This window comes from Lipophrys pholis (assembly GCF_963383615.2).
Source record: "Lipophrys pholis genome assembly, chromosome: 14".
Lineage (NCBI taxonomy): Eukaryota > Metazoa > Chordata > Actinopteri > Blenniiformes > Blenniidae > Lipophrys > Lipophrys pholis.
Genome location: NC_137633.1, coordinates 29,365,702 through 29,437,790, shown reverse-complemented (window position 1 = coordinate 29,437,790; position 72,089 = coordinate 29,365,702). Strand labels below are relative to the sequence as shown.

The 72,089-nt window shown below is 46.0% G+C and overlaps 1 protein-coding gene across 3 annotated transcripts; it reads left to right on the top strand.

The window, feature by feature from the left end:
• The first annotated feature begins 39,387 nt into the window (after positions 1–39,387).
• On the top strand, positions 39,388–57,212 carry mtfr1l (mitochondrial fission regulator 1-like). 3 transcript variants are annotated; one of them, XM_080480625.1, is made up of 8 exons: positions 39,559–39,736; positions 40,925–41,040; positions 47,050–47,157; positions 47,240–47,349; positions 53,971–54,182; positions 55,417–55,795; positions 55,933–56,072; positions 56,158–57,203. In XM_080480625.1, the coding sequence occupies exons 2-7, from the start codon at positions 41,026–41,028 to the stop codon at positions 56,048–56,050; spliced, it is 942 nt and encodes a 313-aa protein (XP_080336751.1). In that variant the 5' UTR covers positions 39,559–39,736; positions 40,925–41,025; the 3' UTR covers positions 56,051–56,072; positions 56,158–57,203. The 3 variants fall into 3 exon arrangements, with proteins under 3 accessions (XP_080336750.1, XP_080336751.1, XP_080336752.1); XM_080480626.1 differs by having other exon boundaries at positions 56,762–57,202; XM_080480624.1 differs by having other exon boundaries at positions 39,388–39,736; positions 55,933–57,212.
• Positions 57,213–72,089: the final 14,877 nt, after the last annotated feature.

Genomic DNA, 72,089 nt, shown 5'->3' with positions numbered 1-72,089 from the left:
CTCCTGAAGTTAAACCAGACACCTTCAGCCTCTACACCCTCCTGAAGTTAAACCAGACATCTTCAGTCTCTACACACTCCTGAAGTTAAACCAGACACCTTCAGTATCTACACCCTCCTGAAGCTCCACCAGACACGTTCAGCCTCTACACCCTCCTGAAGTTAAACCAAACACCTTCAGTCTCTACACCCTCCTGACGTTAAACCAGACACCTTCAGTCTCTACACCCTCCTGAAGTTAAACCAGACACCTTCAGTATCTACACCCTCCTGAAGTTAAACTAGACACGTTCAGTCTCTACACCCTCCTGAATCTCCACCAGACACCATCTGCCTCTACACTCTCCTGAAGCTCCACCAGACACCTTCAGTCTCTACACCCTCCTGAAGTTAAACCAGACACCTTCAGCCTCTACACACTCCTGAAGTTAAACCAAACACCTTCAGTCTCTACACCCTCCTGAAGCTCCACCAGACACCTTCAGCCTCTACACCCTCCTGAAGTTAAACCAGACACCTTCAGTCTCTACACCCTCCTGAAGCTCCATCAGACACCTTCAGTCTCTACACCCTCCTGAAGTTAAACCAGACACCTTCAGCCTCTACACACTCCTGAAGTTAAACCAGACACCTTCAGTCTCTAAACCCTCCTGAAGCTCGACCAGACACCTTCAGTCTCTACACCCTCCTGAAGTTAAACCAGACACCTTCAATCTCTACACCCTCCTGAAATTAAACCACACATTTTCAGTCTCTACACCCTCCTGAAGCTCCAGCAGACACCTTCAATCTCTACACCCTCCTGAAATTAAACCACACATCTTCAGTCTCTACACCCTCCTGAAGTTAAACCAGACACCTTCAGTCTCTACACCCTCCTGAAGTTAAACCAGACACCTTCAGTCTCTACACCATCCTGAAGTTAAACCAGACACCTTCAGCCTCTACACCCTCCTGAAGTTAAACCAAACACCTTCAGTCTCTACACCCTCCTGAAGTTAAACCAGACATCTTCAGTCTCTACACCCTCCTGAAGTTAAACCAGACACCTTCAGTCTCTACACCCTCCTGAAGTTTAACCAGACCCCTTCAGTCTCTACACCCTCCTGAAGTTAAACCAGACACCTTCAGCCTCTACACCCTCCTGAAGCTCCACCAGACACCTTCAACCTCTACACCCTCCTGAAGTTAAACCAGACCCCTTCAGTCTCTAAACCCTCCTGAAGTTAAACCAAACACCTTCAGTCTCTACACCCTCCTGAAGCTCCACCAGACACGTTCAGTCTCTACACCCTCCTGAAGTTAAACCAGACACCTTCAGTATCTACACCCTCCTGAAGCTCCACCAGACACCTTCAGCCTCAACACTCTCCTGAAGCTCCACCAGACACCTTCAGTCTCCACCCTCCTGAAGTTAAACCAGACACCTTCAGTCTCTACACCCTCCTGAAGCTCCACCAGACACCTTCAGTCTCCACCCTCCTGAAGTTAAACCAGACACCTTCAGTCTCTACACCCTCCTGAAGCTCCACCAGACACCTTCAGCCTCAACACTCTCCTGAAGCTCCACCAGACACCTTCAGTCTCCACCCTCCTGAAGTTAAACCAGACACCTTCAGTCTCTACACCCTCCTGAAGCTCCACCAGACACCTTCAGTCTCCACCCTCCTGAAGTTAAACCAGACACCTTCAGCCTCTACACCCTCCTGAAGTTAAACCAGACACCTTCAGTCTCTTCTCCCTACTGAAGCTCCACCAGACACCTTCAGTCTCTACACCCTCCTGAAGTTAAACCAGACACCTTCAGTCTCTCCACCCTCCTGAAATTAAACCAGACACCTTCAGTCTCTCCACCCTCCTGAAATTAAACCAGACACCTTCAGTCTCTACACCCTCCTGAAGCTCCAGCAGACACCTTCAGTATCTACACCCTCCTGAAGTTAAACCAGACACCTTCAGTCTCTACACCCTCCTGAAGTTAAACCAGACACCTTCAGCCTCTACACCCTCCTGAAGTTAAACCAAACACCTTCAGTCTCTACACCCTCCTGAAGTTAAACCAGACACCTTCAGTCTCTACACCCTCCTGAAGTTAAACCAGACCCCTTCAGTCTCTAAACCCTCCTGAAGTTAAACCAAACACCTTCAGTCTCTACACCCTCCTGAAGCTCCACCAGACACGTTCAGTCTCTACACCCTCCTGAAGTTAAACCAGACACCTTCAGTGTCTACACCCTCCTGAAGCTCCACCAGACACCTTCAGCCTCAACACTCTTCTGAAGCTCCACCAGACACCTTCAGTCTCCACCCTCCTGAAGTTAAACCAGACACCTTCAGTCTCCACCCTCCTGAAGTTAAACCAGACACCTTCAGTCTCTACACCCTCCTGAAGCTCCACCAGACACCTTCAGCCTCAACACTCTCCTGAAGCTCAACCAGACACCTTCAGTCTCCACCCTCCTGAAGTTAAACCAGACACCTTCAGTCTCTACACCCTCCTGAAGCTCCACCAGACACCTTCAGTCTCCACCCTCCTGAAGTTAAACCAGACACCTTCAGCCTCTACACCCTCCTGAAGTTAAACCAGACACCTTCAGTCTCTACACCCTACTGAAGCTCCACCTGACACCTTCAGCCTCTACACCCTCCTGAAGTTAAACCAGACACCTTCAGTCTCTCCACCCTCCTGAAATTAAACCAGACACCTTCAGTCTCTACACCCTCCTGAAGCTCCATTAGACACCTTCAGTATCTACACCCTCCTGAAGTTAAACCAGACACCTTCAGTCTCTACACCCTCCTGAAGTTAAACCAGACACCTTCAGTCTCTACACCCTCCTGAAGTTAAACCAGACACCTTCAGCCTCTACACCCTCCTGAAGTTAAACCAAACACCTTCAGCCTCTACACCCTCCTGAAGTTAAACCAGACACCTTCAGTCTCTACACCCTCCTGAAATTAAACCAGACACCTTCAGCCTCTACACGCTCCTGAAGTTAAACCAGACACCTTCAGTCTCTACACCCTCCTGAAGCTCCACCAGACACCTTCAGTCTCTACACCCTCCTGAAGTTAAACCAGACACCTTCAGTCTCTCCACCCTCCTGAAATTAAACCAGACACCTTCAGTCTCTACACCCTCCTGAAGCTCCAGCAGACACCTTCAGTATCTACACCATCCTGAAGTTAAACCAGACACCTTCAGTCTCTACACCCTCCTGAAGTTAAACCAGACACCTTCAGTCTCTACAACCTCCTGAAGTTAAACAAGACACCTTCAGCCTCTACACCCTCCTGAAGTTAAACCAGACACCTTCAGTCTCTACACCCTCCTGAAGTTTAACCAGACCCCTTCAGTCTCTACACCCTCCTGAAGTTAAACCAGACACCTTCAGCCTCTACACCCTCCTGAAGCTCCACCAGACACCTTCAGCCTCTACACCCTCCTGAAGCTCCACCAGACACCTTCAGCCTCTACACCCTCCTGAAGCTCCACCAGACACCTTCAGCCTCTACACCCTCCTGAAGTTAAACCAAACACCTTCAGTCTCTACACCCTCCTGAAGTTAAACCAGACACCTTCAGTCTCTACACCCTCCTGAAGTTAAACCAGACCCCTTCAGTCTCTAAACCCTCCTGAAGTTAAACCAAACACCTTCAGTCTCTACACCCTCCTGAAGCTCCACCAGACACGTTCAGTCTCTACACCCTCCTGAAGTTAAACCAGACACCTTCAGTATCTACAACCTCCTGAAGCTCCACCAGACACCTTCAGCCTCAACACTCTCCTGAAGCTCCACCAGACACCTTCAGTCTCCACCCTCCTGAAGTTAAACCAGACACCTTCAGCCTCAACACTCTCCTGAAGCTCCACCAGACACCTTCAGTCTCCACCCTCCTGAAGTTAAACCAGACACCTTCAGTCTCTACACCCTCCTGAAGCTCCACCAGACACCTTCAGTCTCCACCCTCCTGAAGTTAAACCAGACACCTTCAGCCTCTACACCCTCCTGAAGTTAAACCAGACACCTTCAGTCTCTACACCCTACTGAAGCTCCACCAGACACCTTCAGTCTCTACACCCTCCTGAAGTTAAACCAGACACCTTCAGTCTCTCCACCCTCCTGAAATTAAACCAGACACCTTCAGTCTCTCCACCCTCCTGAAATTAAACCAGACACCTTCAGTCTCTACACCCTCCTGAAGCTCCAGCAGACACCTTCAGTATCTACACCCTCCTGAAGTTAAACCAGACACCTTCAGTCTCTACACCCTCCTGAAGTTAAACCAGACACCTTCAGTCTCTACACCCTCCTGTAGTTAAACCAGACACCTTCAGTCTCTACACCCTCCTGAAGTTAAACCAGACCCCTTCAGTCTCTAAACCCTCCTGAAGTTAAACCAAACACCTTCAGTCTCTACACCCTCCTGAAGCTCCACCAGACACGTTCAGTCTCTACACCCTCCTGAAGTTAAACCAGACACCTTCAGTATCTACACCCTCCTGAAGCTCCACCAGACACCTTCAGCCTCAACACTCTTCTGAAGCTCCACCAGACACCTTCAGTCTCCACCCTCCTGAAGTTAAACCAGACACCTTCAGTCTCCACCCTCCTGAAGTTAAACCAGACACCTTCAGTCTCTACACCCTCCTGAAGCTCCACCAGACACCTTCAGCCTCAACACTCTCCTGAAGCTCCACCAGACACCTTCAGTCTCCACCCTCCTGAAGTTAAACCAGACACCTTCAGTCTCTACACCCTCCTGAAGCTCCACCAGACACCTTCAGTCTCCACCCTCCTGAAGTTAAACCAGACACCTTCAGCCTCTACACCCTCCTGAAGTTAAACCAGACACCTTCAGTCTCTACACCCTACTGAAGCTCCACCTGACACCTTCAGTCTCTACACCCTCCTGAAGTTAAACCAGACACCTTCAGTCTCTCCACCCTCCTGAAATTAAACCAGACACCTTCAGTCTCTACACCCTCCTGAAGCTCCAGCAGACACCTTCAGTATCTACACCCTCCTGAAGTTAAACCAGACACCTTCAGTCTCTACACCCTCCTGAAGTTAAACCAGACACCTTCAGTCTCTACACCCTCCTGAAGTTAAACCAGACACCTTCAGTCTCTACACCCTCCTGAAGTTAAACAAGACACCTTCAGCCTCTACACCCTCCTGAAGTTAAACCAGACACCTTCAGTCTCTACACCCTCCTGAAGTTTAACCAGACCCCTTCAGTCTCTACACCCTCCTGAAGTTAAACCAGACACCTTCAGCCTCTACACCCTCCTGAAGCTCCACCAGACACCTTCAGCCTCTACACCCTCCTGAAGCTCCACCAGACACCTTCAGCCTCTACACCCTCCTGAAGTTAAACCAAACACCTTCAGTCTCTACACCCTCCTGAAGCTCCACCAGACACGTTCAGTCTCTACACCCTCCTGAAGTTAAACCAGACACCTTCAGTCTCTACACCCTCCTGAAGCTCCACCAGACACCTTCAGCCTCAACACTCTTCTGAAGCTCCACCAGACACCTTCAGTCTCCACCCTCCTGAAGTTAAACCAGACACCTTCAGTCTCCACCCTCCTGAAGTTAAACCAGACACCTTCAGTCTCTACACCCTCCTGAAGCTCCACCAGACACCTTCAGCCTCAACACTCTCCTGAAGCTCCACCAGACACCTTCAGTCTCCACCCTCCTGAAGTTAAACCAGACACCTTCAGTCTCTACACCCTCCTGAAGCTCCACCAGACACCTTCAGTCTCCACCCTCCTGAAGTTAAACCAGACACCTTCAGCGTCTCCACCCTCCTGAAGTTAAACCAGACACCTTCAGCCTCTACACCCTCCTGAAGTTAAACCAGACACCTTCAGTCTCTACACCCTACTGAAGCTCCACCTGACACCTTCAGTCTCTACACCCTCCTGAAGTTAAACCAGACACCTTCAGTCTCTCCACCCTCCTGAAATTAAACCAGACACCTTCAGTCTCTACACCCTCCTGAAGCTCCAGCAGACACCTTCAGTATCTACACCCTCCTGAAGTTAAACCAGACACCTTCAGTCTCTACACCCTCCTGAAGTTAAACCAGACACCTTCAGTCTCTACACCCTCCTGAAGTTAAACCAGACACCTTCAGTCTCTACACCCTCCTGAAGTTAAACAAGACACCTTCAGCCTCTACACCCTCCTGAAGTTAAACCAGACACCTTCAGTCTCTACACCCTCCTGAAGTTTAACCAGACCCCTTCAGTCTCTACACCCTCCTGAAGTTAAACCAGACACCTTCAGCCTCTACACCCTCCTGAAGCTCCACCAGACACCTTCAGCCTCTACACCCTCCTGAAGCTCCACCAGACACCTTCAGCCTCTACACCCTCCTGAAGTTAAACCAAACACCTTCAGTCTCTACACCCTCCTGAAGCTCCACCAGACACGTTCAGTCTCTACACCCTCCTGAAGTTAAACCAGACACCTTCAGTATCTACACCCTCCTGAAGCTCCACCAGACACCTTCAGCCTCAACACTCTTCTGAAGCTCCACCAGACACCTTCAGTCTCCACCCTCCTGAAGTTAAACCAGACACCTTCAGTCTCCACCCTCCTGAAGTTAAACCAGACACCTTCAGTCTCTACACCCTCCTGAAGCTCCACCAGACACCTTCAGCCTCAACACTCTCCTGAAGCTCCACCAGACACCTTCAGTCTCCACCCTCCTGAAGTTAAACCAGACACCTTCAGTCTCTACACCCTCCTGAAGCTCCACCAGACACCTTCAGTCTCCACCCTCCTGAAGTTAAACCAGACACCTTCAGCCTCTACACCCTCCTGAAGTTAAACCAGACGCCTTCAGTCTCTACACCCTACTGAAGCTCCACCTGACACCTTCAGTCTCTACACCCTCCTGAAGTTAAACCAGACACCTTCAGTCTCTCCACCCTCCTGAAATTAAACCAGACACCTTCAGTCTCTACACCCTCCTGAAGCTCCAGCAGACACCTTCAGTATCTACACCCTCCTGAAGTTAAACCAGACACCTTCAGTCTCTACACCCTCCTGAAGTTAAACCAGACACCTTCAGTCTCTACACCCTCCTGAAGTTAAACCAGACACCTTCAGCCTCTACACCCTCCTGAAGTTAAACAAGACACCTTCAGTCTCTACACCCTCCTGAAGTTTAACCAGACCCCTTCAGTCTCTACACCCTCCTGAAGTTAAACCAGACACCTTCAGCCTCTACACCCTCCTGAAGCTCCACCAGACACCTTCAGCCTCTACACCCTCCTGAAGCTCCACCAGACACCTTCAGCCTCTACACCCTCCTGAAGTTAAACCAAACACCTTCAGTCTCTACACCCTCCTGAAGCTCCAGCAGACACCTTCAGTCTCTACACCCTCCTGAAGTTAAACCAGACACCTTCAGTCTCTACACCCTCCTGAAATTAATCCAGACACCTTCAGTCTCTACACCCTCCTGAAGTTAAACCAGACCCCTTCAGCCTCTACACACTCCTGAAGTTAAACCAGACACCTTCAGTCTCTAAACCCTCCTGAAGCTCCACCAGACACCTTCAGTCTCTACACCCTCCTGAAGTTAAACCAGACATCTTCAGTCTCTACACCCTCCTGAAGCTCCAGCAGACACCTTCAATCTCTACACCCTCCTGAAGTTAAACCAAACACCTTCAGTCTCTACACCCTCCTGAAGTTAAACCACACATCTTCAGTCTCTACACCCTCCTGAAGTTAAACCAAACACCTTGAGCCTCTACACCCTCCTGAAGTTAAACCAAACACCTTCAGTCTCTACACCATCCTGAAGTTAAACCAGACACCTTCAGCCTCTACACCCTCCTGAAGTTAAACCAGACACCTTCAGTCTCTCCACCCTCCTGAAGTTAAACCAGACACCTTCAGTCTCTACACCCTCCTGAAGTTAAACCAGACACCTTCAGTCTCTACACCCTCCTGAAGTTAAACCAAACACCTTCAGTCTCTACACCCTCCTGAAGTTAAACCAGACATCTTCAGTCTCTACGCTCTCCTGAAGCTCCACCAGACACCTTCAGTCTCTACACCATCCTGAAGTTAAACCAGACACCTTCAGCCTTTATACCCTCCTGAAGTTAAATTTGACACCTTCAGCCTCTACACACTCCTGAAGCTCCACCAGACACCTTCAGTCTCTACACCCTCCTGAAGTTAAACCAGACACCTTCAGCCTCTACACCCTCCTGAAGTTAAACCAGACATCTTCAGTCTCTACACACTCCTGAAGCTCCACCAGACACCTTCAGCCTCTACACCCTCCTGAAGTTAAACCAGACACCTTCAGTTTCTACACCCTCCTGAAGTTAAACCAGACACCTTCAGTATCTACACCCTCCTGAAGCTCCACCAGACACGTTCAGCCTCTACACACTCCTGAAGTTAAACCAAACACCTTCAGTCTCTACACCCTCCTGAAGTTAAACCAGACACCTTCAGTCTCTACACCCTCCTGAAGTTAAACCAGACACCTTCAGTATCTACACCCTCCTGAAGTTAAACTAGACACGTTCAGTCTCTACACCCTCCTGAATCTCCACCAGACACCATCTGCCTCTACACTCTCCTGAAGCTCCACCAGACACCTTCAGTCTCTACACCCTCCTGAAGTTAAACCAGACACCTTCAGCCTCTACACACTCCTGAAGTTAAACCAAACACCTTCAGTCTCTACACCCTCCTGAAGCTCCACCAGACACCTTCAGCCTCTACACCCTCCTGAAGTTAAACCAGACACCTTCAGTCTCTACACCCTCCTGAAGCTCCATCAGACACCTTCAGTCTCTACACCCTCCTGAAGTTAAACCAGACACCTTCAGCCTCTACACACTCCTGAAGTTAAACCAGACACCTTCAGTCTCTACACCCTCCTGAAGTTAAACCAGACACCTTCAATCTCTACACCCTCCTGAAATTAAACCACACATCTTCAGTCTCTACACCCTCCTGAAGCTCCAGCAGACACCTTCAATCTCTACACCCTCCTGAAGTTAAACCAGACACCTTCAGTCTCTACACCCTCCTGAAGTTAAACCAGACACCTTCTGTCTCTACACCATCCTGAAGTTAAACCAGACACCTTCAGCCTCTACACCCTCCTGAAGTTAAACCAAACACCTTCAGTCTCTACACCCTCCTGAAGTTAAACCAGACATCTTCAGTCTCTACACCCTCCTGAAGTTAAACCAGACACCTTCAGTCTCTACACCCTCCTGAAGTTTAACCAGACCCCTTCAGTCTCTACACCCTCCTGAAGTTAAACCAGACACCTTCAGCCTCTACACCCTCCCGAAGCTCCACCAGACACCTTCAACCTCTACACCCTCCTGAAGTTAAACCAAACACCTTCAGTCTCTACACCCTCCTGAAGTTTAACCAGACCCCTTCAGTCTCTACACCCTCCTGAAGTTAAACCATACACCTTCAGCCTCTACACCCTCCTGAAGCTCCACCAGACACCTTCAGCCTCTACACCCTCCTGAAGTTAAACCAAACACCTTCAGTCTCTACACCCTCCTGAAGCTCCAGCAGACACCTTCAGTCTCTACACCCTCCTGAAGTTAAACCAGACACCTTCAGTCTCTACACCCTCCTGAAATTAATCCAGACACCTTCAGTCTCTACACCCTCCTGAAGCTCCATCAGACACCTTCAGCCTCTACACCATCCTGAAGTTAAACCAGACACCTTCAGCCTCTACACCCTCCTGAAGTTAAACCAGACACCTTCAGTCTCTCCACCCTCCTGAAGTTAAACCAGACATCTTCAGTCTCTACACCCTCCTGAAGTTAAACCAGACACCTTCAGTCTCTACACCGTCCTGAAGTTAAACCAGACACCTTCAGTCTCGACACCCTCCTGAAGTTAAACCAGACACCTTCAGTCTCGACACCCTCCTGAAGCTCCACCAGACACCTTCAGCCTCTACACCCTCCTGAAGTTAAACCAAACACCTTCAGTCTCTACACCATCCTGAAGTTAAACCAGACACCTTCAGTCTCTACACCCTCCTGAAGTTAAACCAAACACCTTCAGTCTCTACACCCTCCTGAAGTTAAACCAAACACCTTCAGTCTCTACACCCTCCTGAAGTTAAACCAAACACCTTCAGTCTCTACACCCTCCTGAAGTTAAACCAGACACCTTCAGTATCTACACCCTCCTGAAGCTCCACCAGACACGTTCAGCCTCTACACCCTCCTGAAGCTCCAGCAGACACCATCAGTCTCTACACCCTCCTGAAGTTAAACCAGACACCTTCAGTATCTACACCCTCCTGAAGTTAAACTAGACACGTTCAGTCTCTACACCCTCCTGAAGCTCCACCAGACACCTTCAGCCTCTACACCCTCCTGAAGCTCCACCAGACACCTTCAGCCTCTACACCCTCCTGAAGCTCCATCAGACACCTTCAGTCTCTACACCCTCCTGAAGTTAAACCAGACACCTTCAGTCTCTACACCCTCCTGAAATTAATCCAGACACCTTCAGTCTCTACACCCTCCTGAAGCTACATCAGACACCTTCAGTCTCTACACCCTCCTGAAGTTAAACCAGACACCTTCAGCCTCTACACACTCCTGAAGTTAAACCAGACACCTTCAGTCTCTAAACCCTCCTGAAGCTCCACCAGACACGTTCAGTCTCTACACCCTCCTGAAGTTAAACCAGACACCTTCAGTATCTACACCCTCCTGAAACTCCACCAGACACCTTCAGCCTCAACACTCTCCTGAAGCTCCACCAGACACCTTCAGTCTCCACCCTCCTGAAGTTAAACCAGACACCTTCAGTCTCTACACCCTCCTGAAGCTCCACCAGACACCTTCAGTCTCCACCCTCCTGAAGTTAAACCAGACACCTTCAGTCTCTACACCCTCCTGAAGCTCCACCAGACACCTTCAGCCTCAACACACTCCTGAAGCTCCACCAGACACCTTCAGTCTCTACACCCTCCTGAAGTTAAACCAGACACCTTCAGTCTCTACACCCTCCTGAAGCTCCACCAGACACCTTCAGTCTCTACACCCTCCTGAAGTTAAACCAGACACCTTCAGTCTCTCCACCCTCCTGAAATTAAACCAGACACCTTCAGTCTCTCCACCCTCCTGAAATTAAACCAGACACCTTCAGTCTCTACACCCTCCTGAAGCTCCAGCAGACACCTTCAGTCTCTACACCCTCCTGAAGTTAAACCAGACACCTTCAGTCTCTCCACCCTCCTGAAATTAAACCAGACACCTTCAGTCTCTACACCCTCCTGAAGCTCCACCAGACACCTTCAGTATCTACACCCTCCTGAAGTTAAACCAGACACCTTCAGTCTCTACACCCTCCTGAAGTTAAACCAGACACCTTCAGTCTCTACACCCTCCTGAAGTTAAACCAGACACCTTCAGCCTCTACACCCTCCTGAAGTTAAACAAGACACCTTCAGTCTCTACACCCTCCTGAAGTTTAACCAGACCCCTTCAGTCTCTACACCCTCCTGAAGCTCCAGCAGACACCTTCAGTCTCTACACCCTCCTGAAGTTAAACCAGACACCTTCAGTCTCTACACCCTCCTGAAATTAATCCAGACACCTTCAGTCTCTACACCCTCCTGAAGTTAAACCAGACCCCTTCAGCCTCTACACACTCCTGAAGTTAAACCAGACACCTTCAGTCTCTAAACCCTCCTGAAGCTCCACCAGACACCTTCAGTCTCTACACCCTCCTGAAGTTAAACCAGACATCTTCAGTCTCTACACCCTCCTGAAGCTCCAGCAGACACCTTCAATCTCTACACCCTCCTGAAGTTAAACCAAACACCTTCAGTCTCTACACCCTCCTGAAGTTAAACCACACATCTTCAGTCTCTACACCCTCCTGAAGTTAAACCAAACACCTTGAGCCTCTACACCCTCCTGAAGTTAAACCAAACACCTTCAGTCTCTACACCATCCTGAAGTTAAACCAGACACCTTCAGCCTCTACACCCTCCTGAAGTTAAACCAGACACCTTCAGTCTCTCCACCCTCCTGAAGTTAAACCAGACACCTTCAGTCTCTACACCCTCCTGAAGTTAAACCAGACACCTTCAGTCTCTACACCCTCCTGAAGTTAAACCAAACACCTTCAGTCTCTACACCCTCCTGAAGTTAAACCAGACATCTTCAGTCTCTACGCTCTCCTGAAGCTCCACCAGACACCTTCAGTCTCTACACCCTCCTGAAGTTAAACCAGACACCTTCAGCCTTTATACCCTCCTGAAGTTAAATTTGACACCTTCAGCCTCTACACACTCCTGAAGCTCCACCAGACACCTTCAGTCTCTACACCCTCCTGAAGTTAAACCAGACACCTTCAGCCTCTACACCCTCCTGAAGTTAAACCAGACATCTTCAGTCTCTACACACTCCTGAAGCTCCACCAGACACCTTCAGCCTCTACACCCTCCTGAAGTTAAACCAGACACCTTCAGTTTCTACACCCTCCTGAAGTTAAACCAGACACCTTCAGTATCTACACCCTCCTGAAGCTCCACCAGACACGTTCAGCCTCTACACACTCCTGAAGTTAAACCAAACACCTTCAGTCTCTACACCCTCCTGAAGTTAAACCAGACACCTTCAGTCTCTACACCCTCCTGAAGTTAAACCAGACACCTTCAGTATCTACACCCTCCTGAAGTTAAACTAGACACGTTCAGTCTCTACACCCTCCTGAATCTCCACCAGACACCATCTGCCTCTACACTCTCCTGAAGCTCCACCAGACACCTTCAGTCTCTACACCCTCCTGAAGTTAAACCAGACACCTTCAGCCTCTACACACTCCTGAAGTTAAACCAAACACCTTCAGTCTCTACACCCTCCTGAAGCTCCACCAGACACCTTCAGCCTCTACACCCTCCTGAAGTTAAACCAGACACCTTCAGTCTCTACACCCTCCTGAAGCTCCATCAGACACCTTCAGTCTCTACACCCTCCTGAAGTTAAACCAGACACCTTCAGCCTCTACACACTCCTGAAGTTAAACCAGACACCTTCAGTCTCTAAACCCTCCTGAAGCTCCACCAGACACCTTCAGTCTCTACACCCTCCTGAAGTTAAACCAGACACCTTCAATCTCTACACCCTCCTGAAATTAAACCACACATCTTCAGTCTCTACACCCTCCTGAAGCTCCAGCAGACACCTTCAATCTCTACACCCTCCTGAAATTAAACCACACATCTTCAGTCTCTACACCCTCCTGAAGTTAAACCAGACACCTTCAGTCTCTACACCCTCCTGAAGTTAAACCAGACACCTTCAGTCTCTACACCATCCTGAAGTTAAACCAGACACCTTCAGCCTCTACACCCTCCTGAAGTTAAACCAAACACCTTCAGTCTCTACACCCTCCTGAAGTTAAACCAGACATCTTCAGTCTCTACACCCTCCTGAAGTTAAACCAGACACCTTAAGTCTCTACACCCTCCTGAAGTTTAACCAGACCCCTTCAGTCTCTACACCCTCCTGAAGTTAAACCAGACACCTTCAGCCTCTACACCCTCCCGAAGCTCCACCAGACACCTTCAACCTCTACACCCTCCTGAAGTTAAACCAAACACCTTCAGTCTCTACACCCTCCTGAAGTTTAACCAGACCCCTTCAGTCTCTACACCCTCCTGAAGTTAAACCAGACACCTTCAGCCTCTACACCCTCCTGAAGCTCCACCAGACACCTTCAGCCTCTACACCCTCCTGAAGTTAAACCAAACACCTTCAGTCTCTACACCCTCCTGAAGCTCCAGCAGACACCTTCAGTCTCTACACCCTCCTGAAGTTAAACCAGACACCTTCAGTCTCTACACCCTCCTGAAATTAATCCAGACACCTTCAGTCTCTACACCCTCCTGAAGCTCCATCAGACACCTTCAGCCTCTACACCATCCTGAAGTTAAACCAGACACCTTCAGCCTCTACACCCTCCTGAAGTTAAACCAGACACCTTCAGTCTCTCCACCCTCCTGAAGTTAAACCAGACATCTTCAGTCTCTACACCCTCCTGAAGTTAAACCAGACACCTTCAGTCTCTACACCGTCCTGAAGTTAAACCAGACACCTTCAGTCTCGACACCCTCCTGAAGTTAAACCAGACACCTTCAGTCTCGACACCCTCCTGAAGCTCCACCAGACACCTTCAGCCTCTACACCCTCCTGAAGTTAAACCAAACACCTTCAGTCTCTACACCATCCTGAAGTTAAACCAGACACCTTCAGTCTCTACACCCTCCTGAAGTTAAACCAAACACCTTCAGTCTCTACACCCTCCTGAAGTTAAACCAAACACCTTCAGTCTCTACACCCTCCTGAAGTTAAACCAAACACCTTCAGTCTCTACACCCTCCTGAAGTTAAACCAGACACCTTCAGTATCTACACCCTCCTGAAGCTCCACCAGACACGTTCAGCCTCTACACCCTCCTGAAGCTCCAGCAGACACCATCAGTCTCTACACCCTCCTGAAGTTAAACCAGACACCTTCAGTATCTACACCCTCCTGAAGTTAAACTAGACACGTTCAGTCTCTACACCCTCCTGAAGCTCCACCAGACACCTTCTGCCTCTACACTCTCCTGAAGCTCCACCAGACACCTTCAGCCTCTACACCCTCCTGAAGCTCCATCAGACACCTTCAGTCTCTACACCCTCCTGAAGTTAAACCAGACACCTTCAGTCTCTACACCCTCCTGAAATTAATCCAGACACCTTCAGTCTCTACACCCTCCTGAAGCTACATCAGACACCTTCAGTCTCTACACCCTCCTGAAGTTAAACCAGACACCTTCAGCCTCTACACCCTCCTGAAGTTAAACCAGACACCTTCAGTATCTACACCCTCCTGAAACTCCACCAGACACCTTCAGCCTCAACACTCTCCTGAAGCTCCACCAGACACCTTCAGTCTCCACCCTCCTGAAGTTAAACCAGACACCTTCAGTCTCTACACCCTCCTGAAGCTCCACCAGACACCTTCAGTCTCCACCCTCCTGAAGTTAAACCAGACACCTTCAGTCTCTACACCCTCCTGAAGCTCCACCAGACACCTTCAGCCTCAACACACTCCTGAAGCTCCACCAGACACCTTCAGTCTCCACCCTCCTGAAGTTAAACCAGACACCTTCAGTCTCTACACCCTCCTGAAGCTCCACCAGACACCTTCAGTCTCCACCCTCCTGAAGTTAAACCAGACACCTTCAGCATCTACACCCTCCTGAAGTTAAACCAGACACCTTCAGTCTCTACACCCTACTGAAGCTCCACCAGACACCTTCAGTCTCTACACCCTCCTGAAGTTAAACCAGACACCTTCAGTCTCTCCACCCTCCTGAAATTAAACCAGACACCTTCAGTCTCTCCACCCTCCTGAAATTAAACCAGACACCTTCAGTCTCTACACCCTCCTGAAGCTCCAGCAGACACCTTCAGTCTCTACACCCTCCTGAAGCTAAACCAGACACCTTCAGTATCTACACCCTCCTGAAGTTAAACCAGACACCTTCAGTCTCTACACCCTCCTGAAGTTAAACCAGACACCTTCAGTCTCTACACCCTCCTGAAGTTAAACCAGACCCCTTCAGTCTCTAAACCCTCCTGAAGTTAAACCAAACACCTTCAGTCTCTACACCCTCCTGAAGCTCCACCAGACACGTTCAGTCTCTACACCCTCCTGAAGTTAAACCAGACACCTTCAGTCTCTACACCCTCCTGAAGCTCCACCAGACACCTTCAGTCTCCACCCTCCTGAAGTTAAACCAGACACCTTCAGCCTCTACACCCTCCTGAAGTTAAACCAGACACCTTCAGTCTCTACACCCTACTGAAGCTCCACCAGACACCTTCAGTCTCTACACCCTCCTGAAGTTAAACCAGACACCTTCAGTCTCTCCACCCTCCTGAAATTAAACCAGACACCTTCAGCCTCTACACCCTCCTGAAGTTAAACCAGACACCTTCAGTATCTACACCCTCCTGAAGCTCCACCAGACACCTTCAGCCTCTACACCCTCCTGAAGTTAAACCAAACACCTTCAATCTCTACACCCTCCTGAAGTTAAACCAGACACCTTCAGTCTCTACACCCTCCTGAAGCTCCACCAGACACCTTCAGCCTCAACACTCTCCTGAAGCTCCACCAGACACCTTCAGTCTCCACCCTCCTGAAGTTAAACCAGACACCTTCAGTCTCTACACCCTCCTGAAGCTCCACCAGACACCTTCAGTCTCTACACCCTCCTGAAGTTAAACCAGACACCTTCAGTATCTACACCCTCCTGAAGCTCCACCAGACACCTTCAGCCTCAACACTCTCCTGAAGCTCCACCAGACACCTTCAGTCTCCACCCTCCTGAAGTTAAACCAGACACCTTCAGTCTCTACACCCTCCTGAAGCTCCACCAGACACCTTCAGTCTCCACCCTCCTGAAGTTAAACCAGACACCTTCAGTCTCTACACCATCCTGAAGCTCCACCAGACACCTTCAGCCTCAACACACTCCTGAAGCTCCACCAGACACCTTCAGTCTCCACCCTCCTGAAGTTAAACCAGACACCTTCAGTCTCTACACCCTCCTGAAGCTCCACCAGACACCTTCAGTCTCTACACCCTCCTGAAGTTAAACCAGACACCTTCAGCCTCTACACGCTCCTGAAGTTAAACCAGACACCTTCAGTCTCTACACCCTACTGAAGCTCCACCAGACACCTTCAGTCTCTACACCCTCCTGAAGCTACATCAGACACCTTCAGTCTCTACACCCTCCTGAAGTTAAACCAGACACCTTCAGCCTCTACACACTCCTGAAGTTAAACCAGACACCTTCAGTCTCTAAACCCTCCTGAAGCTCCACCAGACACGTTCAGTTATTACACCCTCCTGAAGTTAAACCAGACACCTTCAGTCTCTACACCCTCCTGAAGCTCCACCAGACACCTTCAGTCTCCACCCTCCTGAAGTTAAACCAGACACCTTCAGTCTCTACACCCTCCTGAAGCTCCACCAGACACCTTCAGCCTCAACACACTCCTGAAGCTCCACCAGACACCTTCAGTCTCCACCCTCCTGAAGTTAAACCAGACACCTTCAGTCTCTACACCCTCCTGAAGCTCCACCAGACACCTTCAGTCTCCACCCTCCTGAAGTTAAACCAGACACCTTCAGCATCTACACCCTCCTGAAGTTAAACCAGACACCTTCAGTCTCTACACCCTACTGAAGCTCCACCAGACACCTTCAGTCTCTACACCCTCCTGAAGTTAAACCAGACATCTTCAGTCTCTACACCCTCCTGAAGTTAAACCAGACACCTTCAGTCTCTACACCCTCCTGAAGTTTAACCAGACCCCTTCAGTCTCTACACCCTCCTGAAGTTAAACCAGACACCTTCAGCCTCTACACCCTCCCGAAGCTCCACCAGACACCTTCAACCTCTACACCCTCCTGAAGTTAAACCAAACACCTTCAGTCTCTACACCCTCCTGAAGTTTAACCAGACCCCTTCAGTCTCTACACCCTCCTGAAGTTAAACCAGACACCTTCAGCCTCTACACCCTCCTGAAGCTCCACCAGACACCTTCAGCCTCTACACCCTCCTGAAGTTAAACCAAACACCTTCAGTCTCTACACCCTCCTGAAGCTCCAGCAGACACCTTCAGTCTCTACACCCTCCTGAAGTTAAACCAGACACCTTCAGTCTCTACACCCTCCTGAAATTAATCCAGACACCTTCAGTCTCTACACCCTCCTGAAGCTCCATCAGACACCTTCAGCCTCTACACCATCCTGAAGTTAAACCAGACACCTTCAGCCTCTACACCCTCCTGAAGTTAAACCAGACACCTTCAGTCTCTCCACCCTCCTGAAGTTAAACCAGACATCTTCAGTCTCTACACCCTCCTGAAGTTAAACCAGACACCTTCAGTCTCTACACCGTCCTGAAGTTAAACCAGACACCTTCAGTCTCGACACCCTCCTGAAGTTAAACCAGACACCTTCAGTCTCGACACCCTCCTGAAGCTCCACCAGACACCTTCAGCCTCTACACCCTCCTGAAGTTAAACCAAACACCTTCAGTCTCTACACCATCCTGAAGTTAAACCAGACACCTTCAGTCTCTACACCCTCCTGAAGTTAAACCAAACACCTTCAGTCTCTACACCCTCCTGAAGTTAAACCAAACACCTTCAGTCTCTACACCCTCCTGAAGTTAAACCAAACACCTTCAGTCTCTACACCCTCCTGAAGTTAAACCAGACACCTTCAGTATCTACACCCTCCTGAAGCTCCACCAGACACGTTCAGCCTCTACACCCTCCTGAAGCTCCAGCAGACACCATCAGTCTCTACACCCTCCTGAAGTTAAACCAGACACCTTCAGTATCTACACCCTCCTGAAGTTAAACTAGACACGTTCAGTCTCTACACCCTCCTGAAGCTCCACCAGACACCTTCTGCCTCTACACTCTCCTGAAGCTCCACCAGACACCTTCAGCCTCTACACCCTCCTGAAGCTCCATCAGACACCTTCAGTCTCTACACCCTCCTGAAGTTAAACCAGACACCTTCAGTCTCTACACCCTCCTGAAATTAATCCAGACACCTTCAGTCTCTACACCCTCCTGAAGCTACATCAGACACCTTCAGTCTCTACACCCTCCTGAAGTTAAACCAGACACCTTCAGCCTCTACACACTCCTGAAGTTAAACCAGACACCTTCAGTCTCTAAACCCTCCTGAAGCTCCACCAGACACGTTCAGTCTCTACACCCTCCTGAAGTTAAACCAGACACCTTCAGTATCTACACCCTCCTGAAACTCCACCAGACACCTTCAGCCTCAACACTCTCCTGAAGCTCCACCAGACACCTTCAGTCTCCACCCTCCTGAAGTTAAACCAGACACCTTCAGTCTCTACACCCTCCTGAAGCTCCACCAGACACCTTCAGTCTCCACCCTCCTGAAGTTAAACCAGACACCTTCAGTCTCTACACCCTCCTGAAGCTCCACCAGACACCTTCAGCCTCAACACACTCCTGAAGCTCCACCAGACACCTTCAGTCTCCACCCTCCTGAAGTTAAACCAGACACCTTCAGTCTCTACACCCTCCTGAAGCTCCACCAGACACCTTCAGTCTCCACCCTCCTGAAGTTAAACCAGACACCTTCAGCATCTACACCCTCCTGAAGTTAAACCAGACACCTTCAGTCTCTACACCCTACTGAAGCTCCACCAGACACCTTCAGTCTCTACACCCTCCTGAAGTTAAACCAGACACCTTCAGTCTCTCCACCCTCCTGAAATTAAACCAGACACCTTCAGTCTCTCCACCCTCCTGAAATTAAACCAGACACCTTCAGTCTCTACACCCTCCTGAAGCTCCAGCAGACACCTTCAGTCTCTACACCCTCCTGAAGCTAAACCAGACACCTTCAGTATCTACACCCTCCTGAAGTTAAACCAGACACCTTCAGTCTCTACACCCTCCTGAAGTTAAACCAGACACCTTCAGTCTCTACACCCTCCTGAAGTTAAACCAGACCCCTTCAGTCTCTAAACCCTCCTGAAGTTAAACCAAACACCTTCAGTCTCTACACCCTCCTGAAGCTCCACCAGACACGTTCAGTCTCTACACCCTCCTGAAGTTAAACCAGACACCTTCAGTCTCTACACCCTCCTGAAGCTCCACCAGACACCTTCAGTCTCCACCCTCCTGAAGTTAAACCAGACACCTTCAGCCTCTACACCCTCCTGAAGTTAAACCAGACACCTTCAGTCTCTCCACCCTCCTGAAATTAAACCAGACACCTTCAGCCTCTACACCCTCCTGAAGTTAAACCAGACACCTTCAGTATCTACACCCTCCTGAAGCTCCACCAGACACCTTCAGCCTCTACACCCTCCTGAAGTTAAACCAAACACCTTCAATCTCTACACCCTCCTGAAGTTAAACCAGACACCTTCAGTCTCTACACCCTCCTGAAGCTCCACCAGACACCTTCAGCCTCAACACTCTCCTGAAGCTCCACCAGACACCTTCAGTCTCCACCCTCCTGAAGTTAAACCAGACACCTTCAGTCTCTACACCCTCCTGAAGCTCCACCAGACACCTTCAGTCTCTACACCCTCCTGAAGTTAAACCAGACACCTTCAGTATCTACACCCTCCTGAAGCTCCACCAGACACCTTCAGCCTCAACACTCTCCTGAAGCTCCACCAGACACCTTCAGTCTCCACCCTCCTGAAGTTAAACCAGACACCTTCAGTCTCTACACCCTCCTGAAGCTCCACCAGACACCTTCAGTCTCCACCCTCCTGAAGTTAAACCAGACACCTTCAGTCTCTACACCATCCTGAAGCTCCACCAGACACCTTCAGCCTCAAAACACTCCTGAAGCTCCACCAGACACCTTCAGTCTCCACCCTCCTGAAGTTAAACCAGACACCTTCAGTCTCTACACCCTCCTGAAGCTCCACCAGACACCTTCAGTCTCTACACCCTCCTGAAGTTAAACCAGACACCTTCAGCCTCTACACGCTCCTGAAGTTAAACCAGACACCTTCAGTCTCTACACCCTACTGAAGCTCCACCAGACACCTTCAGTCTCTACACCCTCCTGAAGCTACATCAGACACCTTCAGTCTCTACACCCTCCTGAAGTTAAACCAGACACCTTCAGCCTCTACACACTCCTGAAGTTAAACCAGACACCTTCAGTCTCTAAACCCTCCTGAAGCTCCACCAGACACGTTCAGTCTCTACACCCTCCTGAAGTTAAACCAGACACCTTCAGTCTCTACACCCTCCTGAAGCTCCACCAGACACCTTCAGTCTCCACCCTCCTGAAGTTAAACCAGACACCTTCAGTCTCTACACCCTCCTGAAGCTCCACCAGACACCTTCAGCCTCAACACACTCCTGAAGCTCCACCAGACACCTTCAGTCTCCACCCTCCTGAAGTTAAACCAGACACCTTCAGTCTCTACACCCTCCTGAAGCTCCACCAGACACCTTCAGTCTCCACCCTCCTGAAGTTAAACCAGACACCTTCAGCATCTACACCCTCCTGAAGTTAAACCAGACACCTTCAGTCTCTACACCCTACTGAAGCTCCACCAGACACCTTCAGTCTCTACACCCTCCTGAAGTTAAACCAGACACCTTCAGTCTCTCCACCCTCCTGAAATTAAACCAGACACCTTCAGTCTCTACACCCTCCTGAAGCTCCAGCAGACACCTTCAGTCTCTACACCCTCCTGAAACTAAACCAGACACCTTCAGTATCTACACCCTCCTGAAGTTAAACCAGACACCTTCAGTCTCTACACCCTCCTGAAGTTAAACCAGACACCTTCAGTCTCTACACCCTCCTGAAGTTAAACCAGACCCCTTCAGTCTCTAAACCCTCCTGAAGTTAAACCAAACACCTTCAGTCTCTACACCCTCCTGAAGCTCCACCAGACACGTTCAGTCTCTACACCCTCCTGAAGTTAAACCAGACACCTTCAGTCTCTACACCCTCCTGAAGCTCCACCAGACACCTTCAGTCTCCACCCTCCTGAAGTTAAACCAGACACCTTCAGCCTCTACACCCTCCTGAAGTTAAACCAGACACCTTCAGTCTCTACACCCTACTGAAGCTCCACCAGACACCTTCAGTCTCTACACCCTCCTGAAGTTAAACCAGACACCTTCAGTCTCTACACCCTCCTGAAGTTAAACCAGACACCTTCAGTCTCTACACCCTCCTGAAGTTAAACCAGACACCTTCAGCCTCTACACCCTCCTGAAGTTAAACCAGACACCTTCAGTCTCTACACCCTCCTGAAGTTTAACCAGACCCCTTCAGTCTCTACACCCTCCTGAAGTTAAACCAGACACCTTCAGCCTCTACACCCTCCTGAAGCTCCACCAGACACCTTCAGCCTCTACACCCTCCTGAAGTTAAACCAAACACCTTCAATCTCTACACCCTCCTGAAGTTAAACCAGACACCTTCAGTCTCTACACCCTCCTGAAGCTCCACCAGACACCTTCAGCCTCAACACTCTCCTGAAGCTCCACCAGACACCTTCAGTCTCCACCCTCCTGAAGTTAAACCAGACACCTTCAGTCTCTACACCCTCCTGAAGCTCCACCAGACACCTTCAGTCTCTACACCCTCCTGAAGTTAAACCAGACACCTTCAGTATCTACACCCTCCTGAAGCTCCACCAGACACTTTCAGCCTCAACACTCTCCTGAAGCTCCACCAGACACCTTCAGTCTCCACCCTCCTGAAGTTAAACCAGACACCTTCAGTCTCTACACCCTCCTGAAGCTCCACCAGACACCTTCAGTCTCCACCCTCCTGAAGTTAAACCAGACACCTTCAGTCTCTACACCATCCTGAAGCTCCACCAGACACCTTCAGCCTCAACACTCTCCTGAAGCTCCACCAGACACCTTCAGTCTCCACCCTCCTGAAGTTAAACCAGACACCTTCAGTCTCTACACCCTCCTGAAGCTCCACCAGACACCTTCAGTCTCTACACCCTCCTGAAGTTAAACCAGACACCTTCAGCCTCTACACCCTCCTGAAGTTAAACCAGACACCTTCAGTCTCTACACCCTCCTGAAGTTAAACCAGACACCTTCAGCCTCTACACGCTCCTGAAGTTAAACCAGACACCTTCAGTCTCTACACCCTACTGAAGCTCCACCAGACACCTTCAGTCTCTACACCCTCCTGAAGTTAAACCAGACACCTTCAGTCTCTCCACCCTCCTGAAATTAAACCAGACACCTTCAGTCTCTACACCCTCCTGAAGCTCCAGCAGACACCTTCAGTATCTACACCATCCTGAAGTTAAACCAGACACCTTCAGTCTCTACACCCTCCTGAAGTTAAACCAGACACCTTCAGTCTCTACACCCTCCTGAAGTTAAACAAGACACCTTCAGCCTCTACACCCTCCTGAAGTTAAACCAGACACCTTCAGTCTCTACACCCTCCTGAAGTTTAACCAGACCCCTTCAGTCTCTACACCCTCCTGAAGTTAAACCAGACACCTTCAGCCTCTACACGCTCCTGAAGTTAAACCAGACACCTTCAGTCTCTACACCCTACTGAAGCTCCACCAGACACCTTCAGTCTCTACACCCTCCTGAAGTTAAACCAGACACCTTCAGTCTCTCCACCCTCCTGAAATTAAACCAGACACCTTCAGTCTCCACCCTCCTGAAGTTAAACCAGACACCTTCAGCCTCTACACCCTCCTGAAGTTAAACCAGAAACCTTCAGTCTCTACACCCTACTGAAGCTCCACCAGACACCTTCAGTCTCTACACCCTCCTGAAGTTAAACCAGACACCTTCAGTCTCTCCACCCTCCTGAAATTAAACCAGACACCTTCAGTCTCTCCACCCTCCTGAAATTAAACCAGACACCTTCAGTATCTACACCCTCCTGAAGTTAAACCAGACACCTTCAGTCTCTACACCCTCCTGAAGTTAAACCAGACACCTTCAGCCTCTACACCCTCCTGAAGTTAAACCAAATACCTTCAGTCTCTACACCCTCCTGAAGTTAAACCAGACACCTTCAGTCTCTACACCCTCCTGAAGTTAAACCAGACCCCTTCAGTCTCTAAACCCTCCTGAAGTTAAACCAAACACCTTCAGTCTCTACACCCTCCTGAAGCTCCACCAGACACGTTCAGTCTCTACACCCTCTTGAAGTTAAACCAGACACCTTCAGTATCTACACCCTCCTGAAGCTCCACCAGACACCTTCAGCCTCAACACTCTTCTGAAGCTCCACCAGACACCTTCAGTCTCCACCCTCCTGAAGTTAAACCAGACACCTTCAGTCTCCACCCTCCTGAAGTTAAACCAGACACCTTCAGTCTCTACACCCTCCTGAAGCTCCACCAGACACCTTCAGCCTCAACACTCTCCTGAAGCTCCACCAGACACCTTCAGTCTCCACCCTCCTGAAGTTAAACCAGACACCTTCAGTCTCTACACCCTCCTGAAGCTCCACCAGACACCTTCAGTCTCCACCCTCCTGAAGTTAAACCAGACACCTTCAGCCTCTACACCCTCCTGAAGTTAAACCAGACACCTTCAGTCTCTACACCCTACTGAAGCTCCACCTGACACCTTCAGTCTCTACACCCTCCTGAAGTTAAACCAGACACCTTCAGCCTCTACACCCTCCTGAAGTTAAACCAGACACCTTCAGTCTCTACACCCTCCTGAAGCTCCACCAGACACCTTCAGCCTCAACACTCTCCTGAAGCTCCACCAGACACCTTCAGTCTCCACCCTCCTGATGTTAAACCAGACACCTTCAGTCTCTACACCCTCCTGAAGCTCCACCAGACACCTTCAGTCTCCACCCTCCTGAAGTTAAACCAGACACCTTCAGCCTCTACACCCTCCTGAAGTTAAACCAGACACCTTCAGTCTCTACACCCTACTGAAGCTCCACCTGACACCTTCAGTCTCTACACCCTCCTGAAGTTAAACCAGACACCTTCAGTCTCTCCACCCTCCTGAAATTAAACCAGACACCTTCAGTCTCTACACCCTCCTGAAGCTCCAGCAGACACCTTCAGTATCTACACCCTCCTGAAGTTAAACCAGACACCTTCAGTCTCTACACCCTCCTGAAGTTAAACCAGACACCTTCAGTCTCTACACCCTCCTGAAGTTAAACCAGACACCTTCAGCCTCTACACCCTCCTGAAGTTAAACCAGACACCTTCAGTCTCTACACACTCCTGAAGTTTAACCAGACCCCTTCAGTCTCTACACCCTCCTGAAGTTAAACCAGACACCTTCAGCCTCTACACCCTCCTGAAGCTCCACCAGACACCTTCAGCCTCTACACCCTCCTGAAGCTCCACCAGACACCTTCAGCCTCTACACCCTCCTGAAGTTAAACCAAACACCTTCAGTCTCTACACCCTCCTGAAGCTCCAGCAGACACCTTCAGTCTCTACACCCTCCTGAAGTTAAACCAGACACCTTCAGTCTCTACACCCTCCTGAAATTAATCCAGACACCTTCAGTCTCTACACCCTCCTGAAGTTAAACCAGACCCCTTCAGCCTCTACACACTCCTGAAGTTAAACCAGACACCTTCAGTCTCTAAACCCTCCTGAAGCTCCACCAGACACCTTCAGTCTCTACACCCTCCTGAAGTTAAACCAGACATCTTCAGTCTCTACACCCTCCTGAAGCTCCAGCAGACACCTTCAATCTCTACACCCTCCTGAAATTAAACCACACATCTTCAGTCTCTACACCCTCCTGAAGTTAAACCAAACACCTTGAGCCTCTACACCCTCCTGAAGTTAAACCAAACACCTTCAGTCTCTACACCATCCTGAAGTTAAACCAGACACCTTCAGCCTCTACACCCTCCTGAAGTTAAACCAGACACCTTCAGTCTCTCCACCCTCCTGAAGTTAAACCAGACATCTTCAGTCTCTACACCCTCCTGAAGTTAAACCAGACACCTTCAGTCTCTACACCCTCCTGAAGTTAAACCAGACACCTTCAGTCTCCACACCCTCCTGAAGTTAAACCAAACACCTTCAGTCTCTACACCCTCCTGAAGTTAAACCAGACATCTTCAGTCTCTACGCTCTCCTGAAGCTCCACCAGACACCTTCAGTCTCTACAACCTCCTGAAGTTAAACCAGACACCTTCAGCCTTTATACCCTCCTGAAGTTAAATTTGACACCTTCAGCCTCTACACACTCCTGAAGCTCCACCAGAGACCTTCAGTCTCTACACCCTCCTGAAGTTAAACCAGACACCTTCAGCCTCTACACCCTCCTGAAGTTAAACCAGACATCTTCAGTCTCTACACACTCCTGAAGCTCCACCAGACACCTTCAGCCTCTACACCCTCCTGAAGTTAAACCAGACACCTTCAGTTTCTACACCCTCCTGAAGTTAAACCAGACACCTTCAGTATCTACACCCTCCTGAAGCTCCACCAGACACGTTCAGCCTCTACACCCTCCTGAAGTTAAACCAAACACCTTCAGTCTCTACACCCTCCTGAAGTTAAACCAGACACCTTCAGTCTCTACACCCTCCTGAAGTTAAACCAGACACCTTCAGTATCTACACCCTCCTGAAGTTAAACTAGACACGTTCAGTCTCTACACCCTCCTGAATCTCCACCAGACACCATCTGCCTCTACACTCTCCTGAAGCTCCACCAGACACCTTCAGTCTCTACACCCTCCTGAAGTTAAACCAGACACCTTCAGCCTCTACACACTCCTGAAGTTAAACCAAACACCTTCAGTCTCTACACCCTCCTGAAGCTCCACCAGACACCTTCAGCCTCTACACCCTCCTGAAGTTAAACCAGACACCTTCAGTCTCTACACCCTCCTGAAGCTCCATCAGACACCTTCAGTCTCTACACCCTCCTGAAGTTAAACCAGACACCTTCAGCCTCTACACACTCCTGAAGTTAAACCAGACACCTTCAGTCTCTAAACCCTCCTGAAGCTCCACCAGACACCTTCAGTCTCTACACCCTCCTGAAGTTAAACCACACATCTTCAGTCTCTACACCCTCCTGAAGTTAAACCAGACACCTTCAGTCTCTACACCCTCCTGAAGTTAAACCAGACACCTTCAGTCTCTACACCATCCTGAAGTTAAACCAGACACCTTCAGCCTCTACACCCTCCTGAAGTTAAACCAAACACCTTCAGTCTCTACACCCTCCTGAAGTTAAACCAGACATCTTCAGTCTCTACACCCTCCTGAAGCTCCATCAGACACCTTCAGTCTCTACACCCTCCTGAAGTTAAACCAGACACCTTCAGCCTCTACACACTCCTGAAGTTAAACCAGACACCTTCAGTCTCTAAACCCTCCTGAAGCTCCACCAGACACCTTCAGTCTCTACACCCTCCTGAAGTTAAACCAGACACCTTCAATCTCTACACCCTCCTGAAATTAAACCACACATCTTCAGTCTCTACACCCTCCTGAAGCTCCAGCAGACACCTTCAATCTCTACACCCTCCTGAAATTAAACCACACATCTTCAGTCTCTACACCCTCCTGAAGTTAAACCAGACACCTTCAGTCTCTACACCCTCCTGAAGTTAAACCAGACACCTTCAGTCTCTACACCATCCTGAAGTTAAACCAGACACCTTCAGCCTCTACACCCTCCTGAAGTTAAACCAAACACCTTCAGTCTCTACACCCTCCTGAAGTTAAACCAGACATCTTCAGTCTCTACACCCTCCTGAAGTTAAACCAGACACCTTCAGTCTCTACACCCTCCTGAAGTTTAACCAGACCCCTTCAGTCTCTACACCCTCCTGAAGTTAAACCAGACACCTTCAGCCTCTACACCCTCCTGAAGCTCCACCAGACACCTTCAGCCTCTACACCCTCCTGAAGTTAAACCAAACACCTTCAGTCTCTACACCCTCCTGAAGTTTAACCAGACCCCTTCAGTCTCTACACCCTCCTGAAGTTAAACCAGACACCTTCAGCCTCTACACCCTCCTGAAGCTCCACCAGACACCTTCAGCCTCTACACCCTCCTGAAGTTAAACCAAACACCTTCAGTCTCTACACCCTCCTGAAGCTCCAGCAGACACCTTCAGTCTCAACACCCTCCTGAAGTTAAACCAGACACCTTCAGTCTCTACACCCTCCTGAAATTAATCCAGACACCTTCAGTCTCTACACCCTCCTGAAGCTCCATCAGACACCTTCAGTCTCTACACCCTCCTGAAGTTAAACCAGACACCTTCAGCCTCTACACACTCCTGAAGTTAAACCAGACACCTTCAGTCTCTACACCCTCCTGAAGTTAAACCAGACACCTTCAGTCTCTACACCGTCCTGAAGTTAAACCAGACACCTTCAGTCTCGACACCCTCCTGAAGTTAAACCAGACACCTTCAGTCTCGACACCCTCCTGAAGCTCCACCAGACACCTTCAGCCTCTACACCCTCCTGAAGTTAAACCAAACACCTTCAGTCTCTACACCATCCTGAAGTTAAACCAGACACCTTCAGTCTCTACACCCTCCTGAAGTTAAACCAAACACCTTCAGTCTCTACACCCTCCTGAAGTTAAACCAAACACCTTCAGTCTCTACACCCTCCTGAAGTTAAACCAAACACCTTCAGTCTCTACACCCTCCTGAAGTTAAACCAGACACCTTCAGTATCTACACCCTCCTGAAGCTCCACCAGACACGTTCAGCCTCTACACCCTCCTGAAGCTCCAGCAGACACCATCAGTCTCTACACCCTCCTGAAGTTAAACCAGACACCTTCAGTATCTACACCCTCCTGAAGTTCAACTAGAAACGTTCAGTCTCTACACCCTCCTGAAGCTCCACCAGACACCTTCTGCCTCTACACTCTCCTGAAGCTCCACCAGACACCTTCAGTCTCTACACCCTCCTGAAGCTCCATCAGACACCTTCAGTCTCTACACCCTCCTGAAGTTAAACCAGACACCTTCAGTCTCTACACCCTCCTGAAATTAATCCAGACACCTTCAGTCTCTACACCCTCCTGAAGCTCCATCAGACACCTTCAGTCTCTACACCCTCCTGAATTTAAACCAGACACCTTCAGCCTCTACACACTCCTGAAGTTAAACCAGTCACCTTCAGTCTCTAAACCCTCCTGAAGCTCCACCAGACACCTTCAGTCTCTACACCCTCCTGAAGTTAAACCAGACACCTTCAATCTCTACACCCTCCTGAAATTAAACCACACATCTTCAGTCTCTACACCCTCCTGAAACTCTAGCAGACACCTTCAATCTCTACACCCTCCTGAAATTAAACCACACATCTTCAGTCTCTACACCCTCCTGAAGTTAAACCAGACACCTTCAGTCTCTACACCCTCCTGAAGTTAAACCAAACACCTTCAGCCTCTACACCATCCTGAAGTTAAACCAGACACCTTCAGTCTCTACACCCTCCTGAAGTTAAACCAGACACCTTCAATCTCTACACCCTCCTGAAATTAAACCACACATCTTAAGTCTCTACACCCTCCTGAAGTTAAACCAGACACCTTCAGTCTCTCCACCCTCCTGAAGTTAAACCAGACATCTTCAGTCTCTACACCCTCCTGAAGTTAAACCAGACACCTTCAGTCTCTACACCGTGCTGAAGTTAAACCAGACACCTTCAGTCTCGACACCCTCCTGAAGTTAAACCAGACACCTTCAGTCTCGACACCCTCCTGAAGCTCCACCAGACACCTTCAGCCTCTACACCCTCCTGAAGTTAAACCAAACACCTTCAGTCTCTACACCATTCTGAAGTTAAACCAGACACCTTCAGTCTCTACACCCTCCTGAAGTTAAACCAAACACCTTCAGTCTCTACACCCTCCTGAAGTTAAACCAAACACCTTCAGTCTCTACACCCTCCTGAAGCTCCATCAGACACCTTCAGTCTCTACACCCTCCTGAAGTTAAACCAGACACCTTCAGTCTCTAAACCCTCCTGAAGCTCCACCAGACACTTTCAGTCTCTACACCCTCCTGAAGTTAAACCAGACATCTTCAGTCTCTACACCCTCCTGAAGCTCCAGCAGACACCTTCAATCTCTACACCCTCCTGAAATTAAACCACACATCTTCAGTCTCTACACCCTCCTGAAGTTAAACCAAACACCTTGAGCCTCTACACCCTCCTGAAGTTAAACCAAACACCTTCAGTCTCTACACCATCCTGAAGTTAAACCAGACACCTTCAGCCTCTACACCCTCCTGAAGTTAAACCAGACACCTTCAGTCTCTCCACCCTCCTGAAGTTAAACCAGACATCTTCAGTCTCTACGCTCTCCTGAAGCTCCACCAGACACCTTCAGTCTCTACACCCTCCTGAAGTTAAACCAGACACCTTCAGCCTTTATACCCTCCTGAAGTTAAATTTGACACCTTCAGCCTCTACACACTCCTGAAGCTCCACCAGAGACCTTCAGTCTCTACACCCTCCTGAAGTTAAACCAGACACCTTCAGCCTCTACACCCTCCTGAAGTTAAACCAGACATCTTCAGTCTCTACACACTCCTGAAGCTCCACCAGACACCTTCAGTCTCTACACACTCCTGAAGTTAAACCAGACACCTTCAGTATCTACACCCTCCTGAAGTTAAACTAGACACGTTCAGTCTCTACACCCTCCTGAATCTCCACCAGACACCATCTGCCTCTACACTCTCCTGAAGCTCCACCAGACACCTTCAGTCTCTACACCCTCCTGAAGTTAAACCAGACACCTTCAGCCTCTACACACTCCTGAAGTTAAACCAAACACCTTCAGTCTCTACACCCTCCTGAAGCTCCACCAGACACCTTCAGCCTCTACACCCTCCTGAAGTTAAACCAGACACCTTCAGTCTCTACACCCTCCTGAAGCTCCATCAGATACCTTCAGTCTCTACACCCTCCTGAAGTTAAACCAGACACCTTCAGCCTCTACACACTCCTGAAGTTAAACCAGACACCTTCAGTCTCTAAACCCTCCTGAAGCTCCACCAGACACCTTCAGTCTCTACACCCTCCTGAAGTTAAACCAGACACCTTCAATCTCTACACCCTCCTGAAATTAAACCACACATCTTCAGTCTCTACACCCTCCTGAAGCTCCAGCAGACACCTTCAATCTCTACACCCTCCTGAAATTAAACCACACATCTTCAGTCTCTACACCCTCCTGAAGTTAAACCAGACACCTTCAGTCTCTACACCCTCCTGAAGTTAAACCAGACACCTTCAGTCTCTACACCATCCTGAAGTTAAACCAGACACCTTCAGCCTCTACACCCTCCTGAAGTTAAACCAAACACCTTCAGTCTCTACACCCTCCTGAAGTTAAACCAGACATCTTCAGTCTCTACACCCTCCTGAAGTTAAACCAGACACCTTCAGTCTCTACACCCTCCTGAAGTTTAACCAGACCCCTTCAGTCTCTACACCCTCCTGAAGTTAAACCAGACACCTTCAGCCTCTACACCCTCCTGAAGCTCCACCAGACACCTTCAGCCTCTACACCCTCCTGAAGTTAAACCAAACACCTTCAGTCTCTACACCCTCCTGAAGTTTAACCAGACCCCTTCAGTCTCTACACCCTCCTGAAGTTAAACCAGACACCTTCAGCCTCTACACCCTCCTGAAGCTCCACCAGACACCTTCAGCCTCTACACCCTCCTGAAGTTAAACCAAACACCTTCAGTCTCTACACCCTCCTGAAGCTCCAGCAGACACCTTCAGTCTCTACACCCTCCTGAAGTTAAACCAGACACCTTCAGTCTCTACACCCTCCTGAAATTAATCCAGACACCTTCAGTCTCTACACCCTCCTGAAGCTCCATCAGACACCTTCAGTCTCTACACCCTCCTGAAGTTAAACCAGACACCTTCAGCCTCTACACACTCCTGAAGTTAAACCAGACACCTTCAGTCTCTACACCCTCCTGAAGTTAAACCAGACACCTTCAGTCTCTACACCGTCCTGAAGTTAAACCAGACACCTTCAGTCTCGACACCCTCCTGAAGTTAAACCAGACACCTTCAGTCTCGACACCCTCCTGAAGCTCCACCAGACACCTTCAGCCTCTACACCCTCCTGAAGTTAAACCAAACACCTTCAGTCTCTACACCATCCTGAAGTTAAACCAGACACCTTCAGTCTCTACACCCTCCTGAAGTTAAACCAAACACCTTCAGTCTCTACACCCTCCTGAAGTTAAACCAAACACCTTCAGTCTCTACACCCTCCTGAAGTTAAACCAAACACCTTCAGTCTCTACACCCTCCTGAAGTTAAACCAGACACCTTCAGTATCTACACCCTCCTGAAGCTCCACCAGACACGTTCAGCCTCTACACCCTCCTGAAGCTCCAGCAGACACCATCAGTCTCTACACCCTCCTGAAGTTAAACCAGACACCTTCAGTATCTACACCCTCCTGAAGTTAAACTAGACACGTTCAGTCTCTACACCCTCCTGAAGCTCCACCAGACACCTTCTGCCTCTACACTCTCCTGAAGCTCCACCAGACACCTTCAGTCTCTACACCCTCCTGAAGCTCCATCAGACACCTTCAGTCTCTACACCCTCCTGAAGTTAAACCAGACACCTTCAGTCTCTACACCCTCCTGAAATTAATCCAGACACCTTCAGTCTCTACACCCTCCTGAAGCTCCATCAGACACCTTCAGTCTCTACACCCTCCTGAAGTTAAACCAGACACCTTCAGCCTCTACACACTCCTGAAGTTAAACCAGACACCTTCAGTCTCTAAACCCTCCTGAAGCTCCACCAGACACCTTCAGTCTCTACACCCTCCTGAAGTTAAACCAGACACCTTCAATCTCTACACCCTCCTGAAATTAAACCACACATCTTCAGTCTCTACACCCTCCTGAAACTCTAGCAGACACCTTCAATCTCTACACCCTCCTGAAATTAAACCACACATCTTCAGTCTCTACACCCTCCTGAAGTTAAACCAAACACCTTCAGCCTCTACACCATCCTGAAGTTAAACCAGACACCTTCAGTCTCTACACCCTCCTGAAGTTAAACCAGACACCTTCAATCTCTACACCCTCCTGAAATTAAACCACACATCTTAAGTCTCTACACCCTCCTGAAGTTAAACCAGACACCTTCAGTCTCTCCACCCTCCTGAAGTTAAACCAGACATCTTCAGTCTCTACACCCTCCTGAAGTTAAACCAGACACCTTCAGTCTCTACACCGTGCTGAAGTTAAACCAGACACCTTCAGTCTCGACACCCTCCTGAAGTTAAACCAGACACCTTCAGTCTCGACACCCTCCTGAAGCTCCACCAGACACCTTCAGCCTCTACACCCTCCTGAAGTTAAACCAAACACCTTCAGTCTCTACACCATTCTGAAGTTAAACCAGACACCTTCAGTCTCTACACCCTCCTGAAGTTAAACCAAACACCTTCAGTCTCTACACCCTCCTGAAGTTAAACCAAACACCTTCAGTCTCTATACCCTCCTGAAGTTAAACCAGACACCTTCAGTATCTACACCCTCCTGAAGCTCCACCAGACACGTTCAGCCTCTACACCCTCCTGAAGCTCCAGCAGACACCATCAGTCTCTACACCCTCCTGAAGTTAAACCAGACACCTTCAGTATCTACACCCTCCTGAAGTTAAACTAGACACGTTCAGTCTCTACACCCTCCTGAAGCTCCACCAGACATCTTCTGCCTCTACACTCTCCTGAAGCTCCACCAGACACCTTCAGTCTCTACACCCTCCTGAAGTTAAACCAGACACCTTCAGCCTCTACACACTCCTGAAGTTAAACCAAACACCTTCAGTCTCTACACCCTCCTGAAGCTCCACCAGACACCTTCAGCCTCTACACCCTCCTGAAGTTAAACCAAACACCTTCAGTCTCTACACCCTCCTGAAGTTAAACCAGACATCTTCAGTCTCTACACCCTCCTGAACTTAAACCAGACACCTTCAGTCTCTACACCATCCTGAAGTTCAACCAGACACCTTCAGTCTCTACACCCTCCTGAAGTTAAACCAGACACCTTCAGCCTCTACACCCTCCTGAAGTTAAACCAAACACCTTCAGTCTCTACACCCTCCTGAAGTTAAACCAGACACCTTCAGCCTCTACACCCTCCTGAAGTTAAACCAGACACCTTCAGTCTCTAAGCCCTCCTGAAGTTAAACCAAACACCTTCAGTCTCTACACCCTCCTGAAGTTAAACCAGACACCTTCAGTCTCTACACCCTCCTGAAGCTCCACCAGACACCTTCAGTCTCTACACCCTCCTGAAGCTCCAGCAGACACCTTCAGTCTCTACACCCTCCTGAAGCTCCACCAGACACCTTCAGCCTCTACACCCTCCTGAAGTTAAACCAGACACCTTCAGCCTCTACACACTCCTGAAGTTAAACCAAACACCTTCAGTCTCTACACCCTCCTGAAGCTCCACCAGACACCTTCAACCTCTACACCCTCCTGAAGTTAAACCAGACATCTTCAGTCTCTACACCCTCCTGAACTTAAACCAGACACCTTCAGTCTCTACACCATCCTGAAGTTCAACCAGACACCTTCAGTCTCTACACCCTCCTGAAGTTAAACCAGACACCTTCAGCCTCTACACCCTCCTGAAGTTAAACCAAACACCTTCAGTCTCTACACCCTCCTGAAGTTAAACCAGACACCTTCAGTCTCTACACCATCCTGAAGTTCAACCAGACACCTTCAGTCTCTACACCCTCCTGAAGCTCCACCAGACAACTTCAGCCTCTAAACCCTCCTGAAGTTAAACCAAACACCTTCAGTCTCTACACCCTCCTGAAGTTAAACCAGACACCTTCAGTCTCTAAACCCTCCTGAAGCTCCACCAGACACCTTCAGTCTCTACACCCTCCTGAAGCTCCACCAGACACCTTCAGTCTCTACACCCTCCTGAAGCTCCACCAGACACCTTCAGTCTCTACACCCTCCTGAAGCTCCAGCAGACACCTTCAGTCTCTACACCCTCCTGAAGTTAAACCAGACACCTTCAGTCTCTACACCCTCCTGAATTTAAACCAGACACCTTCAGTCTCTACACCCTCCTGAAATTAATCCAGACACCTTCAGTCTCTACACCCTCCTGAAGCTCCATCAGACACCTTCAGTCTCTACACCCTCCTGAAGTTAAACCAGACACCTTCAGCCTCTACACACTCCTGAAGTTAAACCAGACACCTTCAGTCTCTACACCCTCCTGAAGCTCCATCAGACACCTTCAGTCTCTACACCCTCCTGAAGTTAAACCAGACACCTTCAGCCTCTACACACTCCTGAAGTTAAACCAGACACCTTCAGTCTCTACACCCTCCTGAAGCTCCAGCAGACACCTTCAATCTCTACACCCTCCTGAAATTAAACCACACATCTTCAGTCTCTACACCCTCCTGAAGTTAAACCAGACACCTTCAGTCTCTACACCCTCCTGAAGCTCCAGCAGACACCTTCAGTCTCTACACCCTCCTGAAGTTAAACCAGACATCTTAAGTCTCTACACCCTCCTGAACTTAAACCAGACACCTTCAGTCTCTTTACTCTCTAGAAGCTCCACCAGACACCTTCAGTCTCTACGCCCTCCTGAAGTTAAACTTGACAGCTTCAGCCTCTACACCCTCCTGAAGTTAAACCAGACATCTTAAGTCTCTACACCCTCCTGAAGTTAAACCAGACACCTTCAGTCTCTTTACGCTCTAGAAGCTCCACCAGACACCTTCAGTCTCTACACCCTCCTGAAGTTAAACCAAACACCTTCAGTCTCTACACCCTCCTGAAGTTAAACCAGACATCTTAAGTCTCTACACCCTCCTGAAGTTAAACCAGACACCTTCAGTCTCTACACCCTCCTGAAGCTCCACCAGACACCTTCAGCCTCTACACCCTCCTGAAGTTAAACCAGACACCTTCAGTCTCTACACCTTCCTGAAGCTCCAGCAGACACCTTCAGTCTCCACGCTCTCCTGAAGCTCCACCAGACACCTTCAGTTTCTACACCCTCCTGAAGTTAAACCAGACACCTTCAGCCTCTACACCCTCCTGAAGTTAAACCAAACACCTTCAGTCTCTACACCCTACTGAAGTTAAACCAGACACCTTCAGCCTCTACACCCTCCTGAAGTTAAACCAAACACCTTCAGTCTCTACACCCTCCTGAAGTCAAACCAGACACCTTCAGTCTCTACACCCTCCTGAAGCTCCACCAGACAGCTTCAGTCTCTACACTCTCCTGAAGTTAAACCAAACACCTTCAGTCTCTACGCCCTCCTGAAGTTAAACCAGACACCTTCAGTCTCTACACCCTCCTGAAATTAAACCAGATACCTTCAGTCTCTACACCCTCCTGAAGCTCCACCAGACACCTTCAGTCTCTACACCCTCCTGAAGCTCCACCAGACAGCTTCAGTCTCTACACCCTCCTGAAGTTAAACCAGACACCTTCAGCCTCTACACCCTCCTGAAGTTAAACCAAACACCTTCAGTCTCTACACCCTCCTGAAGTTAAACCAAACACCTTCAGTCTCTACACCCTCCTGAAGCTCCAGCAGACACCTTCAGTCTCTACACCCTCCTGAAGTTAAACCAGACACCTTCAGTCTCTATACCCTCCTTAACTTAAACCAAACACCTTCAGCCTCTACACCCTCCTGAACTTAAACCAGACACCTTCAGTCTCTACACCCTCCTGAAGTTAAACCAAACAACTTCAGTCTCTACACCCTCCTGAAGCTCCAGCAGACACCTTCAGTCTCTACACCCTCCTGAAGTTAAACCAGACACCTTCAGTCTCTACACCCTCCTGAAGCTCCACCAGACACCTTCAGCCTCTACACCCTCCTGAAGTTAAACCAGACATCTTAAGTCTCTACACCCTCCTGAAGTTAAACCAGACACCTTCAGTCTCTTTACGCTCTAGAAGCTCCACCAGACACCTTCAGTCTCTACACCCTCCTGAAGTTAAACCAAACACCTTCAGTCTCTACACCCTCCTGAAGTTAAACCAGACATCTTAAGTCTCTACACCCTCCTGAAGTTAAACCAGACACCTTCAGTCTCTACACCCTCCTGAAGCTCCACCAGACACCTTCAGCCTCTACACCCTCCTGAAGTTAAACCAGACACCTTCAGTCTCTACACCTTCCTGAAGCTCCAGCAGACACCTTCAGTCTCCACGCTCTCCTGAAGCTCCACCAGACACCTTCAGTTTCTACACCCTCCTGAAGTTAAACCAGACACCTTCAGCCTCTACACCCTCCTGAAGTTAAACCAAACACCTTCAGTCTCTACACCCTCCTGAAGTTAAACCAGACACCTTCAGCCTCTACACCCTCCTGAAGTTAAACCAAACACCTTCAGTCTCTACACCCTCCTGAAGTCAAACCAGACACCTTCAGCCTCTACACCCTCCTGAAGTTAAACCAAACACCTTCAGTCTCTACACCCTCCTGAAGTTAAACCAGACACCTTCAGCCTCTACACCCTCCTGAAGTTAAACCAAACACCTTCAGTCTCTACACCCTCCTGAAGTCAAACCAGACACCTTCAGTCTCTACACCCTCCTGAAGCTCCACCAGACAGCTTCAGTCTCTACACTCTCCTGAAGTTAAACCAAACACCTTCAGTCTCTACACCCTCCTGAAGTTAAACCAGACACCTTCAGTCTCTACACCCTCCTGAAATTAAACCAGATACCTTCAGTCTCTACACCCTCCTGAAGCTCCACCAGACACCTTCAGTCTCTACACCCTCCTGAAGCTCCACCAGACAGCTTCAGTCTCTACACCCTCCTGAAGTTAAACCAGACACCTTCAGCCTCTACACCCTCCTGAAGTTAAACCAAACACCTTCAGTCTCTACACCCTCCTGAAGTTAAACCAAACACCTTCAGTCTCTACACCCTCCTGAAGCTCCAGCAGACACCTTCAGTCTCTACACCCTCCTGAAGTTAAACCAGACACCTTCAGTCTCTATACCCTCCTTAACTTAAACCAAACACCTTCAGCCTCTACACCCTCCTGAACTTAAACCAGAGACCTTCAGTCTCTACACCCTCCTGAAGTTAAACCAAACACCTTCAGTCTCTACACCCTCCTGAAGCTCCAGCAGACACCTTCAGTCTCTACACCCTCCTGAAGTTAAACCAGACACCTTCAGTCTCTACACCCTCCTGAAGCTCCACCAGACACCTTCAGTCTCTACACCCTCCTGAAGTTAAACCAGACACCTTCAGTCTCTACACCCTCCTGAAGTTAAACCAGATAGATCACTGCTGCTTCAGGACATTCAGAGACATAAAACCAGTCGTAGCGTCCTCTTCACCTCACACAGCCATGTAAGCTTTTCAAGGAGCTACGAAGCTAACTGTGAAAGCTAATGTTAGCTTCATACTGTGACGGGAGAAACTTGCAGCCAGTTAAAATACGAAACGTCATCACAGCCAATCATAATGTGTAACGCCATCACAGCCTATCATAATGTGTGACATCATCACAGCCTATCATAATGTGTAATGCCAATCACAGCCTATCATAATGTGTGACATCATCACAGCCTATCATAATGTGTAACGCCATCACAGCCTATCATAATGTGTGACATCATCACAGCCAATCATAATGTGTAACGCCATCACCATGCGCGGGTTCAAGCCTCGCCCCAGACAGATCTGGTAGCCCGGACCATAGACATATACACTAGACGCCTCACTACTGGCAGGAACATACGTCAGTGCGTCTGCCATCTTGGAAGGGGCATTTGTCAGCACTTCAGCAACGATACCGCATCACTGTTCCGCTTTTGGTTGTACAAACAGACCAAATCAGGACAATGGACAGCGTGGGATTACCTCCCACAGGGAGGACAAACATATTTATTGTTGTTGTCGTTGTGTTTAGCTCATATAACATTAACTTGGGACATAGATGAGCTGGAGCCGTGAAAATGCTCTCTATTCCCTGGCTTAAGCTCGCCCTCAAACAGCAACAACAATATCAAGGTCTATTGGGTTCATCTGACAGAGGCTATTTTAGTTGCAGTGTGTAGAATATTACATTTCAAAAGAAATTAGTTGCTTAGAACCAGTCAGTGTACTGTTCCCCGCCTGTTCCAGCAGAAGAACCTCAGCCTGATCCCTGGAGGAACTGAGAGGGAAACATCTAATAAATGAAGAGCTGGAAGAGAATATGTCATATAATATGGAATAATAGATAAATGTGTAACAATAAATAAATATGTAATAGGTAAATATGTAACTATTATTTTCTATGTAATATTAAAGGTAACTGTGTTAAAATAAATGAAAGTATAATAGGTAAATATGTTATTGTGTGTAAATATGTTTTTAAAAAATCAAAATTTGTTACACAAAAAAGTTACAACTTGTGCCTTAATTTACATGTTCATTGTACATAAATGTCACATTGTGCATATTTTTGTCATGGGCTCCATCATGTAGCTGCTCTAAAAGGAGAGTACAGCAGTCCAAATGTCCCATTTGGAAACGTTCCATTTCCTCTCAAGACTTTCTATAAGTATGCTACATTAAATAAATAAATAAATAAAAGAAATAATTTTTAATTTAATAAATTAAAAATTAAAGCAATGATTCTTCACAGTCATGTAAATGTATATTTGCGTGGTTTTCTTCAGTAAACACATCGCTGTCACATAGACTTATTTAGGCTGACGGGTCAGACTTGCCCCTCACAATATGGTGGCCGCTCTGACGTATCGGAGCCACTGCTCCGATACCCACTGGCGGACACAGGCTGCGCGGCGTCTAGTGTATATGTCTATGTCCCGGACAGATCTGTTACCTTCACCGAAACACCGCCATGTTGGATTTCTACACTGGCATATCTTGTGTCAATGTGCGGGTGAGTCTGGCTGTTGCAGTGCGCCGCCCTGCCTGCAGGAGGCACTGTGGTCAGACGGCAGACAGCAGTAGCCAGCAAGGAGGAGCAGGCTTCCGGCCTAAACCTGGACAAAAGGAGCTAAAAGTCTGTTAAAGGAGAAACTTCTGCACGCAGAACTGCTCTGATTCTTCCAGTTTTCATCTCCTGTAAGTTTTTACCTTCAGCCGCTGTCTGGAGTATGTGAAGACGGTCAAGCATGAGGTTTATGTGAGGGTCAGCCCGTAGCCGCTAATGCTAACTGATGAGCGAAGGTTAAAGTGCCCCAAAACTCAGAAAAATAACATTATAGTAATGGTTATTTATGGAGTTCATTATCTGTTTCCACCTAAATCCAAACCAACCAAAGCAGCGTGCTGCCTCTTATTAGTAACTGGAATTTTCATAGAGAGATTGTTTTATGTACGAGTTCCATCGTGTCAGTTTTTATTTTAACTGCAAATCTCATTAAAGTTTGTCTGAGCGTTGAGACAGTGAAGGATGTCTTATATTCTGATTCAAACCTCTCATAATAACACGAGGATAAACACACCAAGGTCGTCACAGTCTGTAAATCTGCAAAGAAACAGACCGTTTCAGCCTCGTTTTGTTGCATCACTCAGGGAATGTTGAAAAAGTAAAGAAATTAGTCATGAAGCATACGAGCTCAGCCTTGTATCAAATACATATAGCTTAGAATCTTTAGTTTTTTTCCTGACTTAAAAAAGGCAACGTATGGCCTATAAAGTGTTGAATCAGAAAACCAATCCTGAAACAAAAGGACAAAGCCTGAATACCTTTTAATATGCGACATCAAATGCTGACATTTTGCTCTAATTCATTAAAGAATCAATTTAATGAGTAGTTCATCCTAATCGAATCTCCAGATACTTTTCTCAATATAATCCCCACATTGGCCCTAATTCCTCTTTCTCATCTAAAGAGGTTGTTTGGCGCTATATGTGAAATAGTTTTTTGAATGTATGTGTGTGTTTTTGTTTAGAATGTATAAATTATACTTGATGTGTTTGAACATGTGCTAGATTTATCACGATTTAAAACCCAACAAATGCCAAAAAGCTTATACATGGTTGAGATAATAAATCAAACTTCTGAATAGCTTTGTGCTAATAAAATACACAATCAGCCCACAATGAAAATGTTTTAATTCATCCCAGACTGGGAAAATGCCCACCACAAACCAAAAAAAGATGTCATTTAGTTTGTAAAATAATGCTGCTGACCTTTCATTACAGCTCAAATCTAAATCATTACTGGGGTAACAGTTTAAGAAAATGAAGCTGTCCTGCCTTTGGTTCGAAGCAGATGCTCTAACACATCAGTGATTTCCATCTCAGGGGTCGGCGGCAGCTCCAACATGACATCTGTTTCCTGAAGCGCTCCATCTCCAGACTCTGCCAACACCAGACCCTGTGCCTGAGACTGGCTTACGGTTGCCATGGACACAGAAACAGTAGGTTTGATTGTTATACTGTCATGTTGATATCATGCTGATGCTGGGCTGTTCACTTATCGTCTCCTGCTACCTACAACAAGCACGTCAAAATCCTTTCTCTTCAGCCTCCACAGACATTGATTTACCATCAATGAGGCAAGAGCAGACAGTCCTACAAACTGATCCCTCCAAACGTTTCCTCAGTTGTTTTGCAGGAAAATCAAACTGCATCTTGAAAGTATTAACAAAATACTCCGTTCTTACTGGAGATTTTTAATCTGAAATCTTTCCTGAAGACACTTGCTTCCTGGAGTTCAGCAGATTCAGATGTTTCCACAGACTCACAGCTTTGGTCTTCAGTCTGTTTTGTGAGTGGGGCTGGGCAATATGGCAAAAATATCAGGATTGTTTTTGTAATAAAATCACAATCACAACTTTATCACAATGTTTTTTTACATTGATTTTTGAGATTCATTTGCAAGTTTCTGAACAGCCAAACCCATTTCCTGAAAACAGCCCCAATAGAAAAAATAAAAGACAATTTAGGCCTAAGAACCTTTCCGAGCATATTATCATTTAAATAATTTGTGCCATTTTGCCAACATGTGCAAATAATGTAAACATACTAAAATGTAAACAACAGTCTGATAAAGTGCAACATAAAAAGTAAATTGCGCCTGGCTTTTGAGGACGCTTTCACATGAACAATGAAACATGAAAAGTAAAATAAAAATTACAAAGCAAATGGACTGGTCTAACAACACACAAGCTCTCTACAAGAAGGGCCAGAGCAGACTCCATCTGCTGCAGAGACTCAGGTCCTTTGGACTGCAGGGGGCGCTCCTGAGGACCTTTTATGACTCAGTGGTGGCATCAGCCATCTTCTATAGAGTGGTCTGCTGGAGCAGCAGCACTCCGGCTGCAGACAGGAACCAACTGAACCAACTGGTGAGGAAGGCCAGCTCTGTCCTGGGCTGCCCCCTGGACCCTGTGGAGGTGGTGGGAGACAGGAGGATGTTGAAGAAGCTTTCATCCCTGATGGAGACCGTCTCCCACCCCCTACATGGTACCGTCACATCACTGGGCAGCTCCGTCAGTGACAGGCTTCTCCACCCGCGGTGTCTGAACGAGAGACTCCGCCGGTCCTTCCTCCCTGCTGCAGTCAGACTCTTCAACCAAGCCTGCTCCCAGGAGACCACTGCACACCACCACCGGACAATATCACTCCACTGCAACTGGGCAAGAAGTGGTGCTATAACTATAATAATCTATAAAGAACCTATTTACTATGTAAAATACATCCACCCCCATACTCTGTACATGTCTACACTTATAGGCACCGTGTGCATATTTTTCCATTATATTATATTTTTATCTGCTTTTTTTTAGTTCCTGCTATGTGTGCTTCTTTCTCTTTACTATCCTGTTGTACCACTGCAAATTTCTCCACATGCGAGATAAATAAAGGGATATCTTATCTTATATCTTATCAAATATCAAATAATTCAAATGATACTTTGGACTTATTTCTAATGGGAAAATAAAAAATATCAACTGGTATAAATTAAGGTAATTCTGCAAAATGTTATTCAACAGTCATTTTAACAGGATTTGAATTTACCAAAACACAAAATAGCTTATAGAAAAGAGTGAAATTGAAATGCAAACTTAAGTATCTGGTTATTTCATTTCCTTACACATTTTATTTTCAACATGCTCAAATTGAAATATCAAAATCAGCATTACACACCAATAAACCAAAGATATTTACCCAATCAAACAAGTGCGTACAATAAAAACAGTAGCAGACCCTTATTTGTGAGCTTTCACTGTGTAGCTCTGGGGCCTCGTTTATAAAGGTAGCGTACGCACAAAACAGGTCCTGAAAGATGCGTACGCCACTTTTCGCGCAAACTTTGTGATCTAAAATAATCTTTGTTTCTTTGGTGAGACGTTACTATTGAATTAGCAGCACTTTGTTCATACATCATACTTTCATCTTCTCTTTTTTTTTTATTTCTTTTTCTCCCTCTTGTCCTGTTCGGCAGCTTGGGCCAACAATATGATGTGATCTAGAACCTTCGGAGTCAGAACAGTTTTTACTCTTGAACAGGAAGAGACCTGGAGTCTCCTCCTGTTGCTGCTTTATTAGAAGTTGGTATGGCTGCTGGACACGACCGGGGGGGAACGCTCAAAGAGAGAGAGAGAAGAGAAGAGAAGGGGGGGGGGATAACAAACAATACCCTTGTGCTACATATATTATTTGCAGTTATCACACTGATCCAAATACTTTACAACTGTTATTAGATTAAACCAGCCTGAGCAGCTCTATCTAGACAGTAAGATGATTTTCTAGATTAACCAGCCTGAGCAGCTCTATCTAGACAGGAACATGAAGTAGGAACATGAATTAACAAAGGCAACAACAAAAGAGGAACATGATTTTGAGTGTTTGAGCAAATGATGGGCCCCAGAGAACCACCCCAGAGAGCCCCGCCCCCGCCCAGAAAGCACCAGCTAGAGAATGCAGAGAGGAATCTCCCCCAGGAAAGAGGTGCCCACAGGAGAAGGCTCAAGGGCACAGGGCTCCAGGCCCCGACCCAAGCCGCCAAGCCGAGAAAAGGCCGGAGCAGGGCCCCTGGGCCGAGAGCCCCCCCCAATCCCGGCAGCGAAGCCCGCCCCCCCAGCCCGGGAAGGCAGAGATGGCCCCAGACCGGATGAGGAAAAGCGAAGGCCCGACCAGGTCCGGTTGGAGGACAGTCAACTCTCCACCCCCAGGAGCCCCCACTTTCCCCGCCCCATGATCCCACTCCCCAGACCGCAGTTAAGTAGCCTGGACCCCCCACCCTAGGCACCGCCCCACTGTTCCCTATTGTGGAAAAATAGCGTGGTGACAGCCGCGCGTAATGCTGCACTGTGGAGGTGCTGGCACCGCCATGTGCTCTGGTCGCACTGGGACTGCAGACAGACGACCTCCTCATCACCCACCACTTCAACTTGTTGGGCCTTGACCACCAGTCTCACCCCCACTCCGGACAAAGGAGGGGGGGGGGGGGGGGGGGGGGGGGGGGGGTTGACCACGTTTCTTTGAGAACAAAGAAACATGTGGCCACCACTAGAAAAATTTGCCATTGGTCACGTGACCCCCCCACCAGGGGGCCCCCCGGCCTCCACCTCGGGAGCTGCATCTCTGAAACTCACTGCCAGTGGAATCCACCAACTCCGCCACACCCATGGTCTGGAAACCTGAGACCAGCCCAAGGAGATTGGCCTAGATGCAGCCTGACCACACCAGGGGTCAGACCATGACGCACAACTATAAAAAGTCCAACACGCGAAAATTCAACCGTCTCCAAGACGGACTCGCGTTGATCCAGACGCAGATCTTCGTATGGGGTGAGTGTGGACTCACACGGACTGGGCCCGAACACTCCCAACTGGCAGGACGAGCTGGAGAAGCCGTGGAAAAGTACTTTTGTCCGTCTTTCCTTTTCCTTCAACGGGACCCACACAGCTGCAACGGGACCCACACAGCTGCAACGGGACCCACACAGCTGCAACGGGACCCACACAGCTGCAACGGGAACCACACAGCTGCAACGGGAACCACACAGCTGCAAATCAAATGATTTTCTCCGGTAACGGAGGCTCATTCTATCCACCTTCTGACCAAGTAAGAGAGCTGTGTCTGGGCAGAATAGCTAGAACGGATGTGCTATTGATATTGCTGTGTGTTTATTTTGTGCTTGTGAGACTCTGGGATGCCAATCCCCTGCTCCAGTTCCAAGCAGTTTGTGCCCGCGAGTAGATAGCATCTACGCAAACCACCGTACGCGCGCATGAGCATCCAGGGGCTATCCCGCAGCTACCAGAAGCTGAGACGGTCTGAACAGCTGACCCAGCTCCTGTTGATAACTGCTGGACTCTCATGTTAGCAGAACCGCACCAGAACTCTTCTCTCTCTCTCTCTCTCTCTCTCTCTCTCTCTCTCTCTCTCTCTCTCTCTCTCTCTCTCTCTCTCTCTCTCTCTCTCTCTCTCTCTTCTCTCTCTCTCTCTCTCTCTCTCTCTCTCTCTCTCTCTCCCTCCCCCCCCCCCTCTCCCTCCCCCCGTTCGCGCGCGTCCGCTGCTGCTCAGCTTATCTGCATCAAATAAGCTCAAAACACATAGCCACCTTTAGCACCCGAACAGCTAACTTGTGCCGCTAGCCATCTTGGATGAGGATCCCAACTCATCTACCAGACATTCGAGGTCATTACACCCACTCACATTGACCCGCGGACGTCTGCTTCCACCTGGTGGACGTTCGAGGTCATTACACCCTCACCACTCCAGACCACAGACACACACAGACACACTCTTTGTACATAGTGTTGCTGTTTAATAGATTAGATCTCCGTGTTAGATGTCGTTTGCTACTTGAATGTGTTGATTTATGGAATGATTTCAGAATTATTTATGAATTAATACATTTTTGTTAATAAACGCCTGTTAGCTGAATTGAACGCTTCTTGGTGATTATTGTGTATTTATTGTGTATTTATTGTTGACAATTCACTGGTTTGTAACAGTCTGTGCTCAGGTCTCACACCTTCCATTTTACTTAAGATTGTTATATTTTATGCAGAAATGTTAACTTAAAGAAAGTTTTTACAAACAAGACTTATATTTTGGTATCAGCTATTTCGAGTTTATCTGGTGGTGCCCCGATTTATTATTAATACATAAATAACACATTTATGCAAATTAAAAAAAACTTTTTATTAATACATTTTTGATAATTTATTCTTTTTTTTAAGTAATTATTCAATTACTTTGGGAGTTGTTAATGAGTAAATGACCGATTACTTCCAGTGATTTATTACTTTCAGTAATCTATTACTTACAGTAATTTAATGCTAATAACCAACCATAAATCCCAACAACTGTAGTGACTGAGGACACTAGACACAGTCAAATGAGCCTTTTTACAAGTCTTTATTTAAATATTCAATTACTACTTTTAAAAAACAGATAAAGCTGTACTTTATCGATCCGGAGTGGTCTCCGCCAAATATGCCTCCTTCCCTCTCCGATACTGCCACACGGTGGCTGTCACAACCATGGGCGCTGTTTTGGTGTTCAGCAGTGCGCTCCTGGGTTACATGATGTCACTCTCCTCTGGCCTGCACCTTCACATCAGACTTTTTTCTCCACCCCTGCAGTCACAGATCTCTCTCTGGCTCTCACACTATTTACAGCGATGACTTGCTGCTGCTCACTTCTTTTTCTTTTATTAGTGAAGCTATGACTGTGACCACCAAATATCATTTTCCTGACCTCCACCTCCTCCAAGACCATTTCGCTCTCCGTAAAATTTATTTTCCTCATCTTTTCTGCCAGGATTTAGTGTAAAATGCCATCGATCAGCAGGCTGATTGAGATGCAAAAATATTCCCAAGGAACTTTGTATGACCATTTATGGTAGAAAGTGGGTGTGTTGAGGGCGGGATATGAAGTGCGCAACCTTCCAGGTGGACTGGGATCTATTAAAGGAAAGTGCGTGCAGGTGTGCGTACGCATGGTTTTAGAGATCCAAATATTTTTTGGGAGCACGCCATTTTCAGCTATTAGGCGCACATAAATTTTTAGTAGGAATCCTACACAATGTTTTATAAATAAGACCCCTCTCTGAATTTCTTTTGTTCTATGTTTGTTTTCTTTTTTCATAAAGCACTTCATAACCATGATTCTGAAATGTTGTTATCATGCACAGTAAAAATCTGATCATCGTCTGATTTCTAGATTCTTGAAGTGATTCTGGAAACAGTTTAATTTAATGTTTAATGAAATATCTGCAGCTGTTTGATCTTGAGATCAGATTAACACGCTTTCTGTTGTCATATACACCAGTTAAATGTATTTTATTTTCTTCCGCTGAGGTGTTTGCAACCTCATCAGATGGGGGTATTACAATCAATCTGATTACTAACAGTTCTCCTGAAATTATTCTCTGGGAGACCCTAAAGATGTGTCTCTATATTTTTCAGGATGTTATACCGATCTGGCAGAATAAGCCTCACGGATCCACCCGCAGCGTTGTGAGAAGGATTGGCTCCACTCTTCCACTCAAACCTCCACAGAGGGCATGTTTCCAGGTATCCATCTTTCTGTGAAGTGATCACGGTCGGTGTTCCCACCGAGTGCCTCAACTTATTTATTCATGTCCTGGTGTACCAGGAGCTTCCAGGATTGCCGTCTCTCCGGCTGATGGACGGCCCAATGGTTCCTACCTTAGCAGACATCGCCTGGATCGTTGCAGATGAAGAGGAGACGTATGCCAGAGTGAGGTGGGTCTGAAACACCAGCAGGACGTGGAGCTCCATCACACCAGACCCATACTTTCCTCAGGACTGTAATCTTAAACTGTCACCTCCACATGTGAGAGCAAAAAAGAAAATGTGTATAAAACTGTACCTGATCTGACAGCACAGACAGAAATAACAGTCAAATTAACATCTAAAACAAATACAGTTGAAAGCTGAACTTAACAGTTTGTTTACCAGAAGCACGAGGTGGTGCTCTCAGGTAAACTGTTCCAATGAAGCAGGTCAGAGTGCTGAAAAGATGTCCACCATGCTTTGTGTTAAGTTTTGGTCTCTCAAAGACTTCCAGAGGTGCTTTCACGGGCTCATCAGATGAGATCTGATGAAGAAAGAGGAGTTTTAATCAGTGATAAGAGAACTTTAAAATCCATTTTGAAAAGAATTAACGGCTTTGTGCTGACTCTTCAAAATGCTTAGTGGGACAATAATCAATCCTGCCTGTTAGAAAAGCATCAAATTCTCAATTCTGATTAACTTTGGAGCTATTCTTTAACTGATAAAATGTCTTTGTTACATTACAATGCCTCACGATTAAAACCTGTAGAGCAGGGGTGGGCAAACTATGGCCCGCGGGCCACATCCCACCTGCTGGTCTTTTTTTTTTTAATTTGAAAAGCAAAACATCACAACATTTATTGCTTCTTTTTTTTTACAACTAAGATACTATATGTCTAAAATAAAAACAGTAGTGTTGTCGAATCCTTATCTCTCTTGCCTTTGGAGTATTTTAACTTAAGTCACAAATTTATGAGCACACAGGAACAACCAAAGGGAGCTTAACAATTGTGATTCTGGCTTCATTATAGAATGCAGATAAAGAGACTTGATTACTCGGGGTGTAACAACACATCGATCCACATCGATGGAGCCATTCATTTATTAATGATACAATTACATCGATGCACAATGACGACGTCGATTCACATCGTCATCTTTAAGATACGCCTTTATTTTGAAATTCACGTAGCATGTCAGTACGTCGGTGTCACCATTTCCTGCGCACTCTCGCCGCCTTCACACAACGTGCACGGCGGCATCATGGCGAGCACGAGCAGCCCAAAAAAGGACGACATATGTCATATTTCAGTTGTTTTTTGTGAGTTGATATAAATGTAAATGATTGTGTGAGATGGGCTTATGATATCACATCATATCGATTGCAGGCTTATGAGTCAATTCGAATCATGACATTGGCAAACATCATATTGTCATCCAAACATATCAACATCGTATCGTGATGAAGCTGGTGATTTACGCCTCTATTGATTACACTTACAGGTGGTATCAATTAAGGTTTGACTGTATGGGTTTCACATACTCAGTCCATTTAGTCCAAATCTGATAAAACCTTTTCTTTTGCACCCTGAGAGAGAAAGACAGCTTTTCCATAATGTACACCTCATGTATGGTACTGATCCATTCCTCAATGGTGAGTGGTTCTACCTTCAACCATTTCCTTGAGATAGTGTTTTTACTTGTTGCTTATAGTACGGCAAGTAGTTATTTGACATTGTTGTTCCAAATTTCCTGTGTTATGTCCCCCAAATAAACACTGAAGAGGGATGTTTCCACCAAATCCATTATTTAAATGGTCATTAACCTGTTTCCAATCATTTCTGATGACCTGGCAATCCCAGAATATATGAAAGTGTTTCGCTTCATTATTCCCACAAAGTCTCCAACAACCATCACTGGAACCTTGGTTGTAATGTTTTTTCTGAGATGGTGTAACAAAAACCTAATTATATTTTTCCAACAGAACTCTCGCCATGAGTTAGACCCAGTTGAGGTCCATTAGAGTTGACATGTATTACCAACACTCCTGTCTGAGATCACCATAGTTCCCTCTTTTTTCCATTTTGTTTTTACATACTCTGTGTTGTCTTGTTTAGATAGATGGATGCCCTGATACAGATTAGATATTATTTTGTTGCACCTCCCATTCTTTAATCAAGATATAAATACCTGCAAAAATCCAGATTCCCATTTCCCCAAAGCTTCTTTAAGGTTTAAGTTGAAGAAATGTCTCACATGCAGGTGCCTATAGAAATCTTCTGCGCCCAAGGTATGTTTAGCTTTTAAGGTTTCAAAACTCTGGAATGCCTCCTTGTGGACAAAAGAACTATAGTCAGTTTAACCTTTTGAAATCCATTTTTTAAATCTATGATGATTGATTGAAATGTTTATTTCGCATATAAGGTACAAAAACAATAAGAAAAAAAGAAAAGAAAATTAACAACAAAGTTTTCCTCTCAGTAAATAAATAAATGAATAACAGTAATAATAATATAAAATAAATCAAGAAAAACATCGTCAGATGAATATTCGAAAAGGAGTGAGAAGTAAAAACTTATTTACTCTCACCCCTTGTCACAAGTAAACAATATAATTACTTCCTTCCATCTCTTACATTTATACATAGATACACACACACACACACACACACACACACACACACACACACACACACACACACACACACACACACACACACACACACACGTGTCCTGTGCAGTACATAGAATATATATACATACACGTCCATTCATACATATCTACAGACATAAACACCTGTACCCACACACAAGCCCACAGTGCAAGGAAAGAAACGGACAATAAAAAAAACCAAAAGAAATGACCAGACATTTGCCCCTAAAAATAGCCGAGTGATTGGCCACACCTTCTTCTTCCTCGTACCTTTTGAAAATCATATTTCTATATAGCATTTTAAACTGTCTCATGTTTGGACATTGCTTCAGTTCCATACTAAACCCGTTCAGTAGTCTCACCCCGCATACTGACAGACAAAACCTTTTTCTGGTCGTGCGAAATCTTGGTTGTTTAAAGTTACATTTCCTCCTTAGATTGTAAGACTCTTCATAATTTTTTTAATCTATTGTCATGGATATTTGATAATATCTGTGTTGGTTGTGTCAGACTAATCAACACATTGTCTGCGAAAAAGGCCGTTTTTTGCTCCCCAGATTTCATCAATTTGACCTCTGACCTCTGTTTGATCCTTTGAATGAGAGGTTCTATGAACATGGCGAAGTGGAGTGGTGATGCACAGCAACACTGCCTCGTTCCTCTTTCCAGAATGAAAGTGTTACTTAGATCTCCATTCATTTTAATCCGGGTAGTAGGTTTATCATATACAGATTGGCGAAGCACATTAGATGTTGGTGTTTTCTAACTAAAGCATGTGAAATACAGACGTGTTAAACTCACCTTGGTCTAAACAGAGAAGATTTCATTCTCAGCAGCTCCAAATCACGTATTCCCTCTCTATCATAAAGAAATGAGTTTGGCTCTTATTTTCCACCATTCCAACATTCCATAGTGACTTTCTGCTCCTTTCACTTTATTTCTGGACTTGTCTGAATCAAAAGCTTCAACATGGAGGAATGGAGGTGTAGAATGATAGAACGCTGCTCTACAGACGTTTCCAATAGCAACCCATTTTATGACAAAAAACTCCAAGCTTTCATTTACAGTAGTTTGTAGTTTGTTTAGTAGTTCCTGATGAACCAAAAGTATCTCTTCATTATAAAGAAGTTCTGTGGAGCGTCTCATAGCGGAGCGCAGCACATCCCGCACCTTCGGGGCCACAAGTAAAGAATCACGCGGCCAGAGATGAAATTATGTTGTTCCCACGCGTTATTATTATTTTTCTCTATGGCCACGTACAGTCCACTTTCTATATCGTGAAATTAAAAGAAGAAGAGGCAACATGATGCCGTCGATCATCCAGCTCAGTTTTCATCTTCCACTTTAACACCCTGGTAGCAGCGTAGTTTGTCATGTTTTAAGGTAGTTTAATAGAGCAGATAAAAACACTGCGCTGCCTCCACCACAATGTTTAAGACAAAACACAGAAGCACGGAGACTTGAAAGTGGGCGGAGCCTTGGGCAGAGCGGCGTCAGGGAGGCTAACCACGGTTGTTAACCTCACAGTGAACTTTGACAGTTATTAACTAATGGGATGACTAACCATGTTTTAAACAAGGCATATTTAATGGTCGGTTAGGGCCCTTGTCTTCATGTATTAGTCATAGTAAAATTGATTCTAGTCTTTTTGCGATTATGGAGGTGAACAGTTTAATAATTTCTACATTCCAATTAGTTTTTCCCCTCCTTAGGAATGATGGAAATAATCGCCTCCCTCCTTGAGGGGAGAATTTTCCTTTCTTTTAGCGCCCAATGAAATGTTTTTAATTGGGAAGCACCGATCCACGTTTTTTCACTTCCGATCCAGATACCTGAATTTGGATCTCTGCCGATACGAGCTCTGTTTGCTTTAGTATTATTATCATCATTATTGTTGCTTTTATATGAGGCTGTAATAAACTCCTCTCTACAGGCAAGTATGAAATGTATGCATGTATTCTCTCAAAATAAAAATTAACAAAGAATTAAAAGGCAACTTGAGGTTAATATAACAACAGAAAAGGAAGCAGTACAAAGTATTTTTGTTCCGTTTGGACAATGTGTGAGTCTGTGTGAAGTCACCATCTCATAATAAACTAGTTCTATCTTTAAAACCTCAATATCACTTTAATAATCCCGAGGAAAAACTTTAGAAACGCAGCACAAACTGCAATGTTTCCAGCTCTAATGCTGCACAAATGATTGGGACTATTTTCACAGTTTGGGTGGGGTCGGGCACAGCTTCACGGAGGTGTGAATCGCCTCCTTCAGCTGAGGAGTGAGCTGCTTTTCATTGTTTTGATGTTGTCGTCAATGCCGTTCTCATCGGCGAGCTGGCGTTTTAAAGCGGTGAGGTCTGGCGGCAGAGCGACCACCTCGCTGTACAACGGCTGTGCAGACATTGCACGTTGCTGTGTTGCTTTGTGGTGTTTTGAGTGTAAAATCCCTCCATAGCACAGGAGGAATGAGTCAGGAAATGACTCATTCCTCCTGGTCTCATTGAGACCCGCCTCCCTCCAGGAAATCCAGTCCACAGTTTGCAGCCATCGAGCAGAGCAGCAGCAGGGAAACACTGGGGATCATTTCAGTAACAGTAAAGCAGAGAGAATGCTTCATGGATCGGAAATCTCCGCTGGTTAGATCGGTGTTTTCGATCCCTGAATTATGTTTATGACTTAAATATGAGTGGCACAGCAAAGGGTCTAAATATTTATGACCATGTGATATTTAATTTTTTCTTTTTTAATAAATTTGCAAAAATTTCTACATTTCTGTTATTTTCTGTCAAGATGGGGTGCTGAGTGTACATTGAGAAACAAAATGAACTTTTTTGATTTTAGCAAATGGCTGCAATGAAACAGAGTGAAAAATTTAAAGGGGTCTGAATGCTTTCCATACCCACTGTATATATGGCCCTACTAACACTAACTCATTAAAAGAAGTTTTCCTTAATTAACTTAGTTTTGTTTACTTCCATTCAAAAAAATTTTTTTAAAAATTTTCCTCCCTTACCAGAGCAGCAGCATGTGCAGCGTCTCTGGGCACAGCACCATGACCACAGAGCAGCACAACACAGAGTGAAATAATATTAAAGCAGAAAGTTTCACTTTAAAATGTTATCTGACGGCTGATTAAGAAAGTGAAAATCACTAGCTATACTTTGTAAAGCCCAATTTAACGACCACAGAAGTAATTCTGCAGCAAAACAGCAGGTTGCCATGTTGGCTGACCAGGAGCCTCCAAACTGCTAAAGCTGGAGGAAATACTGGTAAAATATTAATTTCTCCTCTTTGTCTCTTTCCCTGGCTCTCGTGTGTGTGTGTGTGTGTGTGTGTGTGTGTGTGTGTGTGTGTGTGTGTGTGTGTGTGTGTGTGTGTGTGTGTGTGTGTGTGTGTGTGTGTGTGTGTGTGTGTGTGTGTGTGTGTGTGTGTGTGTGTGTGTGTGTGTGTGTGTGTGTGTGTGTGTGTCCTCTCTCTCTCTCTCTCTCTTTTCGATATTACAGTATATTATTGCCACTTTGTTCATGTAATAAGTTTACAACTTTGTTTCCAGAAATATTCAAATCCTCAAAGTGGTGGAGCTGCACTGTAACAAAACCCAGACTTATATTAGATATTAATTATTAATGTTTTTATTTTTTTGCTCATCTTGAAGAGAAACATTTTCACGCAAAGCTAAAAGAACGTTATAAAAATAGTCTTTAAATTTAAATAGTCTCTGTGTGTTGAGTCAACATTAATTCCATGGTTTTCCATGATTAAATATCCATTACAAGCTTCAGTCTGCTGTAGAAAAATAATACGATCAATTGCAATTAATTACGGAAAATTGTGCAATTAATTAGGGAAATTTTTTTTATCAATTGACGGCACCAGTGTGTGTGTATATATACATTTTATTTTATTTATTTATTTATTTTTTCCATTGTATTCTGTGTGGAGCAATGCTCCAAAACCAGTTGAAATGTTACAGACTGTAATTCTAGATATTTAAAGATATAAATATTTGAACATCCCAATGAACTGTACAAACTGGGATTGGTACTGCAACATATTGCAGGGATGAAATAACAACATGCAGAGCTCTCGGCCGCGGTATTCTCGGGTGTGGAGCTCTCAGATGCTCATCAGTCTCTCTTCATTGTGTTTTTTTTTCCAGGAGCGACTCGCGCCCTCTGAAACATGAATGGCGGCCTACACCCCTGCTAGTGCTGCACAGGAACTCCTCTGTGCCAAACTTCCGACGTGAGGGTAAAAGAATGGAGGGGCTGAAGAAGCCTGGGGTGACGGCCCTGAACCGAACCACCGCCCTGCAGGATGAGCTCAGCAGGCTGCGCGCTCAGATCGCTAAGATCGTGGCCAGTGACACAGGTAGGAAGCAGAGAAGAAGGAGGTTACACAGCTCACCGTTGTGTTTTAGCAGAGTTACCAGCTGTCGTGATTCTCCTAAATCTCTTTCTCTCAAAGTGTTGGCAGCAGTTTGTAGGTCAGCGAGCAGAGATAATCTGAGCTGTTATCTGCTGAACTGCTCCGAGCTGAAGCTGTGAGACTGGGTGGAGTCTTCACCTCTGAAACCCAGACGAAAGCCTGTCAATCACCATGACTGCAGAGTAGATGTGCGCTCAATAAATTCAGGTCTCTGCACGTGACCATTATTATTAACCCCATTATTACAGATAAACCCTTGTGGAGTTAAACAGAATTGGAACAAGTCAAGAACAAAAACCTCCTTCAAAGCTTCGGTGATGAGGATTTATTTTATTATCTCAAAAAGAACACCCTAAAAACTCTATTCCACGTGGGCGATACAGTCCGTCCACCAATCAGGATATTGTATAAATAGTAAGGTCATTTTCCAAGAGATCTGATTGGTCAGTAGACGGCGCCTCCAATCTCTGCTCCAGAGTTAAACATCAGAGTACTGGGGTGGTTTATCCCAGTAAGAAGTGAATCTGCTTCCCATGGAAATCCCAGGGTTAATGCTGAAGTTACCTTGATAAAAGAAAATCATGACTCGTAATATAGACCCGAGGTTGATTGTGGCAACATGTTTGTTTACATGTACATGCTGTGTTTTACACTGAAGTCACGTTTGACCACGCGAGATTTGGAATATTGAGCGTGAAGAACATAGACCTATATATGTAGTTTTATAGAAGTCTATGGTGCAGAGCCTGATATTCTGCTGAAGAGTCGGTCAGTATGTGGTCAGCTCCGTAGTTCACACCACACACTATCACATCAGAAGAGGATGATCTTTGTGATCATCAAGTGTGTGGTCTCTAAATCTGTGAAGATTGTAAATATCCTGTAGTGTGGGCCAGGCTTGACAAAAACTATCAGATGCTCTAAGTTTGTTGGTAATTGAGTTGCTGGTTTATTCTACAATTATAACAATGGAGCTGAATTGCTTTTGGTTTTCAGGTGAAATGTGCTTCCATCCACATGAACCAGAATCAGTTCAACTCTTCTGGTTTTGCACTGAAATGGATTTCATCTTCCTCACCCTCCTCTGTGCCTTATCAACTTCATCTTCACACTGGTGTGGTGAAGGTAAACTGAAGAGAACTGCTGTTCATCTTCGTCCTCTGCTCTTCTTCATCAGGTTCAAACCCGCTGACCCCGGACCTGCTGTCCCCTGACGACACCAGCATGAGCTTCTCCATGGCTCCGTTTGAGACTGCCTCCTTCCAGCCTACCGGCACAGCAGCGGCCTCGTTTGTCATCAGCGATGTGACTGAGGAGGAGGAGGAGGAGGAGGAGGAGGATGAAGAAAAAGGTGCCGTGTCCATTGTATCAGAGCTAATCCCAGATCCTCTGCCTCCCGTCTCCATGACGGCCTCGGCCACTTTCGATCTGGACCGGCCCAGTATGGACTTCAGGGAGGCGGAGGAGGACACCGTGTCGCTGTCTAAGTCCACCAGCTTCGCTGACGTGATGGACATCCTGAAAGACATGAACCGCATGAAGATGAGCAAAGACCGGTGTGTGTGTGTGGGTGTGTGTGTGTGTGTGTGGGTGTGGGTGTGGGTGTGGGTGTGGGTGTGGGTGTGTGCGTGTGGGTGTCTGGGTCTGGGTCTGGGTCTGGGTCTGTGTGTTGCTGACACTGTGTGTGTTTCAGGTACAACCGGGGCTGCACGTCACTGCGAGAAGAAGACTCAGCCACGCTGATCTCAGAAGCTCTGAAGAAGAAGTTTGTCCTGAAGGAAGAAGACACTGCTGGAGTGAAACGGAAGTAGCTCCTCCATCCTGCTGCTCCATGTGAGTCAGGAGGACGAGCAGCAGCTGCTTTTCAAACCTTGCTTGTGTGTTTCTTGGATGTTCTTCTCTTCCTTGTGGTTTTTAGGCCTTTGCCTGTGGACCCACAGCTTCTGGCAGACAGCTGGAGCTTCACTTCTCAGGACAGAGTTGCAATAAAAACACTCTGTCCACCTTGTTTGAACCTAAACATGGGCTTCACACCCGGCGTGCAGCGCCGTGTTTTACATTGAATCACATCCCTGTTGCCTGGTGTGCACGGAGGAGCAATGAACCATCACATCATCATGTTCTGGATGGTTTCATCCTTCTACATCCTTCCTAGTTGGTTTTAATGTTGAAACATGCAAGAAAACCTTTTGAGTTGTGTAAAGAAGCTCTTCAAGATACTTGAAATTATTTTATGTACCGAAGGAGTGCGTGCGTGTGTGCAGAAGAGGTTGAGGGGCTCTGTACATGCCTTCACCCCCCCCCCAAAAAAGGTTGGAATTCTAAAAGTAAAGAGTTATTAGGTTTTTGAAAGACTTTCATAAAAAAGCCGTCTGACTCTAAAGAGCGATAACTTTTCATTAAAATGATTTGGAGTTGAATCGTGTAAATGTGAGAAATCCTGACCCTCTTTTGCTGGTGTGAAGCGGTAACTTCCTCCGTCACGTTTCTGTTGGAGATTTTAGCTGATGTGTGTGTTACAGATGTGTGTTACAGATGTGGAGGAGACATTGCATCCTGCTGAGTGAGAATATGTTTGTGGAACGGTCGACGATTCCACGGCCTGGTTTCTCTCCCGTGTTAGTTCAAGTGCCACGTCTCTGTTCTGTTGGGTTCCTCCACCTCCTGGTGGCCCCACCTTGATCTCTCAAACTGTGTGATGGAGCTGCTGTGAGCCCACGAGCCAGAACAGTCTCCTGCTCTGTGTTCAGCTGTGGCTCCAGCAGAGATGTTTCATCTGTGGACTGGAGGAGTCCGATTCCAGCTTCAGTTACATGAAACGGTCCACACACCACCTGCTTCTCTACACCTGGAGAATGAAGACGAAAACAGTAATTGAACTTATTTCATCATTGTGTGTAGCATTGAGTTTCCCATCAACACCTCTGTCGTGTGGATTTGTAAATAAAGAATGTGTTGTTTTCAAAAAACTGCAGTTTTTCTCCCCATTTGAACCATTTAGTGGTGAATGATATGCTTCTGCTTCAGACTTCTGCCTCGATAAATACCAAGTCACCTGACTAAAACTCAAATATGAAAAGTAGTGGCAGCGTATTACCACTGTCACACTGAAGTACTGAATAAGATCAACAGGGCTGAAAAACCTCACAGAAATTTGGTGAGAAACTCGTTAGGATTTCAACATAAATCAAGAATGTGTCAATTCACAATTTTGCTGCTCAATTTATCATAGAAGTCGCCTGCACATCAGCTGACGAGTGTGTAGTTTAAAATATACAGTATATATACAATATCTTTTTGTAACCTCAAATAGTCTCGGTACAAAAAGATACTTGAACCTTTAAGAGTCCATAGGTTTAAGATTCGAAGACATTAAAATGTCCTTTCCCAGGGTGTTTTCATTCCACTGCAGTGGAAGAAGCGTCACTCTGAGTGGTGTAGTTAATGGGGTTATATCAGGCTGGGAGTGTTGTTCGTGATTGTGTTTGTTTTTTAGTTATCCTAGTTAGTTAGTTGGTCTTGTTTAGTTTAGTTTAATAATTGTGAGTGTATCGAGTTATGTGTCTCATCTCGTTTTGCCATGGTGTTCCTGTCTGAGTATGAGAGTGAAAATAGGCTTCATCTTTGGTTCCATTGGAACAGCACTTTACTGTTCAGGTTCTGATTATAAGGATTGGCAACCTGTGAGCTCACATTCTCCATATAGCCTGTGGATTCTTGGAATGAAGATATTTAATGTGTTCACCGTCCCATGGGAGAACTCAGCTGGAGATTAGCGTGCACGGGCAACAGATGCTCAACAACTGGGATGGAGTGCAAAAGTCCATCCAGTTGATGAATGTGGAGGTTTTGTGGACTCCTCCACCCTTAGGCTGCCCAAAGATCTTGGGATCCCGGTCACGCCCTCCTACAGACAATTAAATCAAAATAGGTCAAAATAAGCAGCCTGTGGATATGGATCGAGTGGAAAGACCCTGACTGGGCTCAAAGACCTCCATGACATGCTCTGGAATCAAAGGACAGTTTAACATCACGTATTGTGTTTAAAGATTCTGTGCGAGTCTTTGGCCTAATTAGTCCCTCTACACCTCCACCAGACATCCTACCTATTTTAGAGACGTCTGCAGAGAGCTCTGCTAATGAAGCTTTAGTCAGAACCAGGCTCCATTAAATCTATTTATACAGGCCTTCAGTTCAAAGTCACATTGACACATTTTCTTTAACGTAACAGAGATTTTCAAACGGGCACTGTTGAATGAGTAACTACTGGACGTTCTGGAATGAAACAGTAAAATCTAAGTTAAATCTAGACTTCATTGAATTAGGAAGACAAACCTGCAACAGCATCAGGCACTTAAGCACTTTAATTTCATTTCAACAATATGAAACAGTTTTTGTGGGATTATTCAGTCTAGTCTTCACTTCTTCGCTTCACACGAACTATGAATGTTTGTGGCCGATCAAATACACTGTGTGAAAGCAGAAGTCAGAAGAGTCAAAAGCATGTAAATAACCTCCGTTACTGAGAGATCCAGTTTAGAAAGACAGTAAAGTTATTCAAAATGTTTAAGCTCTTTGTAAAAATAAATCCAGACACCTGTTGAGAGATATATCACACATGACATGAAATGGTTCCTGAAAGCAGATTACAGGAAAGGACTGTTCAGTATATGATGAGTTACTACTCCTTTATGTGTCAGTAATTTGTTCACATGGTTTAAACGCTCACCCAGTGGAATGTGAGTGTTGACTCTGCAGATTACAGTTTGCTCTTCCCTTAGTGGACTGATCATGAAGGACAGGGAACATCTGAGCATCCTTCAAGTGTTAAAAATATTAAATAATCTGGATGATAAACTGAACATTAGCATTAAAGTGTGCCTCTGATCTCACCTCGGATGCAGACCAAAGAGCCAGAAAACAGAGAGGCTGCCAGTGGGGAATCCAAAATGGCCGACAATATGGCTGCTTCCTTATGATCGCCGCCACATTGTTCCGCCATTTTGTTCTGAATCACCACCACAGCGCCACTCTCGGTGGGAGGCGGTAGTACATAAAATATATGGCCGCTTCCTGCAGGTCGCCGCCATTTTGTTCCAAAGCACAATCACAGCGCCACCGTCGGTGGGAGGCAAGAGTACATGATCCGCAATGCAACCGTACTTCTCCAGAATTGAAACCCCGCCAGTGCGGTATCAAGATGGTGGCTTACGGCCGCTGACATACTTGTTTGCGGGCGCTGACATAGTTGTTAGCGGTCGCCGCCATAATGGCACACGGACAGTGCCATACTATTCTCAAAATTGAAACCCCTCCAGTGCGGTATCAAATAATGGCGTAAGGGCGCCGTCATACTTGTTTGTGGTTGCCGACATGCTTGTTTACGGTCCCCGCCATACTTGTATGTGGTCGCCGCCATATTTAAAAGGCAGAATGACGTCAGTGGCTAAAGTTGCTTCATGGCTCATGTCCAGTTCTGGGAAGCACTGGATCACATCGCACCAATTAAGAACCTTTCTGCAGGTGGTGAGCCCACGGGAAGGTGGCGCCTGGCGTGGGATACGAACCGACTACCTAGAGATTAGTTAGTCTCATGCGCTACCAACTGAGCTAGCCGGGCAACCATCATATTCCACATTCAGCCTAGAAAGAAAAGATTCACTCTCATGATGAAGAGGGAAGAATACTTAGAACCAAAAAGTATAGTGAAGGAGATCCTGAATTTCTTTAGATACTGTATGATTCTTCTTATTCTAAACAAAATGCTGAATTACTTTAAATCATTTATTACTGTAAATGATGAAACCTTTATGTGAGGAGGATTTAAATTGAAGTATCATCATGAAAACAGCCTCTGACTGATCTCCAGGCTCAGATGGAATCACTACAAACCTTCTGAAAAGAAATGAAAACATTGCTATTTGAGGCAATAATGTATGACTAGAAATGAATTGACAATGAAACAAGGTCGAATTATTTCAGGATGTTTATTTGTCATATTTCCTTACCTTCAGGACAAAATAAGAAAAGTGTCTCATCAAACTCCACTCTGCTCTATTCTAAATTCTGCTTTACATTTACATTTCACATCACTGCACCTGTGTCATTTTATATCCCAAATTGTCGTGTAACCATGTAACATAAGTTTATTCTGTATACACCTGCTGCGTACATGATTGACTAAGTTGTCTAACTCTCTCTGAGCCTATTTCAGCAACACACTGCAGCTGTAGCCACAGTGACGCTCAGAGGTCAGCTACCAAACTGATCTGCCTCCTTCATTCATCCAGTGACAATGTGGCTGCATGAAGCAAAACAAAGGACCAGAATGGAGAATAACTGTAGTTTCTTCAGCAGGAAGGAGGAAATGTCCATGACAAACCTTCAACAAACACCTATGACACCTTTAAAAGAATAAAACCATCATAAAGCATGTCATTGTTCTTTATTATATATACAATCACAGGGCACTTTAACAGAGAAAACCCAACAAATCCACATGAGCATGCGTGAGCGACTGTGGAAAGGAAGAAGTCCCTCTAACAGGAAGAGACCTGCAGAAACCAGACTCAGAGGTGGAGGCTTCCTGCTGGCCGGGTGGGATGAGAGGACAGAGGAGAGGACAGACAGATAGATAAGAGAGAGATCCACCCGGAAGACTGATCAGGACAGGAGGCTTCAATCCACCTTCAGCTCCACTGTCAGACATCCAGCAGGGAGGTTGAGAGACAGACTACAGGAGAGAAAGGTAAATGTTAGTGACATGTAATAGTGACATGTAATAGTGACATGTAATAGTGACGTGTAATAGTGACATGTAATAGTGACATGTAATAGTGACATATAATAGTGACGTGTAATAGTGACATGTAATAGTGACGTGTAATAGTGACGTGTAATAGTGACGTGTAATAGTGACATGTAATAGTGACATATAATAGTGATGTGTAATAGTGACATGTAATAGTGACGTGTAATAGTGACATGTAATAGTGACGTGTAATAGTGACATGTAATAGTGACGTGTAATAGTGACGTGTAATAGTGACATGTAATAGTGACGTGTAATAGTGACGTGTAATAGTGACATGTAATAGTGACGTGTAATAGTGACATGTGATAGTGACGTGTAATAGTGACGTGTAATAGTGACGTGTAATAGTGACGTGTAATAGTGACGTGTAATAGTGACGTGTAATAGTGACATGTAATAGTGACGTGTAATAGTGACATGTAATAGTGACGTGTAATAGTGACGTGTAATAGTGACATGTAATAGTGACGTGTAATAGTGACGTGTAATAGTGACATGTAATAGTGACGTGTAATAGTGACGTGTAATAGTGACGTGTAATAGTGACATGTAATAGTGACATGTAATAGTGACGTGTAATAGTGACATGTAATAGTGACGTGTAATAGTGACGTGTAATAGTGACATGTAATAGTGACGTGTAATAGTGACATGTAATAGTGACATGTAATAGAGGTGAATAAAAAGGAAAGCAGCTCAGTTTCGGTCCTCCAGCAGTCTGAACCTCTGGCAGCTTCACTAGAAAATGGTCTCAGGTGTCCTGAAGCAGCTCTCGCTGGAAACTTTAATAGAAAAGTCTTCATCCTAACCTGAACATGAGAGGCTGTGTCAGACTCTTTAACTGAAACTGGATCTGGTTCCACATCAGAGGAACCTGAAAGCTGAAAGCTCTGCCTCCATTCTACTTTTAGAAAAGCTAGGAACCTCCAGTAAGCCAGCACTCTGAGAACCAAGAGTTCTTCTGGGGAGATCTGGGACCAGCAGGTCTTTAAGATCTTTAGATTTAGTTGAAGACTTTTTAAGCAGTGACTTGGACCCCCTGATAATAGGGAGGTACAATAGTTACTCTGGAAGTAAATACATGGATTAACTTCTCAGTGTCACTCTATCAATATATTCTTGATTTTAGAGACATTATGTAAATATAATGTACAGATTCCAATAGATAAGATGGTGATGAGCGACAGCAGTGCAGCTTCTCTCTACTATCAGGTGAACACAGGAAGATATAGGATTACTACTACATCACCGGAGGTAGTAGTAAGATATAGGATTACTACTACATCACCGGAGGTAGTAGTAAGATATAGGATTACTACTACATCACCGGATGTAGTAGGAAGATATAGGATTACTACTACATCACAGGATGTAGTAGGAAGATATAGGATTACTACTACATCACCGGATGTAGTAGGAAGATATAGGATTACTACTACATCACAGGATGTAGTAGGAAGATATAGGATTACTACTACATCACCGGATGTAGTAGGAAGATATAGGATTACTACTACATCACCGGATGTAGTAGGAAGATATAGGATTACTACTACATCACCGGATGTAGTAGGAAGATATAGGATTACTACTACATCACAGGATGTAGTAGGAAGATATAGGATTACTACTACATCACCGGATGTAGTAGGAAGATATAGGATTACTACTACCTCCCCTGAGGCCTTCAGACTCTCTTGTTCATCATGTCCGGTTGGTTCCCCTGTGAGAACATGTTAGAACGTTCTCCCTCTGGCTATGATGACCTCTGCCTCAGGCCTTGTAGGACCTTCATCAGGATGTTGATGAGGATCTGAAAGACCTTGACAAGGTGCAGGTAGAGAGGTTTACAAAGACTCACAGTATTGAGTACTCTACTTCTATGATGTCCTCCATTCCATTGATCATCTTACTTCTGGGAGCAAAACATCAAAAGGTAACGGACGAGTCTCTGGTCCTCCTTCGGATTCCTGGGACTTCCTCCATCTCCTTCAGCATCTCCAACATCTGCTGCAACACAGAGGAAGACAAGTAGACAAATCCAGCTTATGTTAGGTAGAACCTGAAAGGAAACCTCCTCAGTTTGAGCTGCTGCTTCAGGGAAAGTGATGCTGACGACATCTTCCAGAGGTTCATTCTGTCTGAACAGACCCTCGACTCCATGACATCATCATGGAAGATCTGAAGACAAAGAGCAAAGAGAGAACATAGAGCAGCTCTAGAGAATAGAACCACTAACAGCACAGTTAGTTTCACTCTCCTTGATCTGCTCTCTGGAGAATCCAGTCAGGATCTCCACCCTTCTACACCTCAATCATCCTGCAGATTAAAATGAGTTAAAATGAGATAAAAAGCAGCTCCAACTGTGACATTTACACTTTGATTAAAGTCAAAACTACTGGAGTTTATTTGTTCCTGTCATTTAACAACAGGAATCAGCTGACATGTTGTTTTCACAAGGTGATCATCAAACTGTTCTATTCAACATAAAGGAGAGCAGCTCAAGATGTCACCAGGTGTTTCTCTCATTCTGCCGTACCTCCTGTATCTATTGAAGTACTGAACCAACTACTGGAGTACCTGTACTCTCTTTTTGGGGGTTGATCCACAGCTGAATGATGCATTGGGAAAATTTGTGGATTTTCCAGCACAATGGACCAGCCAGCCTCTGCAAACTGTGACCTCCACCCATTCTCCACCCATTCTCCACCCATTCTCCACCCATTCTCCACCCATTCTCCACCCATTCCAGAATGTCAACATGTAGATAGAAAATCCTGCAAAACAAACAAAAAATCATTTCCTTTATGTCTTATAAATAAAGAATCAGAGAAAAAAAACGTAATATGAATTATCTGAATCCTACACACACACACACACACACACACACACACACACACACACACACACACACACACACACACACACACACACACACACACACACACACACACACACACACACACACACACACAGAACCAATGGCTGGAGACAAAGCAATACTCTAACATCATTTCACGAGGCAGAGGCTGAGGAATGAGATGGACTAGGTGTGATCTTTTTATCAGTAGATATGTAGGTGGAGGAGTGATGGTTCATGGGAGATATGTAGGTGGAGGAGTGATGGTTCATTAGAGATATGTAGGTGGAGGAGTGATGGTTCATGGGAGATATGTAGGTGGAGGAGTGATGGTTCATGGGAGATATGTAGGTGGAGGAGTGATGGTTCATGGGAGATATGTAGGTGGAGGAGTGATGGTTCAGGTGTTACATGTTGTTATTTCAAACTAAAAGCCAACCAGGCTGAGCAGAGTCTGGCTCCATGCTGGAGGACTGAGTGATGCTGTTGAAGGAGTGAGAAGGTCCTTTGGTCATTTCTTTTCATTTCAACAAACAGCTTTTCAACCCACATTTACTTTAGCAAGTTTTCTTGTGGTAATAAAAGAGGTTTTTAATAAACCAACACATGGAACAAAGATAGAAAGAGCAACATAAACATTCCAGCTGATCTTACATTGCTCCTAACAAAACTATCAAAGTATTCCTCCTCTCATTAATACTGATAGAACCTCAGCTCCCATTTCATTTTTATTAGTGCAGGCTGATATGTTCTACAGAGACAAGAAAGATATTGTTTCCCTTAACAGAAGAAAATCCTTTACTCTGTTGAGCTTCCAGTACACGTGTGAAGAATCCAAAGACGAAAAAACAAATGCGAGCCGATTTAATTTAGGTCGAGTGGGTCTCGCCACGTCACTTCCGGCATTTGCGTGTCGTCTACGTAACTTCCTGCATGTTTGGTCCGCATGTTAGTTCCTGTGGGTCGGCTTTCGTGTACGTATCTTCCTTCACGTTCAGTCCATTTCGTCACTTCCTGTGGGTCAGCTTCTACATACGTCACTTCCTGTGGGTCGGCTTCTACATACGTCACTTCCTGTGGGGCGGCTTCTACATACGTCACTTCCGGCGCGTCATTTTGCGTCATTTCCGTCCATGCTTCCGCATAGCACCATTTCAAGATGGCGGCGACCTAGAAATAAATATGGCGACGCCCGCAACACCGCCATCTTGGTTTTCCCCACTGGCATCTCTTGAGAAAACATGGTGTCTCCTCGTTGCTCTGTTGCCGTTTTTTCACATTCGTCTTGCTTTAGTCCGGAGGCCCGGAGTGGCCATAGAGGGAATAACCATAATAATGATAATAATAATAATAATAATAATAATAATAATAATAATAATAATAATAATAATAACAATAATAACAATAACAATAACAATAACAATAATAACAACAAGAACAACAATAATAACTATAATAATAACAAGAACAACAACAATAACAATACTTGTTCTGTCTTCAATAATGATGTTCAGTTATTAGATTGTAAATTGCTAGGTTCAGACTTCCTGTTCTTCAGAATGTATTTTATGTTGTTTATTGTTCATCTTCGCCTTAGTGCCTTTATTTTGACACAGGAAGTGAGTCACCGGAAGTATCAAGTAAAGCTCAGAGACAGTTGTACGATACCTTCCAAACATCCTCTTTCTTCAGTTTTTTATGCGTGCAATCCATCAGGAGGCAATAACTGTAAGTTGTGTGTTGGCCTAGTAGGGCAATGACTTTAGTATTTGTTAGCATGAGCGCTAATTAACATTCGCGTTAATTAGCATAATCGTGCATTAGCATCCGCGCTAATTAGCATTCGCGCTAATTAGCATATGTACTGAGGTAGGCAGTTTATGACAGTAATATGTGCTAGTTGTTGTTATGTGCTAGTTTAGTCATGTTTATCTGCATGTTTACCTGTCTACCAGCTTTGTCTCTTTGTAACAGAGATTCTGTGTCTTTTCTTTTATAGTTTCACTCTGTTTGAATGTCAGTGACGTACCAGGAACAAGTCATTAAAGGAGCAAGGCTGCTCACTTCCCTGGCTCTCAAAAGAGTTTGGCAGGCTGTTTCATCTATGTCAACACTGCAGCAGTATAACAAATAGAGAGAACAGTACAATACTACTACTAATAATAATAGTAATAATAATAATAATAATAATAATAACGTGAATGAGCTTGGGGTTTATTTTTCAACATTTCATACTGAATTTTGCTCTTCTCTTGGAATCAAAAGCTTCTACATGGAGGAATGGAGGTGTAGAATGATAGAACGCTGCTCTGCAGACGTTTCCAATAGCAACCTAGGAAAACACTCTGATTAAAGATTAAACCTGAGGTTTTTCACTCTGGTTTTAAGAACCTCCACAGTACTGAGTCAGCTTTATTAAGGGTTTTTAATGACATTTTAATGTTGAATGATTCATTTTGAAATCCTGATTCATGCTTTTGTAACGACACGGCTGGACTATTGCAACGCCCTGTACACCGGCATCAGTCAGTCCTTACTGACACGCCTGACGCTGGTTCAGAATGCTGCAGCTGGTTCAGAACCCTGCAGCTGGTTCAGACTGGCTCACGAAAACATGATCATGTTTCACCTATTCTCTCTTCTCTGCACTGGCTCCCAGGACAATTTAGAATTGATTTTAAAATTCTGTTATTTGTTTTTAAATGTCTTAATGACCTTGCCCCTCGTTACCTGTCCGACCTGCTCGTGTCGTACTCCCCAGCACGTTCACTCAGGTCAGCTGATCAAGCGTTGCTTTCGGTCCCCCAGACGCATCGCAAACTAAGAGGAGACCGAGCGTTTTCTGTGGTTGGTCCCAAACTGTGGAATGAGCTTCCTCTGTTCATTAGACAGGCTGAACTATGGAATGAGCTTCCTCTGTTCATTAGACAGGCTGAACTGTGGAATGAGCTTCCTCTGTTCATTAGACAGGCTGAACTGTGGAATGAGCTTCCTCTGTTCATTAGACAGGCTGAACTATGGAATGAGCTTCCTCTGTTCATTAGACAGGCTGAACTATGGAATGAGCTTCCTCTGTTCATTAGACAGGCTGAACTGTGGAATGAGCTTCCTCTGTTCATTAGACAGGCTGAACTATGGAATGAGCTTCCTCTGTTCATTAGACAGGCTGAACTATGGAATGAGCTTCCTCTGTTCATTAGACAGGCTGACTCCCTTCACGTTTTTAAATCACATCTCAAAACACGCATGTTCTCTTTGGCTTTTAACCAGTGTTGAAGTTGACTTTTACTGCTCTAAGTGTATTCTGTGCTGCCACTGTATTGTTGTGTTTATAATTGTATTTTTATATTGTTGTACAGCACTTTGGTCAACTGAGTTGTTTTTAAGAGTGCTTTATAAATAAATTGGATTGGATTGGATTGGAAAGTTCTCTTTCACATGAAGCCATTAAAAGGCTCATTTTAGGTCTAAAAACTCCATCTTTCATTTACAGTAGTTTGTAGTTTGTTTAGTAGTTCCTGTTGTTGGGCCTTAAGATTCCATTCAACTCCTCCAAGCAGTTTCTCTCTGAGAGGAGAAACACCAGGAACAATGAACAGGCCATAAAACAGCAGGGAGGAAGCAACGACCCCAACCCCCAGGTTGGCAACCAATGATAATGGTCGAACCCGACCCAGACACCACAGGGGTCCAAAATTCAACTTGGTGAGACCCTTTCCCAACCAACTGCCCACTGCTTCTCAATCCGACCACCGAGAGGGACACACGTCCCTGCCACCTCGGGACGCAAGAGAGCGCACAAAAGTGGAACCATAGGACCAAACCCAGTTCAGCCCGCTGGACGAGCAGGACCCAGTTTGGACTACTTCTTCTCTTTTCCCTTTTCCCTTTTTTGGGGGGGATTCTGGAGACGTGAGCCAGCGTCTCCCTCCTTTCAACTGCCTCGCTGTCCACAATTCAGACCCGGTAACAACCAGTTACCACTGCTTCACCCAACCGCACCGCCCCACGGAAGTTGCTGTCCAGCACCAAACCACAGACAGTAAGAGCTTTGTCTGGGCAGCAACTGTTAGAATAGCGTGAAGCTAACATACAATGTGTTTCAATGTGCCGCTGATAAGGCCACAGCAGCTCATTTGTTTGTGTACGCGCGTTCACGCGCTCTAACCAGTCCAGGACTCGGGTTTTCCACCTCAGAACCAGAGATCCAAGTGAGCTCCAGGCCCACTGGGATCTGTGTGGAGGAACCAGGGTTCAGAACCGAGCCTCCCCAGGATTCTCTGTCTATTTCTCTCTCCCCCTTTCACTAACTCGGCCATGCGCATGTCCCCTGCCGCTCCTGTTATGTGATCAGATAAGCTCACACACACACACACACACACACACACACACACACACACACACACACACACACACACACACACACACACACACACACACACACACACACACACACACACACACACAGCCATATTTAGCAACCAACTGCTATCTGGTGCTGCTACACCACCTCTGCCTCCATCACCAGAGTTCTAACTGCATGTCCCGACATCCACTTAGAACTCCAGCGCTCGGAATCGGGCCAACGGAACCGCCCGTTTGTTTTTACAGTATGTGAGACCGCTTCGCTCCGAGACCGTTCTCGTGCATGCACACGCAACGGACGTCTTGTTTATCTGGCCGCTAAGCAACAGCAGCCCCAGAAAGAGCGAGTCAAACGCCTCCAGTGGTCGCGTGGGTCATCGCAATCCCTCTTAACGCCCACCTGGTGGACGTATCAGGTCATTGCGCTCTCCCTCTGCACGCCGCCGCACGCCGCCGCACACACACACGCACCCACACACACACACACACACACACTCTTTGTACATAGTGTTGCTGTTTAATAGATTAGATCTCCGTGTTAGATGTCGTTTGCTATTTGAATGTGTTGATTTATGAGATGATTTCAGAATTATTTATGAATTAATACATTTTGTTAATAAACGCCTGTTAGCTGAATTGAACGCTTCTTGGTGATTATTGTGTATTTATTGTGTATTTATTGTTGACAATTCACTGGTTTGTAACAGTCTGTGCTCGGATCTCACACCTTCCCTTTTATTTAAGATTGTTATATTTTATGCAGAAATATTAACTAACTTAAAGAAACTTTTTACGAACGAGACTGATATTTTGGTATTTGCTATTTCCAGTTTATCTGGCAGTGCCCCAATTTATTATTAATACATAAATAACACATTTATTCAAATTAATAATTGTTCATTAATAAATCATTTTTGATCATTTATTAACTTAATTACTCAATTTCTTTCAGAGTTGTTAATGAGTAAATGATCGTTTACTTCCATTAATAATTAAAATTTTTCAGAAATTACCTCCAGTGATTTATTACTTTTAGTAATCTATTACTTACAGTAATCTAACGCTAATAACCAACCATAAATCCCAACATAGATGAACCAAAAGTATGGCTTCATTATAAAGACTTTCTGTGGGTAGAAAGTAATATTGGCGCGTCTCATAGCGGAGCGCCCCCTGCTGCCTCATGCAGACCTCAGCCTGCTGTCATAACGCCATACAAGACCTGGAAGGGAAGTTAGTTACAATGATGTTACGATGAAAAGCGAGATAAAAACAACAATGGAAAACTGCTTCTAAATGATATATCCAACGCGGCCGACAGGAGCAGGAGCTCATTCAGCACTCTCGCGAGCCACGGCTTCACGATCGCAGATTAGATTATCTCGTTCCCTCGTATTATTAACTTGAGGGAGCGACTAATTATCTTGTTCCCAATCGTTATTTTTATTTTTTTCTCTATAACCACTCTGGGGCTACGTGTTCGCTGTAGATTTCAGAATACTGGTTCAGCGTCTCTTCCGCCTCATAGGTAATGATACCTCCGCCCTCAAACTGATAAGACGTCTGGCTCCGCTCTGGCTCCGCTCTGGCCCAGTAAAGATGTGGGGCCGGCTTAGCACCCGCTTAGCCCCTGATAGGCCGGGGCTTTGGCGGTGGAAAGACAAAGAACTGGTGCGAAGTCTGGCCCTGGCTCCGAACTAGCACCTGGTTCTTTCGAGTGGAAAGGCCCCCACAGGGGGGCAGGATGACCCCTCAAATTACCCCACCCTGAATGGCTGCTGAGATCCATCAATCAAAACAAGCTCTCCTTTCAGGATTTCATCTCAAATCACTTTGCTCTGAAACTTTTGTTACTCTAGTAGTTTGGCACTAAAGATTAATCCATCACCATTTCATGTGTTTCATTCAACTTAAAACATATTTAAATGTACAAATGTTCTTTTTAATAGAAAAACATTTGGAAAAGTTACAGAATTCGGTACAAAATATAATATAAACTCTTAACTAACCTTAACTTAACTAAATATAGAAATGGCAAAAAGAAAAACACTCCTAACAAGATATAGTACGAAATATAAAATATAGTATAAACTCTTAACTCACCTTAACGTAGCTATATATAGAAATGGCAAAAAGAATAAAACTCCTACCAAAATGTTGTAAAAAAAATAATATAAACTCTTAACTAACCTTAACTTAGCTAGATATAGAAATGGTAAACAGAAGCAGCCTCTAACAGAATCTAGGAGTGAAAGTGGTCGAAGGTTAAACTGCTATCATCTGGGGATCATCTGCAGTGAAGACACCATTAGATGTTCTCTTTTGCATTATTGGATGTGAGATGGAGGATGGTGAGGTGGATGAGGTGGATGGCGGCTCTTGCTCCTTCCCTTCTGTCCTCTGCCCCCCCCCCCCCCCCCCCAGTGAGGACTTGTACAGCCTGATGGGACAAAGGACTTCTTAAGTCTGTTAGTCCCACATTTAGGAAGAAGCAGTGTCTCTCTGGACATGCTCCTCTGGTTGTTGATGACGGTGGGCACAGGGTGTCTGGTATTGTCCAGAATGTCCAGCAGTGTCTTCAGTGTTCTTGCCTCTGCTACCGTCACCAGAGAGTCCAGCTTCATGCCGACTACAGAGCAGTTTGTCCTGTCTGGACGTGTCCTTGGATGTGCTGTCCCCAGCACACCATGGTGTAAAAGAGGACACTGGTTACAACAGACTGATAAAACATCCACAGTAGTTTGCTGCAGATGTTGAAGGACGGCAGTGTCCTCAGGAAGGACAGCCTGCTCTGTGTCTTCCTGTACAGGTGGCTGGTGTGTGTAAATATGCGTTGTTCAAAGCTTCAGTCATGCCGTCAGCTAACGTCGCCGTCAAAGTTAACAGTGAGGTTAACGTCACTGGTTAGCATCCCGATAGCCCACAATTCAAAATGTCGTTTACTTTTGCTTTACCAAATATGGACACCCAAAAGATCACCTGCACCCCACGTAAAAAAAAAAAAAGAAGCAGAAATTTCTCTGCCGACGAGGAAAATGTTATTCAGACTATGAAGGAAGCTCATTTTTCCTTGTTAACCATAAACCATTCAAGTGAAGTGATGAACAAAAGAAAAAAGAAGGTCTGGCCAGAGATCATGGGGAGGTGAAGGGGTTAGCTCCGAGATCACTGGCAGAAGTGAAAGAAAAATGAACAAATAAGACCCGGAAGGCAAAGAAAACATACACAGAGTTCAGAATCCAGGCAAGGAAGACCGGCGGAGAGACACCACCGCCTGAACTCACATCATCGACATCATGTGTGACTCAGCAAGTTTCGATGATGTCCCAGGCGGCCTCGAGACAGAGTGTAGGTTTCATCAAATAATCAAACAGTGATGAATAACTTGATTTCTTTCGACTATATATCATTGAAAGGAACTGCTCTGACATATCACTCATTAGATTGTCAAGTGAAGCAACACCGTCATACGGATGTTGAATTTGATTTTGCTCTTCTACATATGCCATACAGAGTGTTCTCCCTTGTACGTTACCGTTAGAACCCTTTATATGTTCTGCATCCCATGACCAATGTTTTTCAAAATAAAGATATTTGAAGTGAAATATTTTTTATAGAATGCATGAATGGATTGATATCAGTTCAAGATAAAACTTGCTATGACAAACGTTTCAACCAATATAACTTGAAAATATATTGTTTATCATTAATAACAATTTCAGGTATGAATGTGGACTGTAACGCTTCCCACTGACACACTCAACTGCTGAGACAGTTACTACAGAGTCTGCCAGCTCCAAGACACACACTC

Bases quoted from the DNA above. Each gene is read 5' to 3' on its own strand.
- mtfr1l (XM_080480624.1), top strand. The intron at 47,350-53,970 runs GTGGGTCTGAAA...TTTTTTTTCCAG, and splicing joins GAGACGTATGCCAGAGTGAG to GAGCGACTCGCGCCCTCTGA. The intron at 55,796-55,932 runs GTGTGTGTGTGT...TGTGTGTTTCAG, and splicing joins ATGAAGATGAGCAAAGACCG to GTACAACCGGGGCTGCACGT.